A 72,089-nucleotide genomic window follows, 5' to 3' on the forward strand; every position below is an offset into this window, starting at 1 on the left:
AAGGAGCTCAGTTTTTTTGCTATAGTTTCTTAAAAGACTTGCGCATTTTCTGCCTTTACCTGTGGGTCAAGTCTTTTGACAACAGGTGTATTCAGAGAAGTGGGGGTTTCGTCGTCCGACAAAGGCTCATCTCCGCTGACATTTCTGTGATGACATCTCCCAGCATAGCGTCTCTGATGTCGTCGGCTCCCCACACAGCCTCTCTGTCGGTCCCTCCCCTTGTCAACATCTCTGTGGCGGTGGTTCTCCTCTCGGTTACTCCAGTGATCTCTGCCTTTGCCTGTTTCCTCAGTCCCCTCTCGTGTCCATCCTTGGTTGTTGTGTTCTGGCGTTGTTTTTGGGCTTTTGTTTATCTTTCGTTTTTGCCTGTGTCTTCTCTTGTCACTTGGCACTGTCCAGTCCCCTCCTTCATCATCACTGCTGTGTGGGAACTCAGTTGTTGTCATTTCTGGTCTCTCAGTACTCTCCCTCTGTTCTCCATCTGTGGTAGCCTTGTAGGGACACACTGTTGCTGCTTCTCTCTCCGCCTCTATTTCTCGTATGACTTCCTCAATGTCTCTGAGCGCATGGCCCTCCCTCGGGGGAACCATGTTGCCTTTTATTGCCCTGGCATATGAGGACTTGGGGCAGTCTTTAGCCAAGTGCGAGGGTGAGTTGCACAGGCTACACCTTTTTGCTTCTCGGCAGTCTTTCATTGTGTGGCCAATGGTTTGACAATTTCTGCAGCGGATTTGAGTACATGTTTCGGCTACATGTGTGCTGCATTTTCGGCAGTACCTTGGTTGGCCTGTATAGAGCAGGAAGCCTCGGACTGCTCCTATGGTGAAGGAGGCAGGAGGGTGGAGGTAGCCCTCATAGCCATTCCGGTCCTCTCTCAACTGCACTTTGAAATGTCTTTTTCTAGTCCATATGCCCAAGGCATCTTTAATCTTAGATTTGTTTACTCCAGGCAGGATGGTCATGAACCGGTTTAGGAAGTACCTCACTGCTTCTTCAGACACCCATGGGTTATACATATGGACTGTGATAATGCGTTGTTGTTTCTTGCAAGGGAGAGAAGCTCAAAGTTGTTCAGGCTCAAAGCTGCTTCCTGGTTTACCATATCATAGGCATCTTGCATTTTAGAGTTAGTGAAAAAGGACATATCATAGAAACCGTCAGTCTTGTTCTGTTGCAGGCAATAGATGTCATCTGGCCTCATCTTGAGGATGTCGAACAGGATTTCTCTGCCGAAACTCACTCTGTCCATGATCTGATCCTGGGACTTCCATTTGAAACATAGCATATTCTTCAGTGCTGCCCTGACTTTGGCCGACTGGTTATTGGTTGATGTAGACATCGCCATGGCAAGAGTGTAGTGTGCCAACGGTCGTGGGATCACTGGCCTATGGCGTGTTCGTCTCACTGCACCCCATACACCGCACGGCCACAATGAAAACTGATAAGAACATATTTTTTTCTTTCAAAAGTATTTATTGGTACTTTTCAGTTGACACACACAACATTTACAGTGTAAAACAATGCAACAATTTACCTTTTAAAACACCAGTTTAGTAATAAATAAATACAATCTGTTTGGCAATAATTTAATTTAAAACAATAAAAGACATTGTTTTGAAGGCATAACAGATAAAAACATGGTGGTTGTAAAAGGTTAAGGTGTGTTTAAAACAACTGATGTATGTGTGCTGAGTTCACTAAAAGGCTTTTAAAAAGGAGTGCATTTGTTAAAATGTTCTTCAGGGTCCATTGTTGTGCAGAAGCGGAGTGAGTCCCTACCAAAGGTAACTCATTCCGCTCTCCCAAACAGATTAGGTCTCTCGGGATCCTGCCGTGGTGCTCAGCAGAGACCCCCACCCTTTTGCTCCCTCCAACCTGCCACACCCAGAGAACCAGGCCGCCGCTGCTTTGACCTTTTACTGTGTGGCTTCCGACCCCTTCGTCCGAATGAGCAGTGAGGCGAATCTTCTTTGTGGCTGTGTCCTAGGCCCGCCGCCTGCAGCTCCGGCCGCTTGGACCGTCGCTGCTGCCATCCGGATCACAGCCACGGGGGGGCTCTGCCTTTGCCTTCTTACCAGCAAGTTTCTGGAGGTCCATATGGCGTCTTTGATGGCGGCGAGGGTGAGCCACTGTTTTGCAAAGTCCTTTTTGTTTTGTTTTTTTCCTTGGCTCACCCCATACAGCACCATTTGTGCTGTCAGGACCTCCCTAACTGGTAAGTACGGGAATTGCAAGGAGCCGGCTGTCGCCCACTGGTCTACAGCAGCGCTGCACTCCCAGAGCAGATGCCTCACCGACTCAGGCGCGCCACAACCTGGTCGGGGGCAGATTGAGGTCGCGGACATGCCCCGGGAGTGCATTACGGACCTGACTGGGAGGATCTCATGAGCCACCGGCCACGACAGGTCCCAGAGTCTGTTTGGGAGAGCAGAATGGTTCATGTTGCGCCAAACTGTGGAGGGCTCGCCAAAGGCGAGCCCGCGCACTGGACTCACTGGTTCCCGCTCCTGCACAACAGAAATGAGACAGCGGTGGTTGGTTAAAACATGCAACTCCTCCTGCTCCAAGTTAAAATTCTTTAAAAACTTCTGGATAAAAGCATATGTGTTCGGCAGGCTAAAAGACACAGGTACTCTAAGATCAGTGGGTAAAAGCTTCAGTCTTCTGAGGTAGGACCCCATCCAGAACCGTGTCATCGCTGCAGTCTTGGGGTTTCTGGATGGGGCTGTGGCTTGTGTTATGTGCGTTGTGGTGTATCGGCTTCCTAAAAACAACAAAAGGTCGGGCACTCCTTTTCCTCCTTTCTCCTTTGGCCTCTTCATCACCTCCCTCCTCAGTCATTCCCACTTGGATCGCCATAAAAAGTAGAACATGGCTCGGTCCAGGTCGAGTAGCACTCTCCTTGGTGGGATAAAAACAGAACTGATCAATAAAAGCAAAGGTAAAATCACTGCTTTGATGATTAAAACCTTTCCTTCCATGGTCAGTCCCCTAAGTCCCCAGTACCCTAGTCTCTGTCTCACTTTCCCTACCAAGTCTGGCCAATTTGTTTTCCCTCCCCCCTCCCGATCAAATTTGACCCCCAGGATCTTTTGGTCAGTCTGGGTCACAGTCAGGGGGAGTCCCGTCATCTCTGTCGCTGTCCACGGTCCGTAAAATTGGGCTTGGGTCTTGCTCCTGTTCAGTTTTGACCCAGAGGCCCGTCCAAACCAGTCAGTCACGTCCAGAGTCCTGTTCACAGATAAAAGGTCAGTGCATAAAATGTTCACGTCGTCCATATATAAAATGCATTTTGTCTCCAGTCCCCCGCTCCGTGGCACTCCCACCCCGTGGATTCGTTGATCCCTTCTCAAGATCTGTGCCAGGGGTTCTATACAGACAACGTAGAGGAGGGCAGATAACGGACAACCCTGACGGACACCGCAGTGTATATTGACTGCTTTTGTAAGATGCCCGTTAACCACAAATCTGCTGGTGATGCCCCGATACAGCAGTCCCACCCAAGCTATAAACCTTTCTGGGAACCCCATCTTTGGCAGTACCTGGAAAAGGTACTGGTGTGAGACCCGATCAAAGGCTTTCTCTAAATCTAAATTTAGGACTACTAGCCGGATGTCTCTGTCTCTCGCATAACAGATGGTGTCTCTGATCAGTACGAGGCTGTCGGTGATCTTCCTCCCCGGGACGGCACAGGCTTGATCCGGGTGAATCAGCTCCTCTAAAAACAAAGACATACGTGATGCTAAAACCTTGCTAAAAAGTTTACAGTCCATATTTAAAAGGGTGATAGGTCTCCAGTTCCTCAAGTCAGTCTTGTCTTTGTCTTTATGGAGGAGAGTCACTATCCCTACTCTAAAACTGTCAGGAAGTCTGTCCAGATGTTCAAAGTCCATAAAAACAGCAAGTAAGTCGGGTGCTAAAATGTCCCAAAAAGTCAAATAAAATTCTAAGGGAAGCCCGTCTTCCCCAGGGGACTTCCCTTTCTTAAAACTCTTGATACATTTACTTAACTCAGACATGGTAAAATCTTGGGTTAAAAGCACTCCGTCTGTCACTGTGTTTTCAATGGACTCTAAAACATTGTTCATGGTGTCCAATAAAACAGGTTTTTCCTTGTAAAGTTCCCCATAAAAATTTTCTATTGTTTCTTTAAGTTCCTCTGTCGTGTTTGCAGTGCACCCGTTGTCTTTTTGTAATTTAAAAATGGATCCTCTGTTATTTACAATTTTCTTAAAAAAATATCTTGTGCACTTTTCCCCTTCCTCAATTTCCTTTTCCCTGCTTCTTAAAATGACACCCTTGCTTTTAATTTCTGCTAAAAGCGACATCTGTGTTTTCACTTCCCGTATCTCTTCATTAAAATCCATACCTTCTTGATTTAGTTTAAAATACCTCTGGAGTCGTTTCTGCAGTCCCAACATGCGTCTGTCGTCCCTATCTTTCTTTTTCTTACCTGCCTGCCTAAAGAAAGTCCGGGTCTTACCCTTCACCATTTCCCACCAGTGTGCGCGTGTATGGTAAAAGTCTTGAAGGGTCTGCCACTCTTGATACTGCTCCCTGTACTGTCTAACTAACTCCCTATCCTCTAAAAGGGAGCAGTTGAGTTTCCACAGACCACTTCCTGCTGTCACACCAGAAGCGAGTGAAAGGGTGCAGGAGAGCATAACGTGATCGGAAAAGAAAACAGGTGTTAATCTAGCATCGGTTGGTGAACAGGCCCGTGTAAAAAGGTAGTCTATGCGAGAGGCTCTGGTGCCGTCACCACTGAACCAGGTGAAGCCCTCCTCTCTGGGATGCATGGTTTTAAAACAGTCCGGAAGTTTAAAATCCCTGCATATGCCCTGCAATAAAACCGATGTCTTGTCGACTGTAAAATCCGCCCCTGCTCTTTTCCTGTCTTTCCTACTTAAAACACAGTTAAAATCCCCGCCTACAACTAAAGGTGCCCTACCTAGCATGTGGAACTGCAAGTCTTCTAAAAGGTCATACCTGTCATTCTTGTCATTAAAACCATAAATATTTAAGAGCTTAAAATCCTTTCCCATAAAAGTCAGGTGTGTTAAAAGGGCCCTGCCGTTTCTCACCACAGTGCTGCCCTTCACCAGAACCAGAGGGTTTTTGATTAAAATGGCCACTCCATCGTTTTTGTTGTTGTTTGACCCGCTCCATATCGACGCTTGTGGCCACATCTCCTCCCACTCTCTGTAGTGCTTTAAAAACGGTAGGCCGCATTCCTGTATTAAAAACACATCTGACTTAAAAGAATTTAGAAAGGATAAAACAGCCTGGGCTCTAACTCTCGACTTCACGCTTCTCACATTGATGGTTGAGAAGGTGAGTGTCATGAGTATGGTTAAAAGCAACAGGTATGACATTTTAAAAGACTAAAAGGGGGTTAAAATGACTAAAAAAAACAGTTAGCGTATTTCTTGTGAACAGAGCTCTTCCTTCACTCCTGCAGGCGAAGAGTGGCGGAGTTGAGCACTGTTTCCCTGTCGGACTCTGGGGGTTGGCCTCTGGCGCAGTGCTGCATTCATTTTGGAGTCCTTAGGGGTTGATTGCAGAGCTATTGACAAGAACGACACTTCATTTGGTGAATTGGAGGGAAGACTCTGGGCTCCTCCACAGATGAACTGTCTGAGAGAGTCCCAACTCTTCCCCTCTTCTCTGAGGCTACAGGAGACTCAGAGGACAATTCTGAAATGGTTCTCTTGGCATGCTGGGCATCGGGGAGGGGGGCATCCTCGCTGTCAGCCTGTGATTGGTCCTCCTCGCTATCTGAACCAGCTCCGCCCTCTGCCTGCATCACCTCATCCTCACTTGAGCTCTCTGTCGATGAGGCCATTGCAGGCCCCTCCCCTTCTCCCGCCTCACCTGACTCCTCTACTCCAGTCACAGGATTTGGCGGGAGATTTGAATTTTCCAGCCCAGCCTCCTCAATTAGCTCTCTAACTGCTTGGTCTTGTGTACTGTTTCCTTCATTTCCATTTTGTTTGGCTGCCTTCAGTTTGTTGGCAAAGGACTTTGGGCAATCTCTGAAGAGGTGGTTTGACTCTCCACAGAGATTGCACCTCCTGCCATTGGTGCACTCCTCAAAGGTGTGCCCAATTTCTCTGCACTTTCCGCATACAATTTGCTGACATGCTTCTACCAGGTGACCATGCTCACCACACTTGCGGCAGAGCTTGGGTTGTCCCTGGTAGTGGATATAGCCCCTGTTATCTCCCAGGACTACCATGGATGGCAGATGTTTCAAGCCCTGAAAGCCTTGGGGGTCCGGCCATTGCTGGATGGGGACCCTCCAGGCACAGTTCCAGATGCCATCCTCATCTCTCACTTTGGTAGCCTGGCCTTTAACTGTGCAATATCTACCCAGCCACAAACAAATGTCATCTGCATTCACCGTCTCATTGAACATTCTGACAATAACTGTTTTAGAAGCATTGTCAGTCAGTTTCTCCACATTGAACGCAGCAAACTGGGTTTTGGCATTTTCAAAACGTGTCCAGAATTCCCTCAAAAGGACAGCAGAGCGAAAACTTACGTCAAATCCTTTGTTAAAAGGCAGTGTCAATATACAATTCAGGTCGTTAGGGGAAAAGTTCAAGGCTTTTTGGATGAGCTTCCGGGAGAAGTCAAGTCTCGACATCCCCATCAGCTTCCCATCTTTCTCTAAAAAGGTAAAACGGACACTGTGGTGCCTCCGCATGCCAGCATGGTTGGCTGACATGGTGGAGGCACCACACTTTAAAAAAAATTAAAGGAAATTAAAATCTCCACGTACCAATAAATAACAAGAATAAAAAGAGTCCTAAAATACTAAGAAAAGTAAAACCTAAAAAGCAAAAATTTAAAATAACTTACCTTTGCTTCTTGGCTTGGTCAAGGTGTTACTCCGACAGAGTACAGGTAAAAGGTCCTCTGAGCCAATGAAATCCTGAGGATTAAAGACTTTCAACTACAAAAAGTTGAAACAGTTATCCACAGGAATATATGGAATTTCCTCCCGAGAGCTGGTAAGCACCAGTGCCACAAAAAGGCAAGGATTTACCACCAGAAGGAGGCGATCGCTGTCTTAGCCAAAAGGCCGAGAAGATTGGCTCCTACACTGATCAAAGTATCTCCCCTGCCAGGTAAGTATGAATTCGCCAACACATATGCTGGAGCCCCCTTTACACACACACCTCTCTGACTCACGGTGCTCACACTGGACAACTCAACACACACATCACACACACTCGAGTGATGTTCCAAGGCTCAGTAAAAACTGAAGTTTTACTTTACATTGTTAGATGGTGGATAACATGGGTCTGTTTTACCCAATTTCCCCCCTGAGGATCAATAAAGTATTTCTGGTTCCAAGTTACTTCCCATCATGGAATGTTTTTACATAAAGCCATACAAGAACAGCTGTAATATATATATATATATATATATATATATATACACACACACACACAAATAGTGCCAATTTTTATTTAAAGTGCCTTTAAAGCAAGGGGATTACAGTAATGCCTCCAACTAAAATATGCATATATAGTTTAGGATGTTGTGCATCCTTGGGAACAATCACTTTGGATCTTATATGTAGGAACTGAATTTTCATTGAAGTACGCATATATATACAGTACAGGCCAAAATTTTGGACACACCTTCTCATTCAATGCGTTTTCTTTATTTTCATGACTATTTACATTCAGCACGTTTACATGCACACCTTATTCCTGTATTAACCGGAATATTCGCAATATTCCGGTTGCGCACGTGTCATGTAAACACGCACCGAACCCGATTAAGGTCATATTCCGGTTGGAGAGAATTCCGAATAAGCCCCCTGGAATATTCCTGTTCCAACCGGAATATTGGGGCTTGTAAACACCTTAGTCGGAAAACTCCCCGAACCGGAATATTCAGTCACGACTGCGCATGCTCGACTCACAAGGAATTCTGTGGCGCCTTTGTTGCTATGGTTACCTGCAAGCGGGGAAAACGGCAGGGCGAACAGCAGCAAGAGCCAGGAGACTGCAGTCCACCTTCAGCTAATGAAAGACTTAAATATCATGGAGGATATCGATGGGAGAAAACATAGAAATAGCAACAGAAGAAGAAGAAAAAGAAGAAGACGACGAGGAAGAAGACTTCTTCGTTTGTTTTTCCGGCAGACCAGACGCCTATACACGTACTGCTGCCCCCCGCGGCTGAGTGTCGCATTACGTCAGAGAGTGGAATACGCCGAAACACGGGGGCATGCCAAGTAACATGTAAACGGAATATACCAGTTGCCGCGGCGCAGTTACCTTAACCGGAATATTGAGCCGAACCGGAATATGGTGTGCATATAAACGTACTCATTGTAGATTCTCACTGAAGGCATCAAAACTATGAATGAACACATGTGGAGTTATGTACTTAACAAAAAAAGGTGAAATAACTGAAAACATGTTTTATATTCTAGTTTCTTCAAAATAGCCACCCTTTGCTCTGATTACTGCTTTGCACACTCTTGGCATTCTCTCGATGAGCTTCAAGAGGTAGTCACCTGAAATGGTTTTCACTTCACAGGTGTGCCTTATCAGGGTTCATTAGTGGAATTTCTTGCTTTATCAATGGGGTTGGGACCATCAGTTGTGTTGTGCAGAAGTCAGGTTACTACACAGTCGACAGCCCTATTGGACAACTGTTAAAATTCATATTATGGCAAGAACCAATCAGCTAACTAAAGAAAAACGAGTGGCCATCATTACTTTAAGAAATGAAGGTCAGTCAGTCCGGAAAATTGCAAAAACTTTAAATGTGTCCCCAAGTGGAGTCGCAAAAACCATCAAGCGCTACAACGAAACTGGCTCAAATGAGGACCGACCCAGGAAAGGAAGACCAAGAGTCACCTCTGCTTCTGAGGACAAGTTCATCCGAGTCACCAGCCTCAGAAATCGCAAGTTAACAGCAGCTCAGATCAGAGACCAGATAAATGCCACACAGAGTTCTAGCAGCAGACCCATCTCTAGAACAACTGTTAAGAGGAGACTGCGAATCAGGCCTTCATGGTCAAATAGCTGCTAGGAAACCACTGCTAAGGAGAGGCAACAAGCAGAAGAGATTTGTTTGGGCCAAGAAACACAAGGAATGGACATTAGACCAGTGGAAATCTGTGCTTTGGTCTGATGAGTCCAAATTTGAGATCTTTGGTTCCAACCGCCGTGTCTTTGTGAGACGCAGAAAAGGTGAACGGATGGACTCCACATGCCTGGTTCCCACTGTGAAGCATGGAGGAGGAGGTGTGATGGTGTGGGGATGTTTTGCTGGTGACACTGTTGGGGATTTATTCAAAATTGAAGGCACACTGAACCAGCATGGCTACCACAGCATCCTGCAGCGACATGCCATCCCATCCGGTTTGCGTTTAGTTGGACCGTCATTTATTTTTCAACAGGACAATGAGCCCAAACACACCTCCAGGCTGTGTAAGGGCTATTTGACCAAGAAGGAGAGTGATGGAGTGCTGTGGCAGATGACCTGGCCTCCACAGTCACCGGACCTGAACCCAATCCAGATGGTTTGGGGTGAGCTGGACCGCAGAGTGAAGGCAAAGGCGCCAACAAGTGCTAAACACCTCTTGGAACTTCTTCAAGACTGTTGGAAAACCATTTCAGGTGACTACCTCTTGAAGCTCATCGAGAGAATGCCAAGTGTGTGCAAAGCAATAATCAGAGCAAAGGGTGGCTATTTTGAAGAAACTAGAATATAAAACATGTTTTCAGTTATTTCACCTTTTTTTGTTAAGTACATAACTCCACGTGTTCATTCATAGTTTTGATTCCTTCTGTTAGAATCTACAATGTAAATAGTCATGAAAATAAAGAAAACGCATTGAATGAGAAGTTGTGTCCAAACCTTTGGCCTGTACTGTATATAAATAGAAGGAGTTGATGGCATCAAATACAGAATTGGCATATATTTACTAAGACAAAGTTGATTAAGTTAAACTTTATGTCAAAAAAGGATTAGAAAGCATTTGGTTCTATGCTGAATTCCCACAATTTCCCAAAATGTGATTGTATCATGTGTTGATTGACTGTTGCGAGGTCTTTTGAAACTTCAGTGCTGCTCTGCTGCTTGGCATCTGTTCACCCCATGTCTTCCGCTTGCCGTGCCGCTGCTGCCCCCTCCGCTGCCTGATGTGCCAAGACCGCTGCAGCTTGCAGTGCCACCACCTCTTCTGCTGCCGCGACCTCTGCCCTCCGATGTGCCACCACCTCTGCTGCCCGATGTGCCATGACCACCACCTTGGCCTTCTGGTGTGAAACCTCTTCGGCTTGATGTGACACCAGTTCCCCCGTTAATGTCTGGCCATGTGTCCTTAGCAGAAATGTGTTAATGAATTATGTTAAGGTTTACTTATTTTGATGAATTTCATACCACCAATGCATATATTTTAAACAATTTAACACAAAATGTAACAAAAGTATTTTTAATTAAATTGAAAATGATTTCAGTGCTTCCACAAAGCATTCAACCCAACATGTTATTACGAATAAAATATATGTTATGGTAACAATTACATTTGTTAACTTTTTTACTAACTGATAGAAAATGAAACCACATACCTGTGCATCTTTCAGCTCCTGAAGTTTTGGAGAAATGTGTTTTAACCAAAACCTCTGAATCTCACTGACAGCAGTACTCATGAACTCCTCATCTCTTGGGACCCTGAATATTAAGCAGTCCTGAGAAGTCCATGTAACGAAGTCAGCATACGCCTGCTGGGCGACGAACATTGCATCTGGACCTGACAAATGAATACAAATTGTACATGCAATAAGTAAATATCAGTTTGGCATCCACACTTTGACCTGTACAGCATGGTTAGTGTAGTACTATATTTAATACATATACAATTACATGTAATGCAAGCCTTTTGAAACTTACATGTCATTGTAGAATGTATGCAGGGGGTGAAAAACACTTGCCTGTGTCTAATAACTATGGTTCTTCTTCAAAGAGATGTGATTGTCCAGGTGTCCACCTTTCTGATCAGGCCACTCAGCCCATTTAAAGGGACATTTAACTTCCAGCACACCCTCTCCACAGGAATCACAGGACACATAGCCATCACAAGAAACCCCCATGAATGGCATATGCTGGCAAATTCTGAAACCAGCCTTGCTGATGACCATGTTCTCGTGTGTTTTTTTAACTTCATCAGTGATGTGGATGACAGAGGAAAGGTTGTCTGTTACAGGTCCACCTCCAACTTCATAGCTGTATATGCCAATGGCATCCTTTTCGTGGTTTCTCCCCCAATCAAGCCATGCATTATGAACTGCCCTGTTCCTCTGACAGATTTCACTGATGAAGTTATTGGTGGGGTTTGCAGATCTCAGGACCCGGTGAGCTATAGAGGCAGTATGCATCCAACTCGCTCATCATGCCACCGCTCACATGATGTCTGGTTGATGGTTGCTCTCTCCACCTCCTCTACCTCCTCTGCGGTCACTGCATGCTGGCTGAAGAACCATGGCTTCCCTGAAGAATTCCCTGAAGCTGTTGAAACCCACAGCTTCAGGTGATTTCAGCATATCCAGAGATACCTTCTGCTGTGAATCACTGGCTTTGGGCATCGGGCCTTTCCTCTTTCTTTTTATTGAGGTGTTGTGTCTATAAAATGTTGTTTCTGCAACAAGGGCAGGCTCTATTTTTTTGACACAAACCCTGTTCCACTCACAGGCCCGGCTCGTGCATGCCACTTCATTTAATTTCAATCTGACACAAGCCTCTACTTTGAGCAGGACTGCAGCTGCATGGGAGCACGATTCATCAAGACTGAAAAAAGAAAAAAGATAAACAAGGAAAATACAAGTCATGAAATGCATAAGGGGGTGGCAATTGTCACCCCCTTTTGTTCACATTTAACCTCAAATTCAGTTATTTTATGCATTTTTTCCACTTTTCCCCAACAATTTTTGCAAATTAATCTGATTTCAGATCAGCGCAAGTCCATCTCAGTTCATGCCCGTTCATCTTCTTGTGACATGTTGTAAATAGTTTTCTTGTCTGCAAGCATACATTTATTAACTTTCAACCAGGCATCCCTATGTTGGGCATGTCATTATAAACAATCATTTTTCATATCAGTTAATATAGTATAATAGCATTTTATAAATATGTTTATTATCCAATACTATTAATTAGATAAATCTGTACTGGCTTCTTCTATCACTTACCCTGCCTTGCAGTCACAATGAACTGTTATTATCGGACCATTTCCCTGCATGGCAACCCAGGTGTGGTGGGGGCTTACAGTTGTCCTCCAGGATGGCTTCACATCAGAACGCATCAGGACATTTTCAGTCCCTGGTATTTTTTTATGGAGACCAACCCCCACATAGCCACTCTCAAAGAAACTGGTGGCATCCAGGGACCGCCAGTTCTTCATGGTGCTTTCTGTAGGGGAGATCCGGTACGGTTGTAGCACTTTTTTGTTTTTTCCTTATTACAAAAAGACAGCGCCAGCTACAGTTTCAATATTTTAATGTAAGCAAGGTACACAAGTACTCCACCAATCCAAACTACAGTTTCGTCCCGCGGATCAATACAGTGGGTGTGATCAGGCCGAAGGCGGAAGCAGCGCAATGCTACATTCGCCCCGCACTGTCGGGACGAATGTAGCACACGTGCGGGGCGAATGTAGCAGTCGTCAAAGTGGACCGAAGAGGCCGGGGAACACATTTTTTTCTTGCTTTTCCATCTCATTCCTTCATCAGTTAACCTTTCCAAGTAATAGTGAAATATAATTTATGTTATATGTTGCAAATTCATATAGTTAGAACTTTTGTCTGTCTATTTTGCCGACATGACCAATGTTTTGCCTCCCTTAGACTTACCCGTACAAATGATTCACAATACAAATTTCTTGTTAAGATTAACATGTAATAATTTGCATTTTTAAGGTTTGCCATGTTAAATACTTACCGTTTAGCCTGATTATTTAGGCCTATATGCGCGTTCCACTTACAATCACGTGTGCTGTCATTATTATTATGTATGTATGTGTGTATGTATACATATATATTAATGGTAAAGCACTATATAATGTATTTTCTCTCATTTTTGTCTGTTATTTTATTATTTTTAATCGTCATATGGACTATGTGTCTGAAATAAATAAATTACATGCATAGGTGAGGCTCTGCTACAACCGTCCCTCCTTGCTCTCCCTACATTTAAAAGGACATAGCAGAAAAGGTAAGCTAACATGCCACATGAAATGACCGCTGATGTTTAGTCTACCGATAGGTCTAACAGACCATATAGGTTTGTTGTATTAAATACACAAGCTCCGTGACAAAATCGAAAAACACTTCCGGTTTCAGTATTTTATTTACCACTGTGAAAAGAACGTTTTCCCCTCAAACTCGGAAACAATAGATCGGATGCCAAAGATTTTTTGCCGCGGCAGCCATGAAAGGAAGTGGAATCTGCTCACCAAATTACAACTTTCTGTGTTGTGTGTAACACGAATAAGGGCCCGTGCTACAACCGACCCCCTGCTACAACCGTACCGGATGTCCCCTATAAATCCCAGCATGATAACAAATAGCTCACATTTATATATTCATTATTATAACCTTTATTTAACCAGTAAACCTAATTGAGACATGAGTCTTAGAAGAAAAACGGACTATATTTAAATATAACTGTTCATATAAGTTGGTTGTAGATAAAGATCAGCTGTGCTGCTGAGTCGCTGTCACGACACCTGTTAGCTTAAAAATGACTGAGAATTCGGCAAAAGTATAACTATCAGTCCATGAAAAAAATATTTTTTTCCAGCAGATATTCTAGTAACAACATGATTGAGCTAGCAGAGAAGTTTTGTGTTGCTATGTGTGGTATTTATTCAGTTTTGGGAAATCGCGATGTCTAGAAAACATGATAAGCCCAAGTTGGCTGGCTGACAAGAACTAGTTACCATCAGATCTTATGTTTTCCGCTGAAACAGAGAGAATACTAGCAAAAAACTTTTGAGAGCGAAATGCCCACAGTATGAATACATTATAATTATACATTTTATTTTGTTGGTAATAGTTGTATAATCGCATTATTACACGTGTAATAATGCTTAAAAATGTAATAGTGTCTCTTACTAGGCGACTCAATCAGATAGTTGTAGATATCTCCGTACCCGACCGGAGGCCATTGTGTTGGATCATCTGTCCAGTCCTTCATAATATACGGACAACAATCGATTCCGATTTTGGTCAACTTTGACAGGTAGCGTTCTTTGTCGGCTGGCAATAATGAATCAATGTAAGCCATTGATATTAATTTGAAAATCTCTATTTTAGTAGAAAATTGGATTAAAAAAATTAAAAAATTGTGCCGAATGCATGGGAATCAATGAGAGCAAACCAATGTTTTCCACCCAGGTGACTCCGCCCCCCCAGCTATGACCCGCTGATGACACTGCGCCGTGTGTATCTATATTAATTATGTTTTTACACGTTATTTCTCTAAATTATATACACTATATTACCAAAAGTATTCGCTCACCTGCCTTTACTCATACTATGAACTGAAGTGCCATCCCATTCCTAACCCATAGAGTTCAATATGATGTCGGTCCACCTTTTGCAGCTATTACAGCTTCAACTCTTCTGGGAAGACTGTCCACAAGGTTGAGGAGAGTGTTTATAGGAATTTTTGACCATTCTTCCAAAAGCGCATTGGTGAGGTCACACACTGATGTTGGTCGAGAAGGCCTGGCTCTCAGTCTCCGCTCTAATTCATCCCAAAGGTGTTCTATCGGGTTCAGGTCAGGACTCTGTGCAGGCCAGTCAAGTTCATCCACACCAGACTCTGTCATCCATGTCTTTATGGACCTTGCTTTGTGCACTGGTGCACAGTCATGTTGGAAGAGGAAGGGGCCCGCTCCAAACTGTTCCCACAAGGTTGGGAGCATGGAATAGTCCAAAATGTTTTGGTATCCTGAAGCATTCAAAGTTCCTTTCACTGGAACTAAGGGGCCAAGCCCAGCTCCTGAAAAACAACCCCACACCATAATTCCTCCTCCACCAAATTTCACAGTCGGCACAATGCAGTCTGAAATGTACCGTTCTCCTGGCAACCTCCAAACCCAGACTCGTCCATCAGATTGCCAGATGGAAAAGCGTGATTCATCACTCCAGAGAACGCGTCTCCACTGCTCTAGAGGCCAGTGGCGGCGTGCTTTACACCATTGCATCCGACGCTTTGCATTGCACTTGGTGATGTGTGGCTTGGCTGCAGCTGCTCGGCCATGGAAACCCATTCCATGAAGCTCTCTGCGTACTGTACTTGGGCTAATCTGAAGGTCACATGAAGTTTGTAGCTCTGTAGCAATTGACTGTGCAGAAAGTCGGCGACCTCTTTGCACTATGCGCTTCAGCATCCGCTGACCCCTCTCCGTCACTTTACGTGGCCTACCACTTCGTGGCTGAGTTGCTGTTGTTCCCAAACGCTTCCATTTTGTTATAATAGAGCTGACAGTTGACTGTGGAATATTTAGGAGCGAGGAAATTTCACGACTGGATTTGTTGCACAGGTGGCATCCTATGACAGTTCCACGCTGGAATTCACTGAGCTCCTGAGAGCGGCCCATTCTTTCACAAATGTCTTGTTTCACAGTCTGCATGCCTGAGTGCTTGATTTTATACACCTGTGGCCAGGCCAAGTGATTAGGACACCTGATTCTGATCATTTGAATGGGTGAGCGAATACTTTTGGTAATATAGTGTACCTCTGAAGCTCCAGGAGACAACTTGGAAATGGAATCTTTTTTTAGATTCTTTGAATTTTCCCACTCTCTCTGATACACAGTTTTCTCTCTTAGAAGCTCCAGTTACATTAAAAGAGCTTGAAGATGCCCTTATATCAATGCCAAAAGGAAAGTCTCCTGGCCTGGATGGAATTCCACCTGAATTACTTTCTGTTTTGTGGGATTTGATCGGTCCTATTGTTTTTTTTTTTGTTTTTTTTTTTTAATAGAACACAAAACAACACATATTTAACAACATAAAATGTCAACAAAGACAATACATATCCTTACAACATAAACTTACAATAAAACCACACATATCCAACAACATAGAACAAAACAAAACAATGCATATCCAACGACGCATAACTACAACAAAACAGCACATACAATCACATACAATCACATAAATGTGCATAACTCTCATCTTTTATACATGAACCAAAAAAAGTATGCCTTTAACTAAAAAAAAAAAAAAATGCTCTATAGCAGCTGAAAAAGTTCATTAAACTGGGCTATATTGAATTTTCATCCCAGGTTTTTGATATTGCCAAGACATCCCATCTCCTTATATCTGTGCTATCTCCCTTAGTTCTCAACATAATTTTTGTTAGCAAATAATGAGTTTTTGAAAGTGAGAAAGTTTTTGAAAATGATCCTTTTTTGAGTTTTAAATATGAAGGCTTTTCCAAGCAGCACAATAGTGTTTAACAACATATGTTGTTCTTCTTGAAAGCCCCAAATAATATTAATGGGGGATAATGATAAAGCATGTCCTTGCTCGGATAACCAAGTTTCCAGCTGATACCAAAAGAGAGCAACGTCTGGACAATACCAAAATAAATGCATAATATCCTCCTCCTCATCTCTGCAGAATCTACATGTATTATCATCTGTCATTCTCCATATTTTAAGCATCTTTCTTGTTGCTAATATTTTATAGAAAATTTTTAACTGAAAAACCCATAAATAAGTTAAACAAGATGATTTATAAATGTTTTTAAAGAAGTTCAACCAAGGAAGTGGAGTATCAAAAATATTCTTCCAATACACTTGAAAATAATATGGGTGAGCTGCTATTTTTTGGGAAAACAAAGAACTTATACATGTCAGAATTAATCTTCCCTTGTCCCAACCATTTACAATTCTTAATATATAGGCGGCAAACTAAATCTTCCTGCGATTTTCCATGCTTCAACGCCAAGACGAGGGAATCACAGAGAGTAACTGCATATAGCTCAATTTTGAGCAAACATCCCCATATTTTGAGACTAACAACTCAAAAGTAAGAAATTCTCCTTCACTATTCACTAAATCATTTACAAAATAAATATAATTATCTAAAAATATTTGCCAGTACACAGGCTTTCTCTCTATACAGATATTTTCGTTTAGCCATAACATCTGCTGTCTGATCTCTGATGAATTATTTGGCATAGAAAACTGAAATTGAAGCCACAGAGACAGTGAATTTCTAAAAAAGATAAAAAGATTAGGGGAAAAAAAGTACTTAAGCGTACCATTGAGGCAGGGCATAATTGAAAGAATGGATATAATTTTCCAATCGATGGACCGCACTGGGCAATAACTAGCTTGGATGAAAACCATTCATGATTATTATATAATCGTTGCCTCCATACAGCTTTTAAGGTAAAATCAAGTGCTGAAAGACTTTTTAAAACCAGGCCCACATTTTCACGCATATTATACAAATAATTATGTTTAATTTTGTCAGTTTTACCGCTCCAAATAAAATTAAAAATTCATTTTTCATATGTTTTTAAAAAAGTTGCATCAGGAGAAGGCAGAACCTGCAAAAGATAAGTAAATTGTGAAAGTATCAGAGAATTAATTACAGTAATTTTTCCATAAATAGAAAGATGTTTACCTCTCCAAGCCTGGAGAATTCTGTCCACTTTTTTGAGCTTTAGATCAAAATGGATTTTCACAAGAAGGTTTTTATCAGCTGGTATATATTCCTAATATGTTCAATATGATTGGTCCTATTGTTTTTGACTCCTTTAATTTCACGTTAGAGATAGGTTATTTTCACAGAGATAAAAAAAAAAATGCACTTATCTCCTTACTCTTAAAAAAAGGCAAGGACCCAGTTGAATGCTCTAGTTATCGCCCTCTATCTATCTTAAATGCTGACTTTAAACTGTTTTCCAAAGTTATTTCAAGAAGGTTAGACTCTTGTATTGTTTCTTTGCTTCACCCTGATCAAACTGGCTTTGTTTAGGGTCGGACAATAGTCACCGCCTCTTACATATTCTTGATTCAGCTTCTGAGCAACATTCATCTGCAATCTTACCCTAGATGCGGAGAAGGCCTTCGATCGTGTAGAGTGGAGTTTTTTACTGGCAGTATTAAAACATTTTGGTTTTGGTCCCTCTTTTATCCATATGGTCAAGACATTATATACAGCCCCATCAGCTCGTGTCCAAACCGGTCATCCTGGCACATGTAACTTCTCATTAACAAGAGGAACCAGACAGGGTTGTCCACTGTCCTCCGCTCTATTTGCTCTTTCACTGGAACCATTAGCTTTAGCACTGAGGCAGAACAATGTTATGTCACCTATCAAAATCATACTTCTCACTACATTTCTTTGTATGCAGATGACATCCTTCTGTATTTCACTGATATTGCTAACTCTCTTCCTTGCATTTTGAATCTCTTTCGAAAGCTTGGCTCTTTTTCTGGTTATAAAATCAACTGGTCAAAATCCATCCTTATGCCCCTTCACCCTTAAACTCTCAAATTTTGATTTTTCAAGTTTTTCAGTATCCATACAACCCCAAGGCTTCACATATTTAGGCATTCTCATAAGACCTACAATCTCTCAAATAGTCAAAGACAATTTCAATCTGGTTTTAGAAAGAGTAAAAAGAGATTTCAATTCCTGGTCTTCTTTGTATTGTGGTCTTTCTGGCTGTATATCCACCATTAAAATGAATATTCTGCCCAGAATTACCTTTTTGTTTTCCATGCTCCCCATCTCCCTGCCAAGCACCTTTTATAAAGAACTAGAGTTGCTGTGCAGAAATTTTATCTGGAAGGGGAAACTGTCCAGAATTAGTCTTTGTACTCTCTCGTCCTAAATTAGTTGGTGGTCTGGCTTTGCCAAATTTCAGATATTATCACTGGGCTTTCCAAATAAGACCTATTCAAATCTGGATGGACTCATCTTCAGAAGTACCATGGCGTACTATTGAGGATGCTCTGTCACACCCAATCAGAATTCAGGACCTACCATTTTCTGCCGTTAAACTCAAAACCGTGAAAACACACATGGGTTCCATTATTGCCAACATGTTATCTATCTGGCACTGTATTGAAAAGCATCTATCTTTTGCATGCAAATTCCATAAATTTTCTCCAATCTGGCATAACAACTCCTTTTTATGCGGTTTGATGCCCTTCACTTCTCCTCAGTGGTCTAAAGAAGGTATTCATGTACTAGGCGATATTTTTAATGATCAAGGCCTCCGATCCTTCCAAGACCTCAAAAACTCATATTCTATCCCTGGCACTTCCTGGTTCTTTTACCTCCAACAGTTCTGCAGGTTTGGGAGAAGGAATTACAATCCCTTGGTCTCATTTGTGACTGGCATTCAATCTGGACTAATGTATTCTCTTCATCTAAAAATCTGGCTCATCAGCTAATTCATTGTAAGTTTATTCATAAATTTTATTTCACCCCTGAGTGCAGATTTAAGTTGAAATTAGCAGACACTGACTCTTGTCCCAACTGTTCCAACACTGTGAAAGGGGATTATCTTCACATGTTCTGGCATTTTCCAATTATTAAGTCCCTTTGGGAATACATTAACACCACAGTCAGTGACTTACTTCGCAAATCTCTTCCCGCCTGCTCTGCTTTTTATCTACTTGGGTTCAACCCTAATGTTTATCTTTCTTTTCAGGAAAAGCGTATTTTAATGGCAGCTTCAACAGCAGCTAAGAAAACTATTATTAAGAACTGGTTTGAACCCTCCATCTCTTTGAGGAGACTTTGGCTTAATTAGGGGCCGGGCAGCCGAAGCTGCACGGACCCTCTTGAATTCCTGTGTGTTCTTCTTCTTCTTTCTTTCTTTCTTTCTTTCTTTCTTCTGAGGAAGTCCTACGTTCCATGCACAAAAAAATCGGCAAATTTTGAACAAAGGTCCAGTCCGATGCCAGATTACCTCAGATGCAAACACAAGCCAATAGGCAAGGCAAGGCAAGGCAAGGCAAGTTTATTTGTATAGCACAATTCAACACAAGGTAATTCAAAGTGCTTTACAGAGACATTAAAAGCAACAAGACACAATTTAAAACAATAAAAACAATCAATAAAAAAGGGAAACAGAAATTGAGAATGATAGCGATAATAAAATACAGTAACATAAAATAACAACAGGCTCAGTACACTGCCTGAGCTATACGGCCAAGGGCCAAGGGCCCAGGGCGTGATAGGCCTTATCACCCCTGCGGCTCCTTGCCACCAAAAGGCAATAGGCCCAGGATCCAGGTTGTGATGGCCTATATCACGCCTGCGACTCTTTGCCACCAAAAAGTGAACTTAGACAAAATTTGAGTTTAAATTCAAAACCAGCTCTGTCAGAGATTTCAGCTAGGATCTCTTGTCCCTGGCTCTGAACCATCTTGAATTTGGTTGGTCGGGTCTGATTTTTATTTTTTTATTTTTTTGTATAGGGCGTCACCCTTAATAATACACCCAATGCGTGCACACTATTTGCTCTTGAGTCCTTCACTCAGAGTCTTACCGTCCCGCCGGACACAGGTTCCACACACTGGTCTTATTCAGATCGTAATGAACTCTAAAGATCCATCACAGGACATCTCCCTTCTAGATCTGAATTCACAGCATGCTCCCCAGTGTCGAGTCACAGCAGTAGCTGACTCAGACTTCCTGGTAACCCCCCGCAGGGATGCTGACAGCCCAACCTCTTAATTCCTTAGACTCTGAAACCTCTCCTATTGGAGATTTCAGCCCAGACTCAGTCCTCAGCCCTGGAATCTCTGACATTTGCAGCCGATTTAACAATAAACCCAAATAGAACAGTCAGGATAAGAAACTAAGTAGAAAAATAAAAGGCATAAATCAACAGTGTGTAGCTAAAAAGTACGGGCAATACAACAGGTAGTCCTTGGAGTGTGGAGGAGGCATAAATCAACAGTGTGTAGTTAAAACGTACGGGCAATACAACAGGCAAGTATTTAATCTAAGAGTACGCTTCAGTGAACAATAGTGTTTTTAGCCCTGATTTAAAGGAGCTGACAGTTTGAGCAGACCTCAGATCTACAGGAAGTTTGTTCCACAGGTGAGGAGCATAATAACTGAATGCTGCCTCACCTTGCTTGGTTCTTGTTCTTGGAACACACAACAAACCAGTTCCAGATGACCTAAGGGGTCTAGATGCTTCGTAGGGAACCAGTAGATCAAGCATGTATTTTGGTCCGAGACCATTCAGGGGTTTGTAGACCAGCAGTAGGATTTTAAAATCTATCCTTTGACTCACAGGAAGCCAGTGTAGTGATTTAATGACTGGTGTAATATGGTCCAGTTTCCTGGTGTTTGTAAGGACTCTGGCGGCAGCGTTCTGAATCAGCTGCAGCTGTCTGATTGATTTTTTGTTAAGGCCTGTAAATATGCCATTGCAATAGTCCAACCTACTAAAAATGAATGCATGAATAAGTTTTTCCATGTCTTGTTTAGACAGAAACCCCTTAATTCTAGCAATGTTTTTCAGGTGGTAATAGGCAGATTTAGTAATAAACTTTAAATGGCTGTTGAAGTTCAGGCCTGAGTCAATAATAATACTAAGATTTCTGGCTTGATTCGTAGCTGTCAGTGACATAGAGCCAAGGTGAGCGCTGATCTTTGCCCTTTCATTTTTTGGGCCAAAAATTAATTCCTCTGTCTTTTCTGGATTTAGCTGGAGAAAATTCTGGCACATCCAGTCATTGATTTGATGAATACAGTTACTCAATGAGAGTAAGGGACTGTAGTCATTAACATATAGATGTTGAATAGAAATGGTCTGAGAATGGACCCTTGAGGAACCCCACATGTGATCGTAGTTCACTCAGATTCATGGTTACCAACTGACACAAAAAAGTCCCTATCTTGTAAGTAAGATTTGAACCATTGTAGCACAGTGGTGAGTCCCACCCACTTTTCCAATCTGCTAAGTAGTATATTATGATCAACTGTATCAAATGCAGCACTGAGATCTAGTAATACCAGGACAGAGGATTTGCATGCATCATTATTCTGATGAATATCATTTAAGACTTTGATAAGTACAGTCTCAGTGCTGTGGTGTGGCCGAAATCCAGACTGAAATGTGTTAAAATGATTGTTTTGCATCATAAAAGTATGGATTTGCTGGAAGACAACCCTTTCAATGATTTTCCCCAAAAATGGCAGATTGATTTTGGCCTATAGTTACTAATTGTTGTGGCAGATTTGATTTTTTTTTTTTTTTTTAGAAGAGGTTTTATTACTGCAGTTTTCAAGGCCTGGGGAAACTGGCCTGCTTTAAGAGAAGTATTTATTATCTGCAGTACATCTGGAGCTATGCAGTTAAAAATGGTTTTAAAAAAGTTTGAAGGCAGAATATCAAGGCAGCATGTTGTGGGCTTTAATTTTGAAACCGTTTCTGTTAGAGTTGTGTAATCAAGGAGGTCAAAATGTCCTAGATTAACCGGAGGACAGGAAGGCACAAGTGTTATCCTTCCTGAGCTGGAACTGCACACTGCCTGTCTTATCTGCAATATTTTGTTTGTGAAGAAGGCTGCAAAGTCATTACATGACTTGTTGGACAGTAGTTCAGGAGGGAGTGATGCTGTGGGATTGGTCAGTCTGTCCACTACAGAAAAAAGTGTGCGGGCATTATTACTGTTTCTGTTGATAATCTCTGAGAAATATGATTGCCTTGCATTCTTCAGTTCCTGATTATAGTTGCGAAGACTCTCTTTATAAATGTAGTAATATACCTGGAGTTTGTTTTTTCGCCACCTGCGTTCAGCTTGTCGACATACTGTTTTGTGTTCTTTAACCAGTGTGATGTTTCTCCTTTTTCCTTCCTGACAGAACTTTGGTCTTAATTGGGGTGATAGAATCAATAACAGTCATAACATTGGAGCTAAAACTGTTTACAAGGTCATCAACTAGAGCTGAGGGCAGGGTCGGTGAATAATGCACAGGTGTTATCATTTATATAACGCTTTCTGATCACCTCTGCTTCACTTTTCATATTATTAGCAGGGGTGGTCATTTTGAAAGAAACACACTAATGGTCAGATAAAGCGACATCGTTCACCACAACCTCAGATATTAAGACCTTTGGAAATAATTAGATCTAATATGTGTCCTCTGTTATGTGTTGATTCTGTGACATGCTGAGAAAGCCCAAAGTTATCCAGGATATTTAAGAGTTCCTTAGTACAACCATCCGTAAGGTTATCAACATGAATGTTAAAATCTTCCATTAAAACAACACAGTCAAAATCCATGCACACAATAGACAGCAATTTTGCAAACTCATCAAAAAACCTTGCATTATATTTGGGGGGTCTGTAGATGGTCACTAAAATTGCTCAACAGGGAGATTTTAACTGAGTGGCAACATATTCAAAGGAGTCAAATTGACCATAAAACATTTGCTCACACTGGAAGCTGTCCTTGAACAGACTGGCAACTCCGCCTCCTCTCTTGTGTATTCTCGCTTCACTAAAGAAACTAAAATTTGGAGGGGTTGTCTTAATCAAGACTGCTGCACTATTTTCCTGACCTAGCCACGTTTCAGTTAAAACATAAAATCAAGTTTGTGCTTGTTAATAAGATCATTGATTATGAAGGATTTACCAGCCAGAGTCCTGATATTTAAAAGTGCCAATTGTGAAACATTATCTGGCATAAGTTTAGAGACAGACTGTGATTGACATGAGATACATATCAGATTTGATGGGTTGGCCGTCCTTGATTTTCTGCAATTGTTTTTATTTTTGCCATGCCGCCGGCTGTGTGAAATTGCCAGCATAAGGGGGAAAGCGGCATGGTGACTGTCCTATCCCTTCTTTTCCTGATTGTGGCACTATAGCAAGCCTTTAAATTTCAAAACTTTGAAAATTCAGAAGAAATCAGCCATATGTGCTACAGCTTTGCAACTTTCACCAAAATGTAGCCCCAATACTGCAAAAACTTTTGTGCACTTAAACCTCTGCAAATTATGAAATCCATCACTGCTTTTTTCAAAAACTGTAAAACGTATTAAATCTATCTCCTCCCATTTTTGCTCCAATGTCACCAAACTTGCTACAGAGCATCTTCAGACTGTCCTACACAAAATGTCCACACAGATTTTTGATTTAGCAAAAATTGAGCCTACAGTGCATCAAAATGCTTGACTGTAAACAGTACTGTAAACATACACTTGCAAATTCTTGGTAAATAAATCTCCAATGTTCATGAAAAAATTGACAAAATTTTGGAGTCATGGTAGATGATGTGTGGTAAATTTCAGAACTGTATCTCAAAAACTCAAAAACATTTTGAATTTTGCTCTCTTGTGAACAATTGGAGTCAATGCAAGAATGTAATTTTTAAACATCAGTTTTTCACTTATGGAGCAAATCAATCACTGTTACAAACAAATTACCAACATCTCCATGTTGTCTAGATGAAATATGTGTATTTTCAGATTTTCGTCTTAATAACTGAATTTTTGACAGCTGTTTAAAATCTGCCTTTCCATGCATGGCTGGCTGCTGTCCTGCATGTCAGTGATTGGCTCAGTCAGTTTGTGAAGCTACATGTGAATTGTAGCTCAGTGAGATAGAGGCCAGTCCTTGGCGTCGAAGATTACAGGTTCAAGCCTCAGCTTCTGCAATATTCCCATGTGCAAAAACTCACCAAACTTTGCGCAAAAGTCCTGTCCCATGCCAGATTTCCTCAGCTGCCAACACAAGCCAATAGTCCTGATGGTGGCGCTACAGCAAGCCTCTAAATTTCAATACTTTGAAAATTTATAATAAATCAACCATATGTGCTACAGCTTTGCAATTTTCATCAAAATGTAGCACCCAATACCGAAGAAACCTTTTAGTACGGCGGATAACAAAAACAATCGTTCAGTTTGTGATAAAAGCATGAAATTTGGTACACATATAGCCAAAGGCATACCAAAAATAATTAGATATGGAGGCATCATGAATTTTCAACATGGCGCCCATGGCAGCCATTTTACAAAATGGCCGCCAATAATGACTGTTATAATGTCATTAATGACTGTAATGACTGATATTTCAGACTTATTTACCATACATGGTACTTGGTAAATGTCTTTTGGATAATTGACAATTGTCATTTAATATTCAAAATGGTCGCCATTTTTCAGCCGTCACATGAACGACTGTCTGATATGGGTGATCTTGGTGTCAAATCTGTCATTTTATATGATGCAGAATTCAAATTTGGAACTTTGGAATTGGCCAGAAGCTTCCTTCTGCCTCACAATTGAATATGACCACTTTCAAGATGGCCAAAATCAAAATTATAATTGCTAGAATATAGAGCTATTAAAATTAAAATGTTGATCCAATAAACTAAAAAATCCCTACATCTGCAAAAATGAAAACAACTGAACCATTCGTTGAATGGAAATGTAATAGAGTGGATGTTGAAGCATAACCAGGGCACACTGGTGACACCACTGCTGTGAAACTCATGGGGTTCAGTGTCAGCTAAATACACTCCGCTTAATAATGCATGAAATTGCAGCAGCGCTAGGGCCTGAGAAAACACGTGCACTACCAGTGTTCCATGCATTGACAGGTTGTGACATTGTGTCAAGCTTTGCTGGCCACGGGAAAAAGTCTGCTTGGGCTGTATGGGCTGTGTTTCCTGGGCTTAGACATGCCCTGTTGAAACTGTCTTCAGCCCCAAATGACATACCACAGGAGTCAATGGCCACAATTGAGAGGTTTACTATCTTACTCTATGACCGAACCAGCACATGCACAGAAATAGATATGGCAAGGAGGAAGTTATTTGCAAAGAGGCACAATGTACAGTCAATCCCTCCGGCCAAGGCTGCCCTAGAAGAGCATGTCAAGAGAGCAGTATACCAAGGAGGCCACGTGTGGGGTCAAGTGCTGGTGTCAACACCAGAACTACCTTCACCGTGCAAATGGGGCTGGTCAAGGGCATCTGAGGGGGACTATGAACCCTTCTGGACATGCCTACCAGATGCAGGCCATTCGAGTTATGAACTTGTCTCTTGCAAATGTAAGAAGGGTTGTGTTGGGCAGTGCAAGTGCAAAAAAGCTCAGTTAAAGTGCACAGCCCTCTGTTTCTGTGAAGGTGAGTGTGAATAGCCTTCCCCATGACAGACTCTAGGTTTGGTCTCATTTAATATGAGTTTTGTGAGATAGAAGAAAGCTTCTTAAAAATGCAAAAGTTCCTAATTAAAATTTTGCATCAAGAAAAATGTGAGATTCGACACAGAGATCATCCATATCTAACCAGTCTGAAAAAAATGGCAGCCATTTTGAATTTTCAATGAAAATGTTAAATTATCCAAAGAACACATTACCAAGTGCATATGATGAATAAATTAAACAAATCTCGTCTGCAATATCATATTATAACAATATCTCATTAGAAAACAGTTGTTGCTGACGGCCATTTTGAAAAATGGCTGTCATGGGTGCCATGTTGAAAATTCATGATGCCTCCATATGCAAATCTTTTGGGAATGCCTTTGGCTATAAGTGTACCAAATTTCACGCTTTTATCACAAACTGAACGATTCCTTTATATTATGGAGCTAAGCAGCTGCACTGTTTGTACCCTTTACAATTAAAGTCAGTTTTTCACTTATGGAGCAAATCAATCATTGTTAAAAACAAATTATCAACATCTCCATGCTGTCTAGATGCCGTCAAGATGTGTATTTTCAGATTTTTGTTTTGATGACTGATTTTTTTTTTTTTTTTTTTTTTTTTTTTACAGTGGTTTGAAATCTGCCTTTCCATACATAGGCGGCTGCTATCATTAGCTGGGTTTCCATCCACCTATTTTTATTCACATTTTCAGAAATTGCGAAAAAAAAAACTTGGATGGAATTCAGAAATTCGAAAAACGGCCGAAAATTCGCAAAAAAGTTTTTACGCTCGGAGGGGGTGGATTTCTCAGCATATCGATAAAAGAAAATGCGACTTTTTGCTGTGGAAACAGGTTTTGCGAATAAACGATGACTGGACCGGATACCATGTCAAACTTCTATGCTACAGTCTTATTATTAGTTGTTATTATTAGTCTCTTGTTCCGTATTTAGGATGGTTCGGTACGAAGTTAGCGCACCCCAAAATAGTAACCAGACTTCTCCCAAGAGCCGACAAGTTCAGCAGGAATCTGTCCATGATCAGCGGTTGAGTGTCAGCTGAATGTTTGGCTGTGTCCGAAATCACTCACTCACTCACTACTCCCTACTCCCTCTATAGGGAATTCAATGTTGTTCAGTGTTGTTGTTGTTGTTGTTCAGTGGACACAGACGCTGTCTTATGGCGTCATCTCACGGCACACTCTCCTCTCAATAAACGCAAAACAAAACTAATGGAAACAGGCATAAATTCGCATTTTCTTTTGCGCATTTTGACAACATTCGCTCAAAAATTTCGATATATTTGGATGGAAACCCAGCTATTGACTGGCTTAGTCAATTTGTGAAGCCTCACATAAGTTGGCACTTGCCAATTAGCTCAGTGTGATAGAAGATGGTTCTTGGTCTCAGAGATCATGAGTTGAAGCCTTAGCTTGATTTATTTATTGTTGCAGCTGTAATTCCCATAATAAGCTAGAAGAAGTTTTAAACATATCCCTGCGTTGTCACTTGCTAATTAGCTCAGTGAGATAGAGCATTGTCCTTCATGCCAGAAATTGTGAGTTCAAACCTCAGCTTATGCAAAATGCACATTAGAATGCCATCTTCCAATTCTACACTTGTTGTTCAGAGTTTCCTAAAATCACCTGGCCCTGACCATTGCTGTGCAGCAGCTGTAATTTCTGTGTACTTGAAAGATCCACTACAAAATCTGATTCCCTTCTGAACTGGTCAAATGCCATTAAAAGTATTCAAAGAATCAACTAGTTTTACAATAATGTCATCTTTTTCTTTATTCATATTCAATGTATTGTTTGTCGCTCAATTTTACAGGCCCTGTTCTTATGTTGTTGGCTTGGGCAATGCAGTTAAGCTTTTCTTCTAGCAATCACAATGAATTCTACGTGCTTTTTATATTTTAGGTTTATAATTAGTAACATTTATTATTAGGGGTGTGGGACTTTTATGATTTAATTCCAATTTGATTTAAAATTGATTTTTGATTCAGAATGATTCCTGATTATAAACTGAAAATCGTTTGGAAATAAATGGAAAGGAGGCACTATTTTTGTGTTCCTTTTTTTTTTTTTTTTTTTTTACCACCCCTATTAATTATGGGTTAGCTTTATTCTTAATTCTCTACCTTGTGTTCTTAAAATGTTTCTCAATGCCTTTGCTTTTTTAAAGCAATTATTTTTTATTATTTCCTCTTTTTTTTCTTGTTTGTTGTTTGTTATTTTATCTCCCTGTGCCTCTGTATTATTTGCTCATGCTTCCTTTGTTATTCAAATTTAAAATGAAAATCAAATTTTGATCCAAAAAAAAAAAAAAAAGACCAAGCAGTCCACCAGCCAGCCCACAGTCGCTGTCCACAACCCAGCAACCCATGCAGACAATGTAAATGAGAGCAATTTGTCTTACAATGCTTTAAAATAGCTTTGATGATTTAATATTAATCTGTGCACAAAAATAACAAAATGTTTTCTATGTATTCTGTGTTTTACAGGTGGAGCTGGAGGGTTGGGTGTGTCTGTGGGGAGAAACTCATTGGTATCGCATCTGCTGACATTTCCTGGCTCAAAGAGGACACAGAGAGAGGACTGCTCACACCCATTCAAATCTACAAGCACAACACTGGTGTGCCAAAGAGGCGACAAGTGAAGAAATCAGACTGCATGTGATTTTACCCAGCAGAACCTCACGGCTCTGTCCCAGATGCTGTGCCAACTCCACAGCTCCTCTTTTGGAGCTGCATCTTTGTGTGGTGCCCTTTTAGAGAGTGAAGGTGCTCCCTGAAGTGTCCGTGAGGTGAAGGGTGTGTGGGCAACGGATGGAACGTGCACCTTTACAGGCCTGGCTACCACCACCGGGTATAACTCGCTTCACCTGTGTTAGAGTCATTACATTACAAAATATTAAATATTGAATATGTTACCATAAACATGAAAGAAAAGAGCACAGTTATGCTGCAATATTTTTGTAGGATTAAGGTTGATGCACAGGCGGGATAATTGCATTCTTCACTTATGCTTATAAGATATCCATTATACACTACTCACAAAAAGTTAGGGATATTCGGCTTTCGGGTGAAATTTCAGGATGAACCTAAAATGCATTATAACCTTTACAGGTGAACTTAATGTGACCTTCTGTAAACTTTTGAATGTACATGTCCAACTGTTCAATGTTTCAGTACTTTTTGCACAAGTTGCTGTTCTCTAACAAGGAGTTTAACGGCAAAATTCACATCAGGTGTTTGATGCTCCAGCTCATCGAGGTCGTATCATTAGGGAATGGCTGCTGGAGACTGGGGTACCTCAAATGGAGTGGCCTGCACTTTCTCCACACCTGCATGGGATCAGCTGAGTCGCCGTGTAGAGGCTCGGAGCTCTGTACCCCAGAACCTCAATGTCCTGAGGGCCGCCCTTTGAGAAGAGATGCCATGCTTCAGCAGACAATAACTCGACTTGTGAACAGCATGAGACGTCATTGTCAAGCTGTAATTGATGCTCAAGGGCACATGACAAGTTATTGACACTGACATTTTTTGTTGTGCTATATCCACCACTGTTGTTGGCTTTTGTTTCAAGAAATTGTTTGAGATGAGGAAATCACCAGTGTATCCAAAAGTCAAATATCCCTAACTTTCTGTGAGTAGTGTATATTCAAGAATTTAAGCAACTGCGACTGACCCAATTTTGCACATCAACTTACATTGTTAGTAGTATTATAATAATCATCAGTAGTATTATTGTAAGGGCTTGGCTGCAGTGTCAAATCTTCAGACACAGCCTGTACGGTCCACTGTTTTTTTGTCCATAGTTGAGGTTCACATGATATTTGGTGAAATCATCTGGTGTAGATTTTGGTTAAAAGGCTGCCATGTACAGCCTTGATAGCACGGTTACACACCATTGTTCTAGTCCTGTTGATTTCAAAGTGGAATTCACCAAACCCCAGCAAAATTAAGTTATATTTCACTGTACTATATTGAATCTATGTCACTATTGACATGTACCTCAGAAAATGTGCAGTACAAACCAAGTCCTTTCCATATTAGGGTCCCTACAGAGCAAAAGAAATTTATGGTCATTTGTGGGTTAATCCACAGCTGGAAAAAAAAATAAAAATTCTGGTCTGGTCTACCTCACACCAGTTTGAATGGAAAGACAATAAACACACTACACAATCCAGAAGAATGACAAACATGATGTAAGACACAATCAAGTAGCTTCAAATTGGTTTTATTTTTTCTTAGAACAAAAAAGACTCCCGCTGCACATCGACAGACTTGGGGTGCAGCACTGAATAGGCAGCAATAATAATAAAAAAAAAAGCGCTAGAATAAAAGATCAAAAAAGACAACTCTTATACAAAACCATGGTGTTTCTCCTTCGTCACTTTACCACCTGAGCATAAAAACGTTTCTTTCAAATATACTTTCTCACATATCAGGCTATTGTATAAGCATAATAATACCAAAAGTAAAAAGGACAACTGAATATTGAAGACACGCAGGTACACAAACTCTAAACCACATCTGGGACACAAATACCAAATGTTTACAAACAGCGGCTGATTAAGCCTGCCTGGCAAGACGAACTGCGTCGGTTTACACTTTGGGGATCCAGATCAATCTGTCACAGTAGGTATCTGATGGGTTTTGACTATCACTTTGTCCCAGGTGTGTTGTGAGCAGTCATGGTCAAAAGTACAGGTGAGCGTGGTGGGAATGGCGGACCTTTCTTCATCCTCCTGGCTGTGGCTCGTGCTCAGTTAGCATGCTGCACAGTGGAGAAACACAGCTTGAGGGTGTATGGATATGGACCAGCTGGGGGAGAAAAGAGAGAAGCAATTAAGAGACTGAACATAAAACAGGCAACAGTAAACCAGGATAATGCATGCTTCCTTTGCGCCAATTCATGGCTACGTGTACATGAACAGACAATTCCATTTCTCAGGTAACCTGATTCTGGGGCGACATGTCAGTGTCCTAAAGTTCAATAAACTAAAGTCCAATAAACTGCCCAGTTAGGAAGTGTGGCATACTGCAATATCAAATTCTGCTCTCACTGGTAGTTTTCATTGTTAGGGATAGGAGATATGGGCAAAATCAAATACCACAATATCTTTGACCCAATACCTCTGTATCAATATTGTTGGGGTGACTGTTAGTGCTTAAAAAGATGTATACGCACATCAGATTTTTGCTAAACAATCACCAGTAATATGGATATGATGATCAAGTAGGTAGAGACAGAAGAACAACAGTCTAGTAAGTTCAGAAAATTGCATTTCTTTACTGTAATGCAGTCTTTAAAACTAGGAAAAGACACCACTTTTGCCATATCATAATACATACTTGAGTTCTTCATCTGGTAGTGGTTCATCATGGCCAGGGCCTCCATGGCGTCGTTGATGGACTCCCACTCTAACAAACCTGAAGCACTGCGCTCACTGGGTGCTGCACCACCTGGTGGTTACACATGGTCACACAGTTACATACTGTACACAGAGGCAGTGAATTTCACATGTATTTACTGATTAATACTGTCCTGGTTTAACTGAAAAACAAACTTGTTTTATTATTCTCACAAGGTTTCAAGATCACACTGTTTAGAGTACAAATTATTTCATTTATTTAAAAATATGGAAAATGCAAAGGTCATATGCCTCTGTAGTTAACTGAAACCTTGCCATATTTTCAGTGAAATCCTGTACCTTAGGCAAGAGCAAATAAAGATCAGCTTACTCTTTCCTGTGAACAGCTTGATGTTGATGGGGCTCTTGACACCAATCTCCTCACAAATCTGTGAAAAAGGCAACAATCATTAGTGACATCGACTGGAACAGCAATATCAATCATGTCAGAGATGAGATAATAATTCTGTAAAAAATATGAGTTATGATAATTTCTTCTTAGTCACACAAACAAAATCCAACATGCAACAAAACTACATTTAACAATCTACTAACAAATCAGTGGCACTTGTCAGAACTAGACACATCAAACTAGCAACAGTTATTCTTGAAAGGCCCCAGGTTAGTGGTCAACTGCAATCAAATGTGTTTTCTTCTAGTGTCTTTTTTTTTTTCCACACAAAGAAACAGAGGAGATGTCACCTGTAATGACAATGTGTCTTGGCAGTGTGTGCAAAGAGTAAAAATGACTTAATACCTAGTGACAAGTCTACATCACCTACATTCCTCTCACATAAGCATACTTGATCTTTCTGCCAGAGCACAGACCTGGGAGAAGACTTCTGCTGAGGCGTCCGGCTGGGCGTTGAAGAAATGCAGCACATTGCTGGGGTGTTGGATGCGGTTCTTGGCTGCTTGTTCTGGAGAGGTGAACCGGTTATTCCTGGAGCTGTGATAGTCCTTGAAGCTGCTGGTGCCGTCGTCCAGCTCATAGCACTGACCAGGCATGATGGCCTGTTGTTTGGAAACGCTGCAGGAAAACAAGATTCGAGAGCTTAGAAAGCTAGAAGCAAACAAGACAGAGCTGTAAACTGCATGGTCTTTATTTTACATTTTACTGCAGTGGAACCCTATAGCAAGCAAGTAAATAAATACATATGATCAGGTTATATAGGTTTATAGCTCAACATTTCACAAGGGGAAGGCAAAAATATGTTTTATTCATCTACATCCCAAATTCAAAGCATGTGAGGCAAAGTCCACCATAAACTCACCAAACGTTGAGTTTCTGCCCAAAGAGGAAGTTGTTGTTGAGGTGAGTGATGGCACGGTCGACAGCATAGCAGTCTCCCATTTCCACCATCGCTGCCCCGGGCTTACTCTTCATAAACTTCACCTGAAGAGAGAAATAAAGCCCATCAATCCTGTCTTTTTTTCCTATCACACTGACTTTCAGAGACAGAAATCACCTTGCCCTTAGGGGATGAAGATTTTTACAAAACTAATGTGACTTCAGGTTACAGTCTGGGTGGTGGGAGCAGTTCACGGAATAGAAGGAAAAGGTGTTTTGCAGAGGGCCTAAGTGTTAACTAGATGTTGAGACAAACCCCTGGCTAAACCTCATGAATGCAGCCAATATGAGAGAGACACTGTCCCTTTGGAAAAACCTCATGAGAGATGAATTTGTTCGTCCCACAACTTTATACATTCTGTTCTAAGGGTTATTTCTTGTAGATACAGCAGGTTTTATTTTTAATGCTTATGCTAATTTTGCTATATGGTGTGTTCTGGTAATTATGTTCTTTTAGTTTTATGTCTAATATTAAAATGGTGATTTCTGGAAAAACATCACATACAACAAAAAAACATTTACCATAATTTTTAACTACAGCTTCTACACACAACCACACATTCACACAGGCATCATCCAGCATCATACACTGACCCGCTCTACGTTGCCATAGAGACAGAAGATGTTGAAGACGCGGTCGGCGTTCATCTTGATAGGGTCCAGTCCGTACACCATGACGACGGGAGAGTCTGCGTGTGCGCCATATTCACCAGGAGGAGGGGGAGGGGGCCCATACCCAGGCCCGTAGCGACTCCCGCCACGACCTCTCATTGGTGGGCCCATGCGGCGACCCTCATAGGGCGGGGAACCGTAACTCTCATCATAGCCGTGGTAACCGCCACCTGGAAAAGGTGCAAAGACCAACAGGTGAGAGGAGCGCAGAGGGGAAAGACTACTGCTAGACAAAACACATTTGCAGAAGAAACAAACTAATCATTCTCAGCACAGTAACTGGAAAATTTGGCTGCTATTTTATAAATATAGCATCTGTGGAAACAATTCAAAATGACAACACAGCACCACTTAACTGCCACTGTGTGGAGGACCCGTTTCTAAACTCAGGCTCCTTACAAATTATGTTCCAGAAGAAAGCTATTTTAATTTCTCAACTGAAGAACTGATCCAAGGTTTGTAATAGGAAATACAGTAACTGAACAAGCTGTGCATTGTAACTTCCAACGTTGAGGACAGAAAAGAATTTGTGTTGTGTTTGTCTATTTTCTCGTTCCCCAGGGGCATGAGCGCCTTACCGTACTCTGGAGGGTGATCGCCCAGCAGAGCAGGCTGTCTCTGGCGCTTGTTGGGGTTCGCATTGACATCTTCTGAGAGGACAGGAAGAAGAATGAGAAAAAAAGGAGGGAAGGTGGAGAGAAAGAGTGTGACAGATAAATATGAGGAGTAGAGACAGGAAACAAGAGTCTGGCTTCAATCAATACACAACAGTAGGGCCCCTGAGCACTTAACAAGTTTAAAAAAAAAAAAAAAAAATCAGATACATATCTAGAAAAACTGACATATGCACTAATCCTACTGCATCCACAATCTGATCCAAATATTATATTTTGGTATAAACTGTGACATTTTAATGACAAAAAATGCCCAGATTGAATACTTATAAGTCCCCATGAAATGACCTAACATGACCTCTACTTCCTGTAAAACTGAGCATCTTATATGATGAGATCATCCTGCACTAGTGGGTGTGAATTAAAAGTTCAATTAATAAAACCTTCACACATCTTTTGAAATTCCTGTCATCCACCTTACCCCTTCAAATAAAATTATTTCTTTCCCAAACTAATATCCTATTGGCTTGCACTTGTGAATGATCCTTCCCTGCCCTATGTCCCGCCCAAACATCCTGTTTCAACAGGATTAAAAAAATAATTAAAAAATAATCAAGAAAATAAGAGTCAATTTCATGGGGTCTTTAAAGGTTAACTTGACAGAAGTAATTTGAATCTAGATAGTAATGGACCTAGGTCAAATCAGTAAGTGAGATGGATGCATGCATTTCAAGACTGAATCGTCTGGCCTAGAGGAGCAGAAGCAACCAGACTGTCTCACAAATACAAAACCCACCCATCAAACAAGGCGACGTAGGAATCTTAATAAAAGGCCCCTGGTCTATATAATAATTAGTCAAAGGAAATGATAGTGAGGGACAATGAATGGTAGGAGCGATATTAGAGTCTACATCAATGACTCAAAACCACAGAATAAGATTTTAAAAGCTTTAAAAAAACATTCACAATGGTAAATTCTTAATGTAAAGTGGAACAGGGAGAATGGGGAGGAGGGAGGATGAGACAGGAGGATGCCAATGATTTAGGGAGGGAAAAGGGGTAAGAACATTAAAGTCACTCTGGATTAAAAGTCATAAATGCCTAAATGAAAACAAAAACAAAATTATACACAAGTACGCGCACACACACCTGCATTGCTCCCATTGCCATCTGCATCACCATCTGTACAGGTACACAATAATCATACATAATCAGAACTGAAACCAGGTTAATCAAATGGAAATAAAAAAGGCACATTTCTTTCCTGAGCAAATCACAAATTGCATAACTAAGTGCTCAGGAGAGTGAAGTTAATAAACCACTCATTAGAGGGCTGTCTGTCTTCATCTGGGCAGTGTTTCAAAGATACATGCCAACAGTTTGCTGTAACATGGGTAAGAAACCTAGTAGCTGCTATATAAAATGCTGTTGGCAAGATTTCCTTCCCATCACACCTTACCAAGTGACCATCTAGGCTCTTGGAGACTGAAAAAAAGACAATTCTTTGAACGTAAGTCTCTTCAATTTTGAATCCAGCAGCCACTGTGGCTCATGGATGAGAGTTCCCTGTCCTAGTAGAGTAAATTGCTCCCCAGGTATAGGTCAAGCAAATCCTCCTTGAATTAATATAAAATATTTCCTTGCACGGTTCAGGCTCTTCTCCCAGATTCAATGATTTTATTTCCAGAAGAACTCATGAGACCAGGAAACCAGTTAGAAGTTAATCCCTGATGACTGTAAAAATTGCCAACCCAGGGAGTAACAGGACAAAGCGGACAAACATGGCCTAAGTGTCATTTGCAATGCAAACCTCGACAGAGAAATCCCTCCCACAGCCATCAACCCCCTTCCAGAAAAAGAAAGATTAAGCCTGTATGGAAAAAAAACAACATGGAGTCACATCAGTCTGGTGTGGCGATGTTGGGTGCTGAGGTTTGGAGTCATGTGGTGCTGTGCAGTTATGTCCCCCAAGCAGGGTCTTGATTTACTTACTGCATGCTTACAAACAGGGGGGAGGAAGACATTTGCAGCAGTAGTTCCACCACTCCACCCATTTCATTGCATCCAATACTCCTAATCCATTTCCTCTTTTGGGAAAGAACTCTCCACCTCAGGACCGATTCCTGGTTTTATCAAGATGAAACGCCCATTGGGTGGGTTGGTTCACCGTTTGGCTGGCATTTCCATCCATTTTGTTCCATTTTGAGGGAAAGTCTCCTCAGCACCCACTGGTAGGCCTTGAGGCTGCCATAGAGCACATTTCAGATGGGAAGCTGGTTCCTCTTAGGCGTAAATAGCCAAACCTGCATCACATGGAAGGTGTTACACAGGTTCTAGAGACTTCAAAATATTTACAGAAAAAAAAGCTGCACTCAGAAAAGTAGGATAGCAAGAGAGGGAGGTATGGAGCAAGATAAGCACAGGGAGGAAGAGATGAGGAGGAGATGAGGAGAAAGAGCAACAGAGAACAGCTGAATTCCATGTGGGAGGTTATCAGATGGAAGTAAAAACCAAAAGGAAAAAAAAATGGGCCTGACTGGGCTCTGAGTGTGCTTGTGCTTGATGGTGTTGTCAGCAATGTCTTTGTCTTCATCAGTTGTCTTGTGTTGCCTCCACTGTGATTGGCTACAGCTCGATTTCAGGGGTGTGAGTCATCTATTGGATCAGTCGGTACGGCGTCGGCGAGTGGAAGTGATGGGGAAATGTGTTGCCTGGGTGTTTTGTTGCTTTTTTTGTGAAGAAAAAAAACAAAAAAGTGCACACTGCAGACCCTTTCAAAAACAGTACAGGAAGGGCCGAGGCTTTGTCAAGTGTGATCTCGATCGACTGGTCAGTATCAGTATGGTTCATCTGTGGTGATGGGAGATGTCTCTCACTAGATCTGTCTGTCTGCATGGGTGGGTGTTGTCTTTGTGGTGTCTCCTCTGGGACTGGTATCAGTCTGTAACACCTCTCCATTTGATCTTGGCAGTGGGACTGTAGGTAGTGCACGCTTTTGGCCTGTTTCAGTGTGACACACTTTGGGTCGTGAAATGGGTAAAGGAAGGACGGAGGGAGGGAGGGTGGAGGGACCAAGCATAGCTCAGTGCCCAAAAGTACCAACAACCAAGCTCCCCACCCGCTCCGACAGGTGTGTAGTGTCTTCGTGGCTCTCATGGTGCGATGCAGCAGATGATGGATGGTGAGGAAGGAGTAGTCATATCAGTCCTACATCATCGTGTTGGATGGGTGGAGTGTCTTGTCTTATCTCCTTGTGTCTGAGGGAGAATAGGCCTTCTGTGTGAGAGTGGTTGTGTCCTCACTGAAGAAGTGGATACTTGGGATGGTGGTGGTGTTGTCAGCAAAACAATGTGTCTGCGTCTCGCTCCCAACACAAACTCCTGTACAATTTTTTTTTTTTACTTGGCAAGAACATTGACTGGTTTATTGGGAATAGGTGAGGAGTTAAGTGGCGATGCATACAGCATCCATACTGATGCTGGTCCATGCCACTATGTTCACTTCTTAGATCAATCTACCTACAGGCAAGGCAGATACTGCTTGGCCCAATTGGTGCCATGTCAAAACTGCTTGCCATTTGATGTTCAATCCTTTTTTCCATTTCTGCTGTGCTGAGTGGGACTGTAGTCCTCACTGCACTATGGGCTGACATGTAGGCAGTTTAAGATTTAAAAAAAATCAGTTAAGTTTCAAATTGGTAGGTCAGATGACAGTGGAAGAGACCAAGATCAGTGTCAGGGAAAGTTGGTTCCAGGTACTTCAGGGTGAAATTGGTGGCAATCTGTACAAATGAATTGTACTTTAGCAGACAAGCTACACCAGAGCTACACAACTCAGTACTGCTAGCTTACTCAGTTGCTGACACCAGATGGCTCCAGTGTAGCTTGGCTGTAAATTTGGGGCACGCCAATTTCAGATGGATGTTTTTCCACGTATTTGCTACTTGATAAAGAGAGGCAAAGGGTGTCAGTTTTTCATACTTAAAAATCCAATAATTCTGCTCTATTCGCTGGTGTGGCACGAAAGGCATGAACAGCTGTTGTTGCTTATACAGAGGAAGCTTTACACATCTAGACACATTTTCATGCCCACAATATGTAGGAATGATTCTTTAGCACTAACCTCTTTCATCTATCATCTACAGTGGTGTCAGGACAAATTGGCAACTACTACACCAAGAGGTGCATGAGCTTTCCAGGATTCAATAATATGAATTTTGCATTCATCCTGATTCAGACTTGGTCTTAAATGTAATGTTACCTTTGCTGGTGGTCATACCAGATAAGAAAAATTAAGTAAGAAGCTAGCACAGATGACTACTTACTATTAAAAGGACAACATCCATTACATCTCATTACTAATAAAAAGCACTACAATTCATTTGGATACGGCAGCCTGTATTTTAGGTTGTATAGGTATAACACTAGCTCAAATGTCATTGCCCTCATCTGTTTATAAAGAACCAAACTAAAATGTATAAGGGGCATAAAGCTTGAATGAACTGGAAGTGTGCCCTAAAGCTTCCTCCAAAATACATTACAAAACATAACTGATGGACAGTACAGTAGCATTAATTTATCTTCTTGGTCACAATAAAAGCTGGGAACTTGACTGAGTTAAACCAACCTGACAGGAACATGTTTGCTTTGATTCCTCACACCATAGCCTCCACATTGTGAACACCACCATGAGCCAGTGTTATGATTGTTTTATAGTTTGTGGTCATTCCTTTCTAGAATTCACACTAACTTTTAACAAACAAAACTGCAAATTTGTTATTTTTCGGGTGCAAGAAAAGATCTTAATCAGAATTTAAATAGAATGCATTAACTCAGAACTAAATCTGAATAACCGTCGTGCAATAATGCCTCTAGATGTTATATCTGTAATAATTTTCCTATCAAATATGTTAGCTTACTAAAATGAACTGGAACATGCAGTGTAACACAATATTGAAAAGAGGCTGCATAGGGACACATGCATTTCTAATGTAAATGCAGCTCAGGTATTTGACAGCTGGATACACAGTGCAGTAAATTACATGCATCTCCACCTTTGTTTGGATTGATAGTATTTTAATTTGACTGGCAGGAAACCGTTTAGGACTGTAACTGATATAATTACCATACAAGCAACAGCTCAATATGTATGGGCTGCTAAACCAGAAAGACTGCATGCCGTAAGTATAAAGAACATTGTAGAGAACATGACAGGTTTCATTGCTTCCTCATTTCCACAAGAACAACATTAGCTGTCTTTCCACTGTCCTGCCACTGTGAGCTAAGGCTACCTTTGAGCTGGACGGTGTTAAGGGCCCTTAGTCTCCAGAACAAAAATCATTCACGTTTCCACTGTTGTGCCGATAACCCCGCATTCCAGTGGTCTGCACACCTGGCACCAACTAACTACTGCAGAACTATGTACCACAGGATTTTTCCTTTGGATGCCGCTTTGTGTGTTGTGTTTTCACTATCTTGTGCTGAGACCGTTTTTTTAAGTTTTTGGCAACCTGTCCAATTGTGTGCTGGATCCCAACCGCTGCCAGCTCTCCAACTATGTAACTGCAGAACGTCCTCATTTCAGCAAACTGTTGATTTGACATTGGACATTATCCTCTGCTCAGATAGTGAGCACAACCCTAATGTCCTTGTTTGACCACGACTGCCAGCAGTTCTCCATTTTTCTTTATTTTTCTGCTACAAATGTGAGCTGCTGTGCTGACATCTGTACTCATCAGCTGCGCCGTCTCCCAACTTATGACCCTTAACTCTGCCTCAGACCTCGGTTTGCCCTGTCGGGCCCCCAAGTATTAGGTGGGCTACTGGCACCAGGCCCCGACAGCCCCACCGAGGCACCATTAAAGACCTGAGGTGACAATAGAAATGCGACTAGTTTTGGTATGCATTAGCATGCCTGCATTCAGTGGGACAGTGGGAAGCCAGGTAATGTGACTAGTTGTTGCTGTGTGTGATTAACACCTTCCTTCATTTGTGAAATTTGTGATGCTGTTCCTGCCATTCCTGCCACCCAGCAGTTACTACACATTTCAACTTTAAAAAACATCCTTATTTTATAGTTTTCAGACCCTGCAGATTTTATGGCATTATGCCTTTAATATCATATTAATATTGTAGATAACAAATCCGTTGACACAATCGATCAAGGGCAAGCAATGCACAATATGGCAGTGGTTGACTTCCTGGCCATTTTCAAATTTTGTCATGATGTGTGTCAATTTAATTTCCATGATTTTCCAAACTGGTTAGTCCTGCATATGAACCTAGCATGCAGACAGATTTTTAGAAGACCCCCTAGTGACACTTCAGTCATAACACCACTACAGGAAACAAGAGAAACTGAACTTAATGCAGTAAACATTTTAAAATGTTGCATTATATCATCTTAAACTTAATCAGTTTAACTACTCAGTGGCATTATCAGTGAAGAGTTTTGCCTCCATCTTCCTTGCAGCCCACTTGCTGAAACTCCCCACAGTGGCGGTAAGGGTGCTGAATAGTATTGACTATTTGGCCTTAAGCATGTGCATGTGAGTGGCAACATGTTCTGTGTTTGAGGGTTTACCTGGGCCTCCCAAATTGGGGTTTGTGTAGTCCCATGTGTCTTGGTCGTTCTTGAACACATTTAGGCGAGTGGGCTGAGGAAAAGCAACATTATTTTTATGAATACAGGACCAAAACGTTATATATTTTTAAAAAAATATTCATGATATATTTTGCAGTAGTATTATGTGTAATACCTTGGCATACTCGATCTTCAGCGTACAACAACCAGAGTAGATGTCTGCTCCATTGAGGGAGGCCTTAGCCCGCTGTGCACTTTGTACCGAGTCAAACGTAACGATGGGGTTAAGGAGAAGGCAGGACAGTGCATGGTACTTTTATGACAGCAATGAGGACACAGAAAAACATGCCAATATGGCAAGAGCTACTCTAATCTACTCTACCTCTACCTCTGAACAGCCCTTTGACTTATGACAGGTTTCAAGTGCGCTGAAATTAAAAACCCAGTGGACCAGTGGATAAAAATGTATTTTTGTGCAACCTCACATAAAAGGAGTGGCACAAACTTGGAATAACACCCAGGCGACAGTTGTTGAGTGAGCAGCACATCAACCAACATTCCCTGGATTCTTCATCGTAGGACTCATAAATTCAGCAGTCAGTCGTGTCACAGTGTTCGGTTATCAACAGACGCCATCTGCATGTTGCTGTCTGTAAGTCTCAACGACATGCTGTGGATGACGGGATTCCTAACCCTCATAAATCTTGTCAGACCATAATGTTTCTCATCTCCAGTGTTACCATCTTATACACCTTTTGTTTTACTTTGAAGCCTAATGAAACATCAGGCTTTTAATAGTAAAAAGCACAACTCCAGCTCACTTTCGACTGACAGCCGGTTGACTACAACAGAGCAATTTACACTACGTGCAATAATGTGTGTTTTCATTTTTCACCATTTTAAATTTACAAGCCTTTCAGTGCCAAACCTAACTTGAATTAACTGTTGTTTCCACTAACAATTCTGCTGTGCATACAAAAATAAATGAATAAATAAAATTCACAGATGTCCGAAATGTATGGCAACATAATTAAGGAGTATTTTCTGTCACCATCTTTGTTACTCCTTAGTAAAAAGACAACAGCAAGGAGCAATGATGAACTATGATGAAAAACGTTACTCTGGCATTTTTATGTCTGTAGAAGATGTTTTTCATACCAGATGATAATGAATGGCTGTGTATCGCTTCTACAGATAACTAAGATAACTAAGTCTGACATTTAAACTACCGAGGACAGTATGCAGCACCTTGCAGTCAACAACTATGTGAAGCAAAAAATGTAAAAGGATATTCGACCATGGCCTGGACACCGTTCTTCCTGAAAATGACAATTCTCTGGACAGGGCCGCAGTTGTTGCAGATGGTGTAGAGAACATCCTGTGCAATGACACCAGATTAAAAAAAACAAAACAAAACAAAACTTAACATGACAGAAACAAATCTAGAGGCAGATGCAAGAAACCAAGCAGAAAGCAATATTGAATCTGGATTAAAATGTACTTCTAGATATTAACAAACTCATTTTAAGTATTTTAAGTACTTAAGTAGCCCAAATCTGTTCAGTTACCGTGGTGATGGGGTAAATGGGGTTCATGATGGTGAGCAGAAGAACGTTGTTGACACTTCTGGAGTCATCTGGGTCTCCTGGCCTGGAGATCTTCTGGCTGGTAGAGTAGTTGATGAAGGCCGGGTGGCCGGCGATGTACACCTGGTTGTCTGCAGCGTAAGTAACAGCTGTGGACGAACCGTTCATGTCCTCATACTCCACAAGCGCCTGACGCTTCTTGGGCATCACGACCACATAGCTTAAGACAAACATTAACATGATGAGTGAATGGATAAAAAAAAAAAACTAATGGAAAAAATTATGGCAGTGACTGGTGAGTTTGTCAAACATAAAACCCTAAATCAGGTCCTGTTATAAAATTCATATTTCATTAAAGATAAAAACCTATACGTGTGTAGTGAATGTACAGATCTCTGACTCAGTAACAAATTACTTTTTTTTCCCTAAAAATTACTTAATCATTTTAATGAACTGTTCAACAATTTGTACAATCATGCTGTAACGAAGACAAAATAAACAGTAGTATTATATTTTTTGCCACATAACTTCTGCTACCACTCACACAAGTAATCACATGTCATTAAGATTGATGGAGCAATACACTGTAGTCCATTGTTCTGCCAGTGGGGGTATTTCAAAGGAAAAAACATTTCCCAGTTTATTTTGCAGTAGGTTTTTTTTTTGGTCCTGAAAACTGAAGATATTAACAGTCATATATTTTAAACTATGCATGATTCAGGTATTTGCATCTACAATTCTGGAGACATGTAGTCCTAGTGTGGACACAACCACGGTATTAGTATTACTTCCAGTTACAGATACCCCAGGGCTACAAATTTACACTGCAATTAAGCATGGAATGAGTCTCATGTTTTACATATTTTCCCCACTCATGCAGTTCTGTCTACTGCTTTACCTGATGGCTCCAAACTCCTGCAAGGCTTCCACCAGGTCAGCCTCAGTGACTCCATCAACCAGGCCCCGGACATGCACCACCACGGACGGAAGGGTCTTGTGTGGGTCCTCATAACCCTGCCACACAGAATGAAAATAACGTTAAAATACAACAGCCAACACTTTCAACTTTCCAACACCTGCCTGGATCAAACGGCTTAACGTTTCACAGTAAGAGGCATGTATATTCATTTATGTACAGGGCCAGAGGGATTAATAGCTATTCTACATTTTATGAAGAAACTGACTAACTTGGATCCATCTGACCCCAGTAATTTAAACCTCCAGAAAGTTATTATAGCAAAAATTGCTTCCCATGTTTGTATGTCAGGTATTTTATGCATATTGTTGACGAGGTAAATGACAGTTTAAATAAACATCATGAAATATGTAGCAATGAAAATGCTCATCATGTATTTAGACACGTTTAACTTTGTATTGAGTCAAACTGACCCCAAAGATAATAGGAGGGATAGGAACTGAGGTACTCATGCTTGCAAAAACGACCTCAGGCTAATCTCTGCGACTGGGGGAGGGGGTCTCACCTTGTTGGGAGGTTTTTGTGCTTTTCATCCTGTTAAAACAAATGTGCGACTTTCCTCTGAATGTAAGGAAATAAATTCAGTTTCAGTTTCAGGAACAGTTCTGCATAATATGGGTGCGACGTACCATTACAAAATACCAACGCATATTTATTTATTTATTTTCCTAAAAGGCAGGTATTCCCCTCACACTCACACATTGAGAGCGCTAAGCTAGCTCACCGTTAGCACGTTGCTAATGCAGCTGACACGAGAACAAAGCGCTGGCCTGGTGGCGAGGCCCGGCCGGCGAGCACCGGCCTGCCCCCATTGATTCAACTCAAACCATAGCTACAACACATATGTTGTAGTTATCATCTGTTTCTAGATGTATCCTCGTTTGTTTATCATGTACAATATACAGCTCGCCACAGGAAAATGCTGTTTAAACGGAGAAAACGGCACGAAGCCCCCTTTTCTGGAGCATTATCCTTTTTTCTTTTTTTTTTTGTTTGAACGGGCCTGGTCGTCGTGACACAGTTTCCATTCGCGCCTGATTGAATTACTTCCATGTAGGCTTAACACCGTACCCGAGACCGATCGTGTTTGCTCGGTTAAACTACTTTTTGCACCCTTCATGCAACTAACTCACCGTGGCCATTCCGTCGGTTTTCTGTCTTTTCGTTGCCCTGCCGTCTTCGCTGTAATAACGGCTCGCCGCAGTAGCCATGTTGTCCCAGTTAAAAAGGATAGTGGTAGTGACGAAGTGAAATGGACGGAAAAGTCAAGAAAAAACGACGGTCCTCTTTTCACGCCCACCACAGCCCGCTGCGAGCTCTGATTTGTCAACAGCACTTGTCAATCTAATTAAAACCCGAGCAAGAGCCAATGGGAGTACAAGAAATGCACACAAGCTCGCAGTGGACAGGCGTTGAAAGGCCTGTGGGTACTTAACTTGTGATTATACTCATTTACTCATATGTTTGAACAGCGTATTTTCTGACTTTCATAATATGCATCCATATAAAGGTTGTAGAAATAATGTGTCACTGCCACGCTCCGGTAAATTTTGACGCAGGCCTTTTATATACACCAAGAGATAGGAGGCTTATGATGTGCAAGCAACCATCTTTTAATCTAATTACCTCTCTAATTTAGACAACTTTCATGACTGTAATCCAGAGAAATCAGGACAACACACAATCAAATGGGGGAAAACATTAATCTTGATAGATTGCGAGAAAAAGATCTCAATATTCTTTATGTTGAACACAGGTTTACAGTGATCATTTCAATGACTCATTAAAGAAACAAGACAACTGAGACGTATGTCTAAGAGATTTATTCAAAAATAAAACTGCCACTGTTTTATAAGCCAGGGAGAGAGCAAAAAGTTAAAGCAGCCCTTGCAGAAACAAAATCTCAGCATGCTGAATTTTTTAAACAACCAAAAATCATCACAAAAAAACAAATTTTTGATCAGCACATACAGAAAAATCTACCAAGTGGACAGTGAGCTGATGACAATTGTAAAAAGGGCAGTGCAGTACAAGAACAGACATCATGCGGAGTACCAGTCTCTGCTGTGGGAATGTGACATCATCATACATAAGGCATGCAGGCCAGCGACTCTGTATGAGTGTGTCTTTGTGTGAGTATGCCAGATGGGTCAGGTGAACTGCGTTTCTGAGCTCAAATGTCAACCAGAGTGCAAGGGGGGAAAAAAATTATTCATACTTTTGCCCATTTGCAAAGTCCATTTTAGGGTTACAGCAGTCAGCCATGCACATGTGAGACAGGTTAGGGATTGAAAATTTTATTTACCAGTTCTTCCAAAAATGGGGAGGTCGACTTTAGTACTAGTACAGGACCAGAATCTAGGTTTGGTCACGCACAGCATTTGGGATTGACATTTGTTGCAGTAAAGGCAAGGCGGGTTAGGGTATAAAAGCAGGTCAGTGCAATGTCCTCGAAGTAAAACTTGCATGTGTGCCTCATCCTGCAGCACTGTATAAACTGGGATGTCTGCTATTTGCTGTATGAACTGCCCAAATCACTGTTAAAAGTCAACTGCATCATTCATCTGATAACACAGAAGTTGTTGCTTGAATTCCCCGCTTATGTAAAAGGTAGTCCAAACAGAAAGCAGTGTTTAAAACAATCCTGTGGCCCTATCGCATGGAAATGGACTTGCAACATTGTAAGGCTGCACAGTGAATACATCCCAGGAGAGAAATCCAAACTCAGAAGACTAGCTTACAAAACAAAACAAAAATTTTAAAAAAACAAACAAAAAAAAAAAACCAAACAAAATAACAGCTTAAGGGCTGTCAAAGCAGGGTGGGTGGGATGTGACTGGGAAGGGAAGGGAATCAGAGGTGTGTGTGTTTAGGGCATGGGTATGAGGGGTTATTATTCTTCTTTGCTCAGTCGTCTCCTGGCGTGGGGCTTCGCTTCGGACTTGCTGAACGGGAACGACTGAAACAGAAAGAGAGGAGCGTTAGTGTGGTGCAAGGGAGGGTGGCAGACCGATCAGAATAACTGCACATGGCAATCAAACCATTAAACCCCATCAATGAAAACCTTGTTACTAGGCCTATTCCCTTGATCAGGTTGATCTGAAAAAACAAGTCAATTTGTCAACCTAAAAATTCTTTCTGAAGTTCACTGGACTGGTGCCAACTGTTTAATCTGACTAATTTTATCACCTTCGTACACAAGTTTGCAGAAGTATCTGGTCCAAGAAAACAAAAAAGTGTTTTGTTAGAATGACCTGTCTAAAGTGCCATATTCACTCAAGGCAGCCAGTGTTTCAGAGATAATGACCCAGGCCTGGAGCTACATACATAACTGAAACTCCCAAACACACACACTGACCCCCATACATGACAAAAAAACACTCTGAGAACTCTTCATTCAGCACTAGAGAAAGTTGTTGTTTTGTTGGCAATTTGTGTGCAAAAGGACAAATTTAGAACTTGCACTTACCATGGGCGAGAAAAAAAAAATCAAGGCGCAGCACCAACTTAGACTACCTGTTCAGCGCCATGAGCATTAAGAAGACTACACATTTCAAAGCCACTGCTACATAACTAAACTGTACTTAAGTTGCAGTAATCAAGTAGCTCTTTTGCTGGCAGAGCAGCTGAAAATGTGTAAACATGGTAAAACATGTATGGGTCAAGTGGAATAACATCTCTGCTCACACAGCATCTTCAGACACATCAGCCAGTTAAAATTAACCGTGCATTCCTTTCCAGCTTTCACTCACTCTCACACACACTCACACCTTCACCCCCGAGCATGCTTGATAAGGCTCAACATTAGCTCTACAATGAGAAATATATATCCCAGACTACAACAAATCTGTGTGTGCTTTGATTTCACCATCAAATATGACAGTTTTCTAACCTTGTCAGGGGGTTTGGTTTTTGGTTACCTTTGGAGACAGTGGCAGAAACAACAAGTACAGAGAAGCGAAGGACGAAAGGACTGAAGGACGGATGACTACAACTCGGAGAGACACTGCGCTGGGAGGCTCTTGAAGACTGATCTCTCGTCAGCTCTCTCATGCTCTCACTTTCAGAAGCTAAGACAGAGGCCGAAGAGCTCTGGTAGGTAGGTAGGGGGGTCTGGTAGGTAGGTAATGGGTTTAAAAAGGTAGTGGTCGAACTCTGAACTGTGTGGGTCAGCCCTCTGGTAGGTCTGAAGGCTGGCTGGCTGGCTGGCTGGGTGACTCTAGTAGAACAACTGTATGTGTGCGCGGGCTGATCTCGTCTGAGCGTGTGCGTCGGTCGGACAGACGGCCACTCATTCTCTGTGGCGGGGGCTCGGTCGGTAGGTCGACCTCTAACACCAGCTGCAGGCGAAGGCTGATCTCAGGTCAGCGCTTAGTCACCCTCCCGCAGGACGTGCACACCGCCAGCTGGCAGACCCTGGGCCTGGGATCAGCTGCGGTGCCTGTGCAGTGCTCAGCTCCCACCACACGCTTTAAAGAAAATATGAAAAATAAACAAAACTGTGCTGCACAGATTTCTTAAGTCACACCACTGCCGTAGTGTTGCCTGAACTCAGCTGAAGTTTTCTCTGGTCTTTTGCTGCCTGACGAGTTAGCCAAATTCACAAAAGGATAGATAAATCTGGATGGGGAGCTAAAAATAGAGGGAAAAAAAAATCATATCTAAACCCTACCTCTGTACATTGTTCTTTACCACTGGTCAGTCTAATCAAAGTTGTTGTCTCTGTCAGACTACACTTAATCAGATCAGGACTCTACATCTAGTGAGGGTAAGAGCAAAAGAAAGCAAGAGTACAGAGCATATGGATGGGTATACTTCAATCTGACTTTAGCTGTGCTAGTCCTAAATCCTAACTGCTGATGTTTTCTCCCATGCCCATTCTTTCCAAGATCCAGTGGGACTTGATGAAAAAAGCTTCACTGTCAAACTCTGCTGAATGATGAAAAGAGAGCACACGGGAGAAGCCAAGCTTTCAGCAAGTTCTGCTTCCCTATCCCACTCAAAGAGCTTAAAATCTCTATCCTCTGTTCCAACACTCTCTCTCTGTCCTCTACTGTCCAGCAGCAGCAGCATGAGACTTGGCAGCAGACGCAGAGCTCTCCGGCGCAGAGGCAGACAGGGTCCTCAGCAGCTGTCTCTTTGCAGGTCGTGTGCCAGTTGTTCATCGACGGCGTGTTGCTCCCGGGTTTGAGGGTCTATGTAACAATCATCACTTACCTAGGATGAGAGTGCCTAGCTCTGGCTAACATGGCAAACATATCTGACCCTCACCTGGAATGTAAGCTAGGTGTTGACTGAAGCGGCATATCTTAAAAAAAAAAAGGGGGAAAGGTAAGGTCTACAGCTAATAAGGACTTTCCTACATTCAGTCATAGAACGTCCTGGCCAAATCAATTAAAACTAAGCACTAACAAGCCAGAGGGACAAGGAGAGATAAACAGCTCATTTACCTAGACCCTTAATCAGTATGTGAGATAAAGCAAAGACTGTGGGTTTACCTGTTCCTCTTGTGGCTGACTGAACGGGAGCGAGAACGGGAGCGAGAGGCTGAGCGCCCTCTGGGTCCGGAGCCAGACCGAGAACGAGACCTGGAGCGACTGGAAAAGAAAGACGTTAAAAGCTACATAATTAACCAACAAGTTGCAAGCAAGCACTAAAGCATAAAAGCTACTTCATGCTTTTCAGTGTATGTGGTGTTAGAGCACTCACTAGGAGAGCGCACACACACTGTTCCCACCAGCACTGAACAATTCAAAGTTCTTGTGGTCAAAGCGGTTCGAGAGAATGGTGCCTGAGTTGTTGCAATAGTGACGCAGTTGCGTTCACTTTTGGTACTTCAGAGAAACGATCCAGCTGATAAGTGCAGCCTCTGCAACACTTGCCATGGTGTTACACAAATCCAGAGATGATAATCTCTTTCACAAGTCATTTTTGAACCTGCCACTGGTGCCATGTAGACTGGATAGACCAGAAAATGCATGGATTGGCCTTAAGTGTGCTTTACAGTGATCTTGGAACCTCAAAGAACAGAAACGGGACACTCTTCTTACCTCAGGATAAAAAGTGTGTCCCTGATCAAATGCAAAACATTATTTCAAATTTGGTACAACCACGTACAATGTAACAGTATACCTGTGTAACAGTACATATCCGTCTAGCAGCATCACTGGCTTTCTGTCTGTTTTGCTTATTTTAACAGTTTAAAATGTGACTAAAACCAATCACTACTTACAGGACACATCCATTTTAAAAGCAGGAGCCTTTTCGTCAGTCTTAATGAGACAATGATATGTTAATGCCCAGTTTTTAAAAAAAAAAACAATGGCTGGATCTCAGCTAATCAGTGGTTATGACATTGGTGTTCCACATGCCGGAAGTTGTTGCAAGAATTAAAGGCTTGAGTAAATCAAGTCCCATGTCTCCCACAATGAACCAACACAAGAGTAGCTGAACAGTCACTCCAAAACGTTAATCACATGACAAAAACCAATTGTGATGCTGGTTTATAAAGGATGTGCTTACTACCACACGCTTGAGCAATTGCATTCACGTGTGCGTAAAGTGTTAATGACCTACCTTCTCACTGGAGTCCTGGACTTAGAACGAGCAGGGGAGACAGACCTGACATCACAGGAGATAAAGATTTAATTACACCTCCAGGGGAAACGATAAACATTCAAGGTCTTAATTACTGTCTACTCTGAATTATTTTCATTCTGCCTGTATGGTATTAATCCCTGGTTTTTATCTCACCTCCCCTTCTGTACAGGAAAATTGCATTGCAGGGATCAGATGCAAAACTGGACTAACCAGACCCTGACGTGGTTTCCATTTCCTATGGTGTGGTCCATTAAAAATGTACAAAGTAGAAATTTGGATTTGAAACAAAGAAGGCTGTGTATAGAATTTTAATGTGCAAAAAAAGTCAAATCATTTCCACGGATTAATGAAACACACACTTCAGCATGGTTCCACCTCAGTTGTTCTCAAAGTGCATGGCCATAAGGCAAGTGATGAGTTAAATAATCACAGTGTAATCATGATTTTCCATTTAACACAAAACTCAAATACAGGTATAATTCAGACAAGCAGCCGAAAACCATACTTGGATTTATTTTATGATACATGATGCAGGACAGGTGTATAAGCCTTCTGGAAAATGGATATCTCAACACCATATGTACACACATTCCTTTGTATTTTACTGCATTGGCCAGCTGAAGTCTATGTAATATGCAAGACCTCACTTTGGCAACTGTACAAGTATTTTTCCCCATTCTCTGTAGCCTTACCTGCTTCTGCGTTTGGAATAGGATGGAGATCTATGGCGGCTGGAGAGAGAGCAAAATGAAGAGTCATAACGAGGATATCTGAGTAGTAAAAACAACACACTTTTCATATATATATATATATATATATACATACATATATATACATACATATATATATATATATATATACATATATATATATATACATACATACATACATACATACATACATATATATATATATATATATATATATACACACATATACATATACATATATATATACACACTATATATACACACACACACACATATATACGTGTGTGTGTATATGTGTGTGTATGTATAGATATATATCTACACACACACACACACACACACACACACACACACACACACACACACACACACACACACAAAATAAATAAGACTTTACATTTTTTTTCTCATTCATTCTCTGAATACTGGCCTTGCATGAATAAATGTGGGTGAATCCAAGTCAATGAGCTAATCAATATAAATAAAACTATCACAATGGGACTGTTGATTTTTGGACACCATGACCAATACACAGGATCCTCATTACTTGTTATCAGGTGTGCTTCTCACTGTTCAGCTGTACCCAACATCTGCAAGTTGTGGATTTGCCCTTTTGGAGTTTAAGTGTGCAAAGTCAGCTTACCGGCCATTGCTACGGCTGCGGGAGCGAGAGCGGTAGCGGCGTCCACGGGACCTGGACCTGGAGCGAGACCGAGAGCGGGATCGAGACCTGGAAAACGGAAAGACAAGCTCTGTCAGTTAGTGTCAGAGCTCAGTTTGTCACTCGCTTTTTCTTTTCCTTTTGATGGTACAATAGAGCCAGATGATAAGCTGACTAAGAATCAAACCACATCCACTAAAGAAAACTCATACATTGCACTGGCCAGGCTAAGAATTGTAAATTTAGTTTACAGCTGAAACTTTTTAAACAGTAGTTTTTGCTAGTCAGTACTGAAGCAATTCATTTCACTATGAACGTCTGATTTACTCGATAGTAAGGCTGTGTTGATTTGCTATGCATACAGGAGAAACACATAATACACAAATTGTTTTTTCCACAAGCAATCACAATCATAACATCAGACTTGGGGATTATCATTAGTACACCATAACATCTGGATTTCAAAATAAGGCCCGTTTCCACCAAAAGGTTCCTGGTAGTATTTGGGGGGCAGGAGCCACTACAGGAACGTCCTCTCGCTCAGCCCTCTCAACTGCCGTGTCTCCACTGAGTAGGCCGAGTAGGAGGAAGGTTCCTGTAAAGTTACCGGGCAGTTGCGCAACCATGACCGGCGTGTTGCTAAAAAAACCGTGTTGTTCCGTTAGCGTCCCTAAAATGCCGACTAAAAAGCCTGCTGTTAGCGTTAGCTAACGTTCCCTACAGCTAACGTTAGCGTCCCTAAAAATGCTGTCTAAAAAGTGTGTTGTTAGCGTTAGGTAACGTTAGCTAGCATGTTAGCATTAGCCGTGTTGCGAGGGACGCCTAACATTAGCTAAAGCTAAAGCTAACGCTAGCGCCCGGCTACTTTGTTGCTTTCTGTTGGCACCACATTGCGCCATGAGTAAACCCAGGAGTTTTTCAGGGCCGCTCAGAGTCCCTACCCCGAGGCAGGGCCTTTTTTTTTTTAGCCCCTGTAAAAATTCAGGCACTCTCTCCTTCGGGGTAGTTCTGGCGGTGGAGACACATGACAACAGCCCCGGCCCTGTAAAATTACCCCGAAGTTCCAGCAGTGGAAACAGGCCTAGAAACAGGCCTAGAAACTGGACAAGCTTAAAAACAAACAGTCATCCCAGTATTGCTTTTTACCTGCTGCGGCGACCACCTCCTCTCTTGTTGAACCGGTAGCAGTCATAAGCGTAGTGGCCCCGGTCCCCACACTGGTAACACCGATCGTTGGGATCAAAATGGCGTCGACTGGGGCGACCGCGGCCCTTCCTCGACAGGCCTGTTGACATTTCAACACGAATACGGGAACCACACAGAACCCTGAGGAGCAGGAGAGGATTAAGATGGTAGACAAGGGATTGTTTTCAGCTGCAGTTCTAAAAAAGTCTTGTCAGATACTGAGTTTACCCCTAATAAATAAAGATAAAAGTACTGTATGAATATATGCCGTTCAGTGTGACTACTCACTTTCCATCCATGCCTTTCACTGCATCCTCTGCATCCCTGGGGTCCTCATACTCCACAAAGGCAAAGCCAGGCGGGTTCCTGGCCACCCAGACGCTTCGCAGCGGACCGTAGTAACTGAATGCTCGCTCCAGCTCTCCTTTGGCAGCACCATTGCCCAGGTCACCCACATAAACTTTGCAGTCGGTGGTCCGAGACGAGCTACGGGAGGATGAGTAGTACGACATGGCTCCTTGCCTGGCAGGAACAGAGGAGATGCTCAGGTTAGTTGAAGAATTTGTGAGGGTTTAGGCCTAGTCATTGAGAAGAATGATAAACTTGATCACGTCATAGTTGGGAATTTATGGGGATGGGGAAAAAATAATTTAGTAATGTGACTGATTTTTTACATTTTTTTCTTATTATGGACACAATTTAAAGTAAATATTGGTATCATGTAGTTAGATAAAACTAGACGACCTAAAGAATCTGTTTGTACCACGCATGCCTGTACTAGTTTGTCTGCAAAGGGACTAAATATCACTCCAAGGTTAGGCTAAATTCTGACAAGGAAGAATATAGCATGGTCATTTTCAATGGGTCCCTCGACCTCTGACCTCAAGCTAACCAAATGACAATGGTTCCATGGGCACCCATGGGTCTCCCCAATTGCAGACATGTCCACCTTGTGCCAATCCCATGCAGTTTGTGGCAAAAACCGTGCAGCTGTTTTGCATGCAGTACAATCTTAGATCTAGAACGCAGGAGGTAGGAGTTGGTCATTAAGTGTTTTTGAGTCTTTGTTTCTGGGTTAGATTAGGACTTGGGCTGCAGCCTGGCTTTGTTGTGGCTAAGCACGTCCTCTGCCTTGTAGCACCCATGTCCTCTGAACCAGAACCAGAGCTTTATGGCACTTCATGGCCTTTGTTCTCTCCTGAATAGAGCTTTGCGAGTGGGATATAAAAATGCCATATGTACATCACTGTGGATAAAAGTATCTGCCATATGTGAACTGCACCTGTAAATATGTTCTTGAGGCCTGTTGCAAAACGGTGTATTTGTGCAGACTGGGACCTAAACAGTCTTGAAGTTGCATCAATTGGCTTTGACTGGAAAGCTGAGACTCCTGTAGATTCAATGAGCCACATTTGATTAATATGTGATGATGTTTGCCCCCATAGCAGCCAGTTCACTGTAGTGAGACAATTTTTTTTTTTTAAACTTGATCACAGCCTCATGAAACTTAACATCTACAAACTGGAGGAGAATTTTTAACGAATTAGCAAATCCATTATCATGATAGCATCCAACCAGGAGATAAGCACGTCGTCTATTTAATGTTTATCCGGGAGGTCAGAGATCAGACTCTTCTGGAGAAGGTGTGTTCACTGTATTCTTCAAGGTGCCCCTCAGCCCTCAGTGGCTGAACCCCAGCAGCCATGCAGGCGCCCAGCTTATGGAGCCCGTGCAGGCTAAAGGAGGCACCACCTGACTGTTAGCGCGCCAACCTCGGCCCCGGCAGGCCTTTCAGACAAAGGCCGTCCACCGAGCTCACTTTGAGGAGCCCAAACCAGTAACACCACTAAGCTATTGGACAACACCCTCACTGAGTTCCATAATTTTATACCAAAACATTATCTCTGATCCGCTGAAACATGAACAAACTGTGTTCATAGTTCATTTAGAAGCCCGGATTTATCGGCGATAGATGCCCACTACACTATTTTTCGTTCGTTGAATGTTACCGAAGTCCGATAAATAACAAAAGTACCGTTAACAACTTAAAACATCACATTGTGCAGCTTAATTTAGCTACTGCAGTGGTGCCGATGGATCAGTCTATGTACCGACAATCAGCCTACAACAACGCAGGGAGCCCTTACCGAAACTCCCTTGTGATATACTCGACGTACCATCTATGATTTGATTAACCATCCCCCAGTAACTGTTTTAATTGTATTCTATTATTCAACAGAAACTGAAAACGAAAATAACATTTAACCAATGCCCATCCTACATAAATGTGCCCGTAGATGTACCCAGCAATTAGCCGGAGGCCATGGCTTCGACTGTTCATCAACAATGGCGTTTGCACGCGCTAGCGTTACTTACCTTCTTCCGCACTTTCCGTTGATTTGTGAGTCAGCACCGACCACAGACGAAACTTCAGCCCTTTATAACTTAGCCCTGACCAATAATGCACCCAGAACTGTAAATCCTTTCTATACTTACTGAGCTAACTAGCCGCTTTAGCGAGCATTAGCAGAACGACCACATGCCCTCCATCGAGCTTCCTTAGCTAACCACCAGCAGACGAAACCAACCACCAGCCGTGTGACTTCCGCACCTGCGCACTGCGGCTCCCCTAAGAGGCGATTCGGGCGCACGCTCTTTTCTCCCGTAAGGCCGAGTTATGGTTCTGCGGACACTAGACGCAACGCGCACGCAGCTGTTTGCTGCCTTTTGATTGATTGATTGATTGATTGATTGATTGAGTTCTTTATTTCGAACATAAACAGCAGTAAATCAAACAAAAACAAAATAATAAATACTAAATAAAGCTAAACAAGATAAGATAACAAAGATCCAAAAATAAAGTAAAATAAAGAAAAATAAAATAAAATAAGATGCATCTATTATCATTAACATGCTCGAAAAGGAGTAGGAAGAAGTAAAAACTTATTTAATCCTACCCCCTAATCTCTATTTCATTATAATGTCTATTTCATTATATTCAGTCAGAAAATAATTTGTTCATCTGTAATTTCTGTACAAAAAACACAAAATGTATTAAATAAAAAATACAAAAAATATATAGGCTATACTGTATCCATATGCAACACTCTGGAAACCGGCTGATGAATGCCACTCAACTCCAGGCACGTTTAAGGGAGGTGAGAGGCATGCTGTTCACATTTTGACATCATTGAGACCAAGACGACACCCAACAATTGATAACAGTACCTTGCTGCTGTTCACATTTTGACATCATGATGCTGTTCAACATTTTGACATCATGAGACAAGACGACACCAACAATGATCAACAGTACCTCGCCATTGCGAGGCTTCAAACAGGATGTTCTCAGACGGAAGTGGCCATGAGTTAGAGTGTCACAGAGTGTCATCAATAGGTTGCAACAGAGATACAGAGAGACTGGAAGAGTCACAGAAAGGCATAGAAGTGGATGTCCTTTGGCCACATCCCCACAATGATGACTGCTCATTGTGAAACAGTGCCTGTGGAACCGGATGATGAAGCCACTCAACTCCAGGCACGTTTAAGGGAGGTGAGAGGCACCAAGTGTCACGTCAGACCATTCGAAACCGTTTACATCAGCAAGGTCTGAGTGCTAGACGACCTGCAAGGGTACCTGACCACACAACCAGGCACAGTGTTCATCGTCTTGCATGGGACAGGGAGCATTTACGCTGGACGATGGGACCAGTAGGCCTCAGTGCTGTTCTCTGATGAAAGCCGATTCATGTTGAGCAGAAATGATGGCCGCCAACGATGTTGGAGACATCAAGGAGAGCACTATGCATCAGCCACTGTTGTCACCAGACGAGCCTTGGTGGTGGTGGTGTTACTGTGGGGCAGTTGGTTAGTCAGTACAGAACTGCCCTACACTTTGTGAATGGTACAGTGACAAGGCCCATACTACCTGAATAACATCATTAATCCAGTCATTGTGCCCCTAATTTCATCTTCATGGACGACAATTGCTCCAGCTCATTGAGGTCGTATCATTAGGGAACAGCTGCTGGAGACTGGGGTACCTCAAATGGAGGGGCCTGCACTTTCTCCAGACCTGAATCCCATAGACAAACCTATGGGATCAGCTGTACACACACACACACACACACACACACACACACACACATATGTATATACACATGCACAATATGTACATACACATAAACACATGCACACACACAACCTCATGTCTCCTCTTCCCTGTATCTTACAAAAATCATTTGTTTATATTTGTTTTTAAACTGGTGGAGAAAAAAATAATTGATTGATTAAAATAGCTTCCACAAAACGACACAGTGAAAAACCTGCATCAGAGCTTCCTCCTTGAGAGCCCTGACTGCACTATCTCATATCTTTGTTCTGTGTATGCGGCCCCTCTGGATGGTCCAACCATCCTTTGCAGACAGAGACACCTGCCTTTTATTATTTTATTTGCAAAGTACATGAGAATCTCTGTTTTCTTGCAGAGAAGCAACATTCTCTCCGATTCTTTGGGGGGACTGACTCGGAGGAAATGGCAGAGTCAACATGTTGTGACTCAAATTCAAAGGATTGCATGCACAATGAATGTCCCAACTGCAACTTTCCAGTTGCAGGTGACAAGGACTTGCAACAAAGTATTTTTTTCACACAGTGGACAACAGACTGTTCTCAGAGAGAAGATAAACAAGGAAGGTGAAAAAGACACTGTCTGTCAAAATCACAGCGAAAAAGAAGACAGACAACTTTACAGAACCTGCTCTTCCAATGCCAACTTACAAGCTTCAAAAGGCACCTCATTAATATAAAACAACAATTCACCTACTACAGGGAACTAAAGAGGAGCATGACTGATCATGAATGCTTAATTCATGTGATTTTTCAGAAAACTATGCCTGCAAGTACTCCTCTGAAATCCAAGCTGTACACTTTGCATCAAACCAGCAGCAGGCAACACTCCACACTGGAGTTATACATGTTGGTGGAGTGGAAGAGCATGTGTTCAAAGGAGAAAGCCCCGCAGTCATATGGACCCATCTATCCCCAATACTCAACCTGGTCAAGGCTTCTTACAGGCAGAAAGGCAATTTCTATCTGTTCCTTTCTAAGCTGCAGCAGTGTGGGTTTCAATCAGGCACCTGGAACTTTTTTGAGGCGAGCCATGGAAAGGGTGCTCCAGATGGAATTGGAGGCCTGCTCAAAAGGACTGCTGACAGGCTTGTCAGCCACAGGAAAGACATCCCCAATGCTGAGCTCTTCTTCAACATGAGAACATGCCAGATAGTCTCCCAGTGGTGCCATCAACCATGTGCATTCACCAAGTAGTAACAGTTACCCCGGGACAAATCACTTACCGTGACACTCCAGACAGACCCTGGAGTGTCATTGTTATAACTCCAAAACCTTTACCTTTAAGGTTCAGGCACCAGCACCCACACAGTCAGAATCAGTCTGAAATTCCTTGGGAAAATTCAGACATCATCGGCCAGTGGTGCTGTGTGAAATATGATGGTGACATTTATCCTGGAGTTATTCAAGAGGTGACTGAAACTCATGTCCAAGTTAAATGTGTGCACCGGATTGAGATCTCCACATCATGTGGAGATCTCAAGATCTCAGACCTATAGAGACACATCTGGACTAGAGACACATCAGAGAGACACACCTGGACTGGGGAGACACCAGAGACACATCTAGACAAGAGAGACACTAACAAGACATACATAATAAAATGTTCATGTTTGCTATGTTGGAGCTTCCATTAAACATGTTAAATGTGTAGTACCTCATTCAAGTTTTATATGACACAGCATTTGTCTGTAACACACTTGACAAAATAATGAATCAATTGTTTATTTACACTAAAATCTTTAAAAAATCATTAGAGCTTAAGCTTGGCAATTTAGTAATTTAGTGCATTTAGAGGATATGTTATGGAAACAACTAGATTATTAATCAAAAAAGAAAACAGATTTCTTCAGTTTTTGGTTGATATGAAATGTACCCCTAATTATAGAATGACTCATTGGTATCCTGGATGTGTCATATGTTTTCTGATAATTCATCTGAGAAAACTGGAAAAATTTTCAAAGGTCCTATCAGCATGTGGGACATGTGGCTGGTTACAACAAGTTGTGACAGATGAAAGCTCTCATTTTTAGCCACATTTTGAGACCAGGCTCAGGTTCTAGCCATGATTCCTTCTGTGTCACAAATAATTTTCTAAAATTGGCATATTTTGACTCCCGTGAAATGTAAAATTGGAGATTCCACTCTATCTTAAAAGGAATTACAACCATGATAATGCTCAGTGAGTGAGCACAATTAATTAGAATATAGTTAATTAGACAATAATAATAATTAATTAATAGTTAATACATTGTCCATGCATGTAACATGTAGCTGTGCAGTTTGCAGGTTTTCCCTCCCGACTGACATGTAGCTGAAACCCCTTTTCCACCAAAACGGTTCCAGGGCTGGTTCAGAGCCAGTGCCTGACTTAGCACTGGTTCTTTCTTTTTCCACCGCCCAAGCACGGGCCAAACTGGTTCCAAATCGGTTCCAGGCAAGCGCCAACTTCGAGTAGGGGCTAAACAGGAGCCAGAGAAAGAACCGATGACGCAACCCACCACGTCATTGGTGGGCGGGGTTACAGATCCAAACAGGAACAGTAAATTCTATAAACGCATAGCTAAACGTAGTCGCCGTTCGTTGGCCAGCAATAATTGCGTTTTTCGCCTCTGGACCACAATGTAGGCTTGTAAAGACACGAGCAGTATTTGCATCGCTACGGTGGGTCGTCCATGTTTGTTGTTGGGATACCGAGCGAGCGTCTTGCACACCCACGTGATCCGACTTGGCTCCGCTTGGCTCTTGGTCGATGGAAAAGCAAACCGGTTCTTTGCTGGAACCAGTTAAGCACCGGCTCTAGCACTAGCACTGAACTAGCACCAGGTTCTTTTTGGTGGAAAAGGGGCATGAGAGACATGAAGTTGGTCTGAGAGCAGATTTTCCAGAGTCGACACTGAACACACCAGCTACAATGTGTATAGTGTTATTCACTGAGCATTATCAGGGCACTTTTTTGAGGTTGTTCTCCCTCTGTCTGTTGAAGTTCCAGGCCTTGATCTTTGCCCTGAAACCCAGTTTGACCTCCAGCTCTTGGTCTTGGTGCACTTGAAATATTGCAAGTATAAAAAAACAAACAAACAAATAAAAACCTCATATATCTGACCTGTGTTTCAATGTATCTTGAAGGGTCAGGCAGAAGGAGAGGCTGAGGGAGAAAAAGGTCAACAGGCAAGTTCAAGTCAGAGAGAGCAAGGAGATCCAGAGACAGAGGAGCTGCAGCAAATGGATGCAGATGCAGAGGAAGATCAACTTATTCCAGAAAGAGAAGGAGAGCAGACAGGCCAAGAGAGGGAAAATGATGAAGCAGCTGTAGCAACTCATTCCACTACAGGGTTTGATTTAGGTGACAGAAACACAGGGCCCAGACAGATAAAGCTGAAAAGCTACCCACAAGATACTTTTGGTACACAGAAGCGAGCATTTCACCACAGCTGGTTTGAAAAGCACAACTGGTTAGAATATTCAGTCCACCAGAATACAGCTTTCTGCTTCCCATGTAGAGTGTCTGGCAAAAACATCAAACATGATAGTTTGGTCGGTAGTGGATGCAAGAACTGGAAGAAAGCTTTAGTCATCTTTGGCAAGCATGAGATGGCACAAACACATAAGGACAGTGTTGTTACATGGCGAGGCTACCAGGCAACTAGCAAACAAGGAAATGTTGCACAGATGATAGCATCTGCAAATGTGAGTGAGATAGTAGAGAGAAGAGAGTATCTCAGGTGAATTGTTGCAGTCACTTCTATGTTTTTCGTGGCCATGATGATGGTGAAAACAGCACAGAGGGAATTTTCTTGCATGCATGGAGCTTTTGAGGGAGTTTGACCCTTTTCTTCAAACACATAATCCCCCATCAAATGCTCAGTATATCTCACCAACATCTCAGAATGACATGATTGACTGTTGTGCCCAGGACGTTACTAGTGTCATTGTATCTGAAATGACAAAGTCCAAAATTTATGCCATCATGGCAGATGAGGCAAAAGATGAAAAATCAGAGCAGTTAGCTGTTTGTGTCAGGTATGTGTCAGAGAGGGCAGTGAAGGAACGTTTCCTAGCACTTGCAGAAATAAAATCATTTGATGCCCAGTCTGTTGTAAATGAGCTTCAGCAGCAGATCCAAAACAATGGTCTTGCAGAGCTTAAGTGTGTAGCACAAACATATGATGGTGCAGCTGTTATGAGTGGCTCCACTGGAGGTATACAAGCACATTTTAGAAGGCTCCATCCTGAGGCTATGTGCATTGTTATGCTCATGAACTGAACCTGGTGTTGTGCCATGCTTGCAAGGCTGTGCCAGAGGCTGTGGAGCTTTTCAGCTTGTTGGAGTGTGTGTATTGACCCTTTGCACATGACGTCACTTTCCACTCACGCGAAATATGTACGCCATGACGGACGGCAGAAGAACACTGGATGTCAATTTAAAACAAGGAGGCACGTTATAGTTCGTGACATTCCGTGGTTGTAGATAGTTTTTAATTTACTTTGTGATAGTTGTTACTTTGTGATAGTTGTAGGTTTCTTTGTGTTCAGTATAGTTTATGTTAATTGTGTTGACCCATTGTGTGTTATTTGGTTTGGCCAAGCCACTATATACACTACTCACAAAAGGTTAGGGATATTCGGCTTTCGGGTGAAATTTCAGGATGAACCTAAAATGCATTATAACCTTTACAGGTGAACTTAATGTGACCTTCTGTAAACTTTTGAATGCACATGTCCAACTGTTCAGTGTTTCAGTACTTTTTGCACAAGTTGCTGTTCTCTAACAAGGAGTTTAACGGCAAAATTCACATCAGGTGTTTGATGCTCCAGCTCATCGAGGTCGTATCATTAGGCAATGAGTACGTTTACATGCACACCATATTCCGGTTCGGGTCAATATTCCGGCTAAGGTAACTGGAATATTCCGTTTACATGTTACTTGACATGCCCCCGTGTTTCGGCGTATTCCACTTTCTTATGTAATGCGACACTCAGCCGCGGGGGGCAGCAGCACGCGTATACGCGTCTGGTCTGCCGGAAATACAGACGAAGAAGTCTTCTTCTTTTTCTTTTTCTTCTTTATACTTACAGTATAACTACTAGTAACATGACTGACAACAACGACGAAAAACAAAAGATGGACAACTTGATAAAAGCCAGCCATTTTGTTGTTGTTTTTTGACAGTTCTATGTTTTCTCCCATCGATATCCTCCATGATATTTAAGTCTTTCATTAGCTGAAGGCAGACTGCAGTCTCCTGGCTCTTGCTGCTGTTCGCCATGCCGTTTTCCCCGCTTGCAGGTAACCATAGCAACAAAGACGCCACAGAATTCCTTGCAGGTCGAGCATGCGCAGTCTTGACTGAATATTCTGGTTCGGGGCATTTTCCGACTAAGGTGTTTACATGCCCCAATATTCCGGTTGGAACAGGCATATGCCAGGGGTCTTATTCGGAATTCTCCCCAACCGGAATATGACCTTAATTGGGTTTGGTGCGTGTTTACATGACACGTGCGCAACCGGAATATTCGCAATATTCCGGTTAATACAGGAATAAGGTGTGCAGGTAAACGTGCTCAATGCATACCTGTCAAGTATCCCGTTTTGGCCGGGATTTTCCCGTATTTTACCCTCCTTTCCCGGCCCCCTCCCGTATTAGTATTTTCCCGTAAATTTCCCGTATTTAACCTGCATTTATTAAAAATAATAATAATACCCCGGGGCGAGCCGCCCATTCCCAGTCTGAGTCTGGTGTGATCGCTCCGTTCCGTGCTTGAATACAGTACACTTCCTCTGCTCTGGCACAGTTGGAGGGGGTGTGCTTCAGCGCGGTACGGGCGCATACACGAGCACATGCACGGTCACGCACGCAGTGCGCGGACGTAAATCATGCAACTTTTCTCCTGCCTCTGTGAAATTGTTTAATGCACGCAGTGTGATTACCGGCGAATGGCCGCGTTGCGCAATCAATAATCAACCATGTTGTCTGTGTTACTGTCCGTTGTGCTGCTGCAACCGCGGATAAACAAAAGTCGGTTTATAATGAAAGTACAGCAGTCTGTGCGCGCGGAGATCCGGCAGACCTGGCGCCGGCCGGCACCGCGCCAGCACCGGCCAACACTGACCGCGGCACTGCACGGTGCGCGGCCACCCGGTCACCCTGTCTGCCGGATCTGACAGGTCCCGCTCCAGCTGTCAGTTAGACCTTTCTGAAGACGGAGGAAGTTACCTCCAAAACTGTCAAGGTAAATAAACATCCCATGTCTGATTAAAAGGAACAAAAACGTTTTTTAGTTAAATGGAAGACACGATGAATGTATTTTACTACTTAAATGTTGACAGGTATGGCTCAATGGCTGCTGGAGACTGGGGTACCTCAAATGGAGTGGCCTGCACTTTCTCAGACCTGAATCCCATAGAAAACCTATGGGATCAGCTGAGTCGCCGTGTAGAGGCTGGAGCTCTGTACCCCAGAACCTCAATGTCCTGAGGGCCACCCTTCAAGAAGAGTGGGATGCCATGCCTCAGCAGACAATAAGTCGACTTGTGAACAGCATGAGACGTCGTTGTCAAGCTGTAATTGATGCTCAAGGGCACATGACAAGTTATTGAGACATTGACATTTTTTGTTGTGGTATATCCACCACTGTTGTTGGCTTTTGTTTCAAGAAATTGTTTGAGATGAGGAAATCACCAGTGTATGCTTCTACTTAAATGCCCTACTTTCATGATATAATATCACTGTAGCGTGAACTTTTTACATTTTCCATAAATTTCACCCAAAAGCCAAATATTCCTAACTTTTTGTGAGTAGTGTAAGTTCCATTGTGTGTCATTGTGTTAGGTCAGTTTGTTCAGTTCACATCTTGTTTAGTTGCTGTTATACTGAGTTTAGTTATGTTTCTTTGACCTCTTTTATAGGCCTATTTTGTTAAAATCTTGCTTGTGATTAAGTTTGCTTTTTGGGTGAATAAAATCCAGTTTTCATTTAAAACTCCTGTTTCCTCATTGCCTTACTGCTTGGTCCCTGACAAGTTGATAAGATGGTGATTTCCGTGCAGTGTGCCAACAGGCAAGGCTGTAAACCTAATCTAGCCTTTTACAGGAGACCCTTTGATGTGGACAGAAGACGGCGATGGGTAGCTGCTATCAGTCGTAAGGACTGGCAGCCGTCCAAATACTCCCAGATCTGCAGCGAGCATTTTTCAAAGTAAGTTTCATATTAAAATGTTATCAAAGTTATATAACCTTAGCTATGTTAGAGTCAAAACAAACTCAGTGTAGTTAGCTAACGTAGCTACCGTTAGCTAACAAACGCAAGAAGGGTTTACTAGTAGCGATGCTAGCTACCTATTAACGTTAGCTAGCTAGTCCTTCTCAGGACTCTGTTTGTATTAGCTGGCAGTCCTAGATGTTCTATATTAGGACCGCCAGCCTGTGAAGTGTGTGTGTGTACATATATATATATATATATATATATATATATACACACACAGTTTGTATGTGTGTATAGATATATATAAACGACTCTTGTGCATGCTATATATATATATATACACAGTTTGTATGTGTGTATAGATATATATAAACGACTCTTGTGCATGCTATATATATATAGTTAACTTTATTGACAAAAATATAAAATATTTGCGTCCAAATATTAAAATATCAATTTTTGATCAGTTCCAAAAGTCAGATACTGCACAAACATGACATTCATGACATAATAACAGCAATAAAACAATTCAGACTTAGAACATTAATCCACTTGCTGATGCTCTAACTCTGCCAAGCAGGCGTGTAACATCATTAGAAGTCTCTTGTCAGTGTTCATAAAGAGTGACTTCAGTTGAGTAGAATAATGTCCATATTTTGTCCGGATCTCCTGTGTGAGAGGACACACAAGTATGTGTTCCTCATTCTGTATACCCGTCCTGCAGCAGCACACCCGGTCTTCCGGTGGGGTACGGCTCCATCTCCCCATTTCCACTCGCAACCTATGAGCAGATAACCTGAACCTGGTGAAGGTTATTCTCAGATGGTCTTCTATAAAAGGTGCATTTCTGCAATAGAGTGGGTGGATGGTCATATCTGGGTTGATGGCTTGGTAAGTCTTGTACCTTGTCCCCTCCTGTGCCCACAGCTTTCTGACCATTTCTCTACGGTCACATTCAATGTGATCTTGTTTTTCTAGAATGTTATTTATATGTGACATTATAACTTTGTTTTTGTGTCTTGTTATTTCAAACACAAACCGCAGGGGGTCATCAAGCATTCCTTGTCGTTGCATCTTAGTGAAAAACCTGTGTTGCTTGTCTCTCACTAGGGCCTCTACAGAGGGAAGTCCTGCCTCTATCAGACAGGTTAGATTAGGTGTAGTTGTTCTTACCCCTAGTAGGGACTTCACCGCAGTCATGTAGAGAGACTCGACTGGCTTTAGGGGGACATTAAGCCATGATTCACAGCCATACAGAACTGCTGATGAAAAAGCAGCCTCGAAGACCTTTAGTTTCACACTAAACGGAGCAGAATAGTTAGTAGACAGGAAAATGATCAGCTTGTTTAAATGTTTTGTTTTCTCTTTTACATGCAAAGCAAGCGATGTTCTAGCCTTTCCATCAGCAGTGAAAATAGCTCCAAGATATGTGTAACTATCACAGTACTTTACAACAAAGGAACCCAGCTGAATAGGCTGCCTGTCTTGATCTGAACCCAGTATAGCCATAAACTATACAATTTGTATGTGTGTATATAAACGACTCTGGCATTATTCCTTATATTCCTTATTAGCGCATATCAAATCAGGTAATGTGTGATATGCATGTGTAAACAGAATAATTCAAAGAACTGGTAATAGATTTTTTCTTGTCTTTGTGTGTGTAATCATCTTGTGAATTTTTATAGTGATATCTGAAAGTAAAATTTTGAGCGTAAACCCCGGAAAAAGGAAATTAGTTTCCTGAAGCATGGATAACAGAGTTGACACGGGCACTTATTGAGAACTTTTAAGTGTTTCTTGTGTGATATTGAACCCCCTTTGTCTGCCACGGGGAAGAAGGGAACTGACTTTTCAGATGATACTGGTCACTCTATGCATCTGAGATTGGATTGCCATTGCAGCACATCGGTCACCTACTGATGTGCACAGAGGAACGTGAGTGGCATTTCATGAAACTCTTAATGTTCTGTATGCACGCATGGCTCCAATCGTGCATTGGCCAGACAGAGACAGTTTACAAGTCAGTATGCCACACCAGTTTGCTGAGACATTTGGGAATCGTGCAGCTGCCATTATTGACTGTTTTGAAGTTCTTATTAAAAGGCCATCCAACCTTCAGGCGAGGGCACAGACATTCTCACATTACAAGCACAGCCACACACTTAAATACCTAATTGGTATAACTCCTCAAGGAGTAATTTCGTTCATTTCCAAAGGGTGGGGTGGACGCACAAGTGTCAAAAGAATAACAGAGAACTGTGGCTTCCTGGATAAACTTCTGCCAGGTGACCTAGTGTTGGCAGATCGGGGTTTTGACATTAGGGAGAGTGTGGGGATGATGTGTGCTGAAGTAAAAACACCAGCATTCACAAAGGGTCAACGACAGTTGGACGCAAAGGATGTGGAAGAAACAAGATCCCTCGCACACCTGAGGATCCACGTCGAAAGAGTCATCGGAATTGTCTGAAACAAATACAAGATACTGTCTTCAAAGATCCCAATCAATATGGTTTTGCCATGTGACGGTTAGGATGTCACATTGTTGGACAAGATTGTTGTGGTTTGCTGTGCACTCACAAACATGTGTCCAAGTGTTGTGCTGTGATGTTACCCTCTTGTAGTTCATTTTATGAATATAGGACAGGCTAGTTTGTAGAGGCTACTGATAAAAAATATTGTTGTTGTTGTTTTTATAGATATTTAAATGAAGTAACCAGTCAGATTTTTGATGAATGATTGATCACAATTGTAATTGCTCTTCTCATAACCGCTTTCTTAAGGCAGAAAGTTATTTATACATAATAAAGACCTTATAAGGCATTCAAATGTGTTTTTCTTTAAACAGGTTCTACAAAAAAATAATCATCCCCTTACTGAATGCAGCATTTACCTCACACAATTTATATGACACAGGTATTACTTGACAACACCAGCATGTCCGGTAAAAATATTGAATTTTAATATTTTTTAAAACAGTAGTGAAAATATTCTTCTGGAGGTAGTACAAGCCTCATTTTGTCATTCAAAAGGCATTTTTAACAACAGTAGTCAAAATGAACAGATGGGTAAACTGAATGAACACGATGAACACCTTCAAGAAAATAAAAATATAGAGCTGTCCCTGTGGAGGGAAAAAAAACAAAAACAAAATGTCAATCATTTTTGAAAGATTTTTTATAAAACCAGTATAAAATGAGGCATACAACCAGAACTGTGAATTTCTATCCCTCAAGCAATTAAACACCACTGATTTATGCTCAATTTCGCTCTGTTGTGTGTAACATGGCACTCCAAGCTGCAGGTACTCTAGCTGACCAACAGAGGGAAACAGTAAATTACCTATAATTAGTTGCTCCCATTACCTATAGTGACCAGTTGGTATCTAATGGTTTTACTTCCAAAATGTAACTGAAGCCAATTCACTTTGAGCAGGAGCCACAAAACCAGACGTCATCTGCTGCAGGTGCATCCTTGAGTCCGACACATGCTAAATGAAACCACTGGATTTTACAGTTTTCATTATCACATGCTACCATGTCACCTTTATGTTCTGGTCCATGACACAGACACCAGTGTTTTTTCTTTGTATCTTGACACCGTTTTCTCCCTCTCTTTTTCTCCTTCAGAATATTTTGTTGCTGTTCCTTGATGTTGCTCACTGATGCTTGGGAGACTGGTTTAGTGTAGTGCTGTGCAACCACCTCTGGCAAGGATACTGCAGTGAAAAACTGCTGTGCCTTCTGTAGGTGTGCCCTCCAAAACTCAGGGTTTGGCAGTATACGCAGAATAGCGCAGTCTTTGAGTGTCCAAACTACAAAATCACAGTACTTACTGTCTGTAACAAATATTTGTGTTCGGACTTGTGTATAGTATGGACGTCCTTGTTTCAGATGTAGTTCTCCATCTACAAGCTCAAGGCAGAAGTTCCTGTCTTTGGCTAAACAAGCCTGATGGATGGTGCTGTGTTTGTATTTGGAAGGACATTTAATTTCTATGCAACCTTTACCACAACAACTGCACCTCACTGTGCCATCTGGTGATGCTCCCACTTCAGGGAAATCGGGATTGATAAAGCATCCACATGTGGCAACGTCTTGACTGTCGTGTTGTCCCCTGTTTTTTTCAATGTACGTCTTCATTGCCTCTCCTTCATTTGTTATGCCCCAAGTCATATCAGCTGTGGTACATGTCACGTTGGCACATACACATTAAAATGTACTGCAGATTTGCCACCAGCTTTATCTGTGTATGTGCCAAAACTAAGAAAATGTGCTTATTGTGTTGTTTCCCTTTCTGCCAAAGGTGCCAAAGGTGCTATGTAATACTATGTAACAGCTACATTGTAAATATGGATTGTGATTTACAGTATCAAGTAACAACAAAATATTTTGAAACATTTTGAAATGTTGGTTCAACCCTGGTACTGGGCTAATATCCCCATTGTAGGCATGCATACTGAAGCAGTCCCAGTCTTCATGAGTTAGCTGAGTGTGCCGTGAATTAAGAGGCTCTGGCTCTGAGATCACTTTCAGCACATCAGCTGTGTAGTTAAAAATGATATCAGCAGGATGGGGCCAAGTGAACTTATTTTTTCTTCCCAACTGCTGCATGCAGCTCATCTCACGTGTCATCACCAATTACCTGAAGAACCTGTCCCACGAACAGCTGACCTTCATATTTCACCAAGATGAACTTCCTATTCAGGTCAATGTCATGTTGAGCACTGGCCTGGGCATTAGCTGTTTTCAGGTTGATGGTGGTGGGTTTGTGGCATTGGCAGATAGGTGGAGAGCTTCCTGTGCATGACTTTCTCTGGTTCATTGGAGATGCCCTGCACAAGTGTTTCTCTTTTCTCTGGATGCCCAGTTTGATCTGTTCCCTTCAGGTGTAGATTTTTCCCTTTCTTTCTTAGACTTTTTTTTCTTTAGTCTTTCTATGTGTTTTTGAAACTTTTCAGATTCTTTTTGGCAGCTTCCATCTCTCTTTTCATTTTGCGCATTTTCCTGCACAACTTGGCTTTTTCTCTTTGCCATATCCTGTTACTGCTTTCTAGTCTTTGTGGTGTTGAGGATGCTCTGGGCTGCTGTATATTTACACTGACAGTATTGTCTCTGTCAGTGTTGGGAGGGTTAGGCTCAAGCTCTGCTGGGAGTTCAATGAGTGTTGTATCCATTGACTCAGGTGTGAAATTCAAGATTTCCTCAGTAGCCATTTTCCTTTCTCTGGTCTTCTTTCCACTGCTTTCTCAGCCTTTTCTTTTCTTTTCTGGACAGCTGGCTGATGGGGAGTTTCACAATTTCTGTCTTCCTCCTCTGATAACTGTAAAACATGAGAACCAATAAACTGACATATTATTATTTAAAAATCTGAAAGGTCTCACTTAGTGGTGTCAAGAGATTAAACAAATTGAGAGATTAATTAATTATGATCTGTAATTAATTGATCTAATTAATCTCTTTTTTAAACTCACCTAAAATTGCTGAGAAAAGCCCTCAACTTGAGGTATTTCCCTTTAAATTCATTACATTATTGTAGCAGATCAGTCCGATGCGGGTCGGGGGGACGACCCCTCTTTTTCAAGACCCTTTTTTGGAAAAAAAAAAAAAAAAAAAAAAAAATTATATGGACAAAATCTTGTTTGAATAAAAAAGCCACCGGTCGGCATCAGGCGAGCCAGCCGCGGCACCGAGTCTGGTCTGCCGGATCTGACAGGTGAGCGGGGCACACATAGCCTACTGCCATATCAATTTTTGTTCATACGCGGCTGCAATGACTGCGCAATGTGGCCATTCGCCGGTAATCGCGGCATCAGGCGAGCCTACCTACTGGTTTACATATGCACAATACATGTGTATTTGCTTAGACCCCCAATATTAGACGAGGGCGTTTTTTCAGGGCATTTTCAATGGAAAAAATATTGTCTTATATTCGGATAAATAATGTAAACGGTAATGTATTAACTTCGATCACGCAACCTTTTCTTCCACCTCCTCTCCTCTCCTCTCCTCCACAGTCAGACACACACACACGGGTCGCGACACCCTCTCCTCAACATGCGCTGCCTGTTTACAACGGACTCGGACTGTTGGGGCGGGTGTTAATCAAAACTAACCAATCATGTCTTCACCTCGTCACAGGTTGCTGGCCTCTGATTGGCCTGGCCTGTCTCTCTGACTTAAAAAAAAAAAAAAAGATCAGACTGGTGAGGCCAGCCGGACCAGACCGACAGCTGATTGGCCTGCCCGGCGACCTGTTTAAAAAAAAAAAAAAAAAAAAAAAAAAAAAAAGACGGGCAGGCCACCGGGCCAGTGATAGGCCGGCGCTTCGGGAAATCTCCCGATGTACAGTTCGGGCCTGACAATAGGAGCCTATCAGCTTATGCTAAACAAGCCCAAACACAAAAAGTAAAGTTAGAGATTAAAAATTAGATTAACTCGATTAAAAAACATAACGCGCTAAATATGACTGTAATTAATTAATCTCAATTAACGCGATAATTTGACACCACTAGTCTCACTATTGTATAAAAGTAATACTACAAAATAAACTATTATGCAGACTTGCGTCGTGTTGCGTCGGTAAAAGTTTTTTTTCTCAGCTGATTCTTGTAGCTTGGGGTCAGGTTTTAAGAATTCAAGAGGGTGCCGAGTGATATCCCTTGAGCATTTTTAGATATTAACCCCTTAATGCCTGAAACACTAAAAATCCAACCAAAATAGAGCTTTATGGTATTTAATGCAAAATACTTAATCTGAATGCATCAAATATGCTTTCTACAGTGCTTATACAGTACAGTGGATATGTACAATGTATTTGATTTTAGATTAGGGCATTTTTAGATGTTAACTCCTTCATGCCCAAAACACCAAAATACCATAAAATTTGAATTATGACATTTTATGCACAATAATCAAGTCAAATGCATCAAGTCCGTTTAATAATGTTTATTTTTTAATGTGTATATGGAAGTGGTCATGTATAGCATATCTACTATTGTGGCCCAATGATACTAACCAGCCAAAATGTGACTGAGCTCCCAGAAGCACAGACAGAAATGAGAACCAAGTTTACAGGAAATTATTTATAAAATAAAGCCAATCTAAATCCTATCTATATAATTTCAGTATCTATTCCAGACGTGTGACTTTACAGCCGCAGCAGTGTTCAAAGTGCAGAGTCAGTCCAGGCAGTGAGCCCAGCCCACCCCCTCTCCCAGACAGACCATTTTACTTTTGCTTTCAGTTCTGTATCCGCATTTAAAGGCAGGAGCGACCTGCAGCTCAGATGGTAACAGAGCTCCTGCTTCGTGCCAAAGGAAATGACAGTTTTATATAAAACAGTTTGTCATTTCTGCCTGGAAACATGGGTAGACGTGTGATTTTCTTGGTGCTCCTAGCTGTGCTGCTGCTGGACTTTACAGAGGGTAAGTTTCATGAAACGCCCCACTTCACCTTCCTGATGGAAACACTGGCTTCAGTGTGATGAGAGGCTGTTTTTTCCACAGCGTTGCTGATATAATGTTTGAGCTCCTTGAGAAAACTCCTGTGATGATTTGACATCGCTATGCGCCGTCTTGTGCTCCAAGACGGCGCCCCTGAAAGTTGATGTTTTTTGCATTTATGACTGCAGTTTCACATCATGTAGAGCTGCCTACAGCTAGATCAGTTTCCTGAGGAATAAAACAAAATATGCAGCTGGCAACTCTGTAGCAACTACTGCAAACACATATACAAACTGATAATACATTTACACATGATGAGACCTCTTAGTACACCAGTAGCCTTAATATAAAACTACAAAATAATTATCCATGTTTACTCTCATTATCACATTGTTACAAGCCAATGCTTCACCTGTGAGTCTCCTGTCTCTCTAGCTTCATCTCCTCCTCCTGCATCTCTACCTGGCAGGTTTGCTTCTGTTACCTGATAAAATACACTAGCGTTAGCTAACGTCCGCTAAAGCAAACGTTAGCGCCCCTAAAAATGCCGACTAAAAGTGTGTTGTTAGCGTAGCTAACGTTAGCTAGCACGTTAGCGTTAGTTGGTAGTGTTGGCCGTATTGCTAGGGACGCCTAGCGCCCGGCTGTTTGCTTTCTGTTGACACATCGCGCCGAGAGTAAATCCAATCAGCACCAAGTAAACCCCAAGCCCCACCCGGGAGTTTTACGGGGCTGCTCAGAGTCCCTACCCCGAGGCAGGGCCG

At 41.9% G+C, this 72,089-nt stretch overlaps 3 protein-coding genes across 6 annotated transcripts in view; 1 reads left to right on the plus strand and 2 right to left on the minus strand.

The window, feature by feature from the left end:
- Positions 1 to 30,418: 30,418 nt before the first annotated feature.
- Positions 30,419 to 44,681, minus strand: LOC115370694 (heterogeneous nuclear ribonucleoprotein L-like). Of its 2 annotated transcripts, none has more exons than XM_030067830.1 (14): positions 44,526 to 44,567; positions 43,315 to 43,430; positions 42,399 to 42,636; positions 42,123 to 42,208; positions 41,006 to 41,102; positions 40,831 to 40,903; positions 35,398 to 35,430; positions 34,213 to 34,284; positions 33,557 to 33,804; positions 32,886 to 33,007; positions 32,440 to 32,641; positions 31,943 to 32,000; positions 31,553 to 31,663; positions 30,419 to 31,021 (listed from the first exon to the last, which is right to left on the minus strand). In XM_030067830.1, exons 1-14 carry the CDS (start codon positions 44,532 to 44,534, stop codon positions 30,963 to 30,965), a joined length of 1,524 nt encoding a protein of 507 aa, XP_029923690.1. In that variant the 5' UTR covers positions 44,535 to 44,567; the 3' UTR covers positions 30,419 to 30,962. The 2 variants fall into 2 exon arrangements, with proteins under 2 accessions (XP_029923690.1, XP_029923691.1); XM_030067831.1 differs by having other exon boundaries at positions 30,963 to 31,021; positions 34,213 to 34,281; positions 44,526 to 44,681.
- Positions 44,682 to 45,200: 519 nt separating this feature from the next.
- Positions 45,201 to 55,199, minus strand: srsf7a (serine and arginine rich splicing factor 7a). Of its 3 annotated transcripts, none has more exons than XR_003929271.1 (9): positions 54,925 to 55,199; positions 52,837 to 53,070; positions 52,510 to 52,689; positions 51,346 to 51,432; positions 50,685 to 50,723; positions 49,969 to 50,013; positions 48,891 to 48,989; positions 47,313 to 47,861; positions 45,201 to 46,351 (listed from the first exon to the last, which is right to left on the minus strand). XR_003929271.1 is itself a non-coding variant. In XM_030067840.1 (8 exons), the coding sequence occupies exons 2-8, from the start codon at positions 53,058 to 53,060 to the stop codon at positions 46,300 to 46,302; spliced, it is 726 nt and encodes a 241-aa protein (XP_029923700.1). In that variant the 5' UTR covers positions 53,061 to 53,070; positions 54,925 to 55,196; the 3' UTR covers positions 45,201 to 46,299. The 3 variants fall into 3 exon arrangements, 1 of the variants encoding a protein (XP_029923700.1); XR_003929272.1 differs by lacking the exon at positions 54,925 to 55,199 and adding an exon at positions 53,831 to 53,855; XM_030067840.1 differs by lacking the exon at positions 47,313 to 47,861 and having other exon boundaries at positions 54,925 to 55,196.
- A 15,959-nt stretch (positions 55,200 to 71,158) lies between these two features.
- LOC115370443 (uncharacterized) overlaps positions 71,159 to 72,089 on the plus strand; it is a 57,923-nt gene continuing 56,992 nt past the window's right edge. Inside the window, exon 1 of the mRNA XM_030067465.1 lies at positions 71,159 to 71,307. Coding sequence (XP_029923325.1) covers positions 71,247 to 71,307 — 61 coding nt within the window. The 5' untranslated portion in view covers positions 71,159 to 71,246. The remainder of the gene's footprint in view (positions 71,308 to 72,089) is intronic.

The sequence above is a fragment of the Myripristis murdjan genome, chromosome 13 (genome assembly GCF_902150065.1).
Source record: "Myripristis murdjan chromosome 13, fMyrMur1.1, whole genome shotgun sequence".
Taxonomy (NCBI): Eukaryota; Metazoa; Chordata; class Actinopteri; order Holocentriformes; family Holocentridae; genus Myripristis; species Myripristis murdjan.

What these genes read in the sequence shown, in the direction of transcription:
- srsf7a (XM_030067840.1), bottom strand. Translation starts at nt 53,060, where the DNA reads ATGTCGTACTACTCATCCTCCCGTAGCTCGTCTCGGACCACCGACTGC. An exon ending in GTGAAAGGCATGGATGGAAA is followed by an intron (nt 52,690 to 52,836) that starts GTGAGTAGTCAC and finishes CCTGCTCCTCAG; the next exon opens with GGTTCTGTGTGGTTCCCGTA. An exon ending in TATTCCAAACGCAGAAGCAG is followed by an intron (nt 50,014 to 50,684) that starts GTAAGGCTACAG and finishes CTGTGATGTCAG; the next exon opens with GTCTGTCTCCCCTGCTCGTT.
- LOC115370694 (XM_030067831.1), bottom strand. Translation starts at nt 44,603, where the DNA reads ATGGCTACTGCGGCGAGCCGTTATTACAGCGAAGACGGCAGGGCAACG. An exon ending in TGAAGATCGAGTATGCCAAG is followed by an intron (nt 40,904 to 41,005) that starts GTATTACACATA and finishes GCTTTTCCTCAG; the next exon opens with CCCACTCGCCTAAATGTGTT. An exon ending in TGGCAATGGGAGCAATGCAG is followed by an intron (nt 34,282 to 35,397) that starts GTGTGTGTGCGC and finishes TCCTCTCAGAAG; the next exon opens with ATGTCAATGCGAACCCCAAC.